Source organism: Aristolochia californica, unplaced genomic scaffold, assembly GCF_029961685.1.
Source record: "Aristolochia californica isolate CCGP_79_NKW_82.1479 unplaced genomic scaffold, dmAriCali1.0.hap1 SCAF_11, whole genome shotgun sequence".
NCBI classification, from domain to species: Eukaryota; Viridiplantae; Streptophyta; class Magnoliopsida; order Piperales; family Aristolochiaceae; genus Aristolochia; species Aristolochia californica.
In genome coordinates this window covers 27,121,884-27,193,972 of record NW_027181782.1, presented here as the reverse complement: position 1 = coordinate 27,193,972, position 72,089 = coordinate 27,121,884, and the positions used below count along the sequence as shown (strand labels likewise).

The 72,089-nt window shown below is 38.5% G+C and overlaps 3 protein-coding genes across 5 annotated transcripts; 1 reads left to right on the top strand and 2 right to left on the bottom strand.

Annotated features, from left to right (window-relative positions):
• The first annotated feature begins 30,935 nt into the window (after positions 1-30,935).
• LOC137943897 (large ribosomal subunit protein uL13y) lies at positions 30,936-35,095 on the top strand. Its single transcript, XM_068789325.1, has 4 exons — positions 30,936-31,332; positions 31,440-31,556; positions 31,637-31,724; positions 34,755-35,095. The coding sequence occupies exons 1-4, from the start codon at positions 31,061-31,063 to the stop codon at positions 34,896-34,898; spliced, it is 621 nt and encodes a 206-aa protein (XP_068645426.1). The 5' UTR covers positions 30,936-31,060; the 3' UTR covers positions 34,899-35,095.
• Positions 35,096-37,622: 2,527 nt separating this feature from the next.
• Positions 37,623-42,390, bottom strand: LOC137944167 (uncharacterized). 3 transcript variants are annotated; one of them, XR_011110794.1, is made up of 11 exons: positions 42,237-42,390; positions 41,330-41,629; positions 40,632-40,798; positions 39,998-40,096; positions 39,654-39,722; positions 39,434-39,574; positions 39,250-39,339; positions 38,763-38,939; positions 38,601-38,679; positions 38,323-38,517; positions 37,623-37,925 (listed from the first exon to the last, which is right to left on the bottom strand). XR_011110794.1 is itself a non-coding variant. In XM_068789728.1 (10 exons), the coding sequence occupies exons 1-10, from the start codon at positions 42,301-42,303 to the stop codon at positions 38,390-38,392; spliced, it is 1,317 nt and encodes a 438-aa protein (XP_068645829.1). In that variant the 5' UTR covers positions 42,304-42,390; the 3' UTR covers positions 37,623-38,389. The 3 variants fall into 3 exon arrangements, 2 of the variants coding, with proteins under 2 accessions (XP_068645829.1, XP_068645830.1); XM_068789728.1 differs by having other exon boundaries at positions 37,623-38,517; XM_068789729.1 differs by having other exon boundaries at positions 37,623-38,517; positions 42,125-42,318.
• Positions 42,391-65,855: 23,465 nt separating this feature from the next.
• Positions 65,856-69,201, bottom strand: LOC137944396 (uncharacterized). The gene is made up of 2 exons (XM_068790071.1): positions 68,459-69,201; positions 65,856-68,147 (listed from the first exon to the last, which is right to left on the bottom strand). The coding sequence occupies exon 2, from the start codon at positions 67,722-67,724 to the stop codon at positions 66,051-66,053; it is 1,674 nt and encodes a 557-aa protein (XP_068646172.1). The 5' UTR covers positions 67,725-68,147; positions 68,459-69,201; the 3' UTR covers positions 65,856-66,050.
• Positions 69,202-72,089: the final 2,888 nt, after the last annotated feature.

The window sequence follows — 72,089 nt, the reverse complement described above, 5'->3', positions numbered from 1 at the left end:
TAGAATTTATATGGAGAAATATATATCAAAATAAATATCTGTAAGTCTATTCTTTTACCTATTCAACTAATTTTTTATCTGAGTTATCTTCAAAGATAAATCAATATTTGAAGCAAGAAATGTCAGATATAAAAAGAGGTTCGAGAGGCAGCAGAAAGTTTCAACTTCCGAGGTATTTTATGCTATCAAGAAAGAGACTTTATATGGATAATTATATATAAAAATAAATATATGTAAGTCTATTTTCTTACTTATTCATTCAATTCTCGGTATGATTTTTTTATAAGGAGATATTGATCTTGGAAGAGTCAATGGTCATTCTGGATAAACAGGAGAAACAAAACTTAGTTCGCTAAATGACAGAGACCGAAAACTATAAAATTATTTATCTTCTGATAATTATATTTTATGAAGAGATGTTATACTTGGATGAAATTTATTTAAGTCTACTTTCATAAGGAAAATATTTTGTGTCAATCTGATCTATATTGAAAAATATATTCGAATTGGAAGAATCAAAGGTCATGCTGGTATTTTGTTGTATTGAAAAATCCGAATTTATGCCAATTGTTTTGCGCCACTTTTTGAGTTGATCAGGAAAATATCTCACTTCTCTCTGGTTTGAGGGCTTATTTATAAATCTTTGTTATTTTGGTTTATTGCTACATCTATGATATTTGGTTCAAACTTGGATCATTGCCAATACCTCCCAGCTTGAGAAGGAGAAGTAGAAGAGGAACAAGGAAGAGGTATTTTATTCCTTATGTTGTGAATAAGTTTATGTAACCAAAATATTCAAGAAAGGGGGAGCACAAAAAATAAAGCTTGTTCATCAAAGAAGAAATATTTATATCGGATTATTTCATGGGTTCTTTGACAAAAGTTTACTATTTGGTTCGTGTTATATGTGTTGGAAGATGGTCGTGTTATATTCAGCTACAACTATTATGTCTCTTTCGGGATATTATTATTGAATAAGAGGTGGCCTCATGTCATCATTTATTTTACCCTATCAAAAAGATCAAATTTGTTTGTGGTTGGGAGTCCATGACAGAGGAACTTCATCCCCGTCAAAAAGATGAAAAATATTTGTGGTTGGAAGTCCATGACGGAGGAACTTCATCTCCGTCAAAAAGATGAAAATTATTTGTGGTTGGAAGTCTATGACGGAGGAACTTATCCCCCCCCCCCCCCCCCTGTAATGGCTTTTATGTCTCCTACCACTAGAGAGTCGTTGTCCTGTGGAGGGACACGATGGTGGACACTTCAGAGCAATGCCGAGAGACACACTACCGATAGCAGTGGAGTGTGCCTTACATCCAGCATTAAGACAAGAGTATGAAGCAATGGCTTACCAGCTAGGAGTGATTTTTACTCTCACTTATAATGTCGTAGGGCTTCATGGAAGGATGCAACAACATGAGGGGGAATGTTGGAAGATAAAGGCATATTGGAAGATGTGCCATTTTATACAAAAATATTTTATACATCATTTGCAGCAAGCTGGGAGGTCATGTTGTTCTCTCACCCCCAGCTTGAGGGTAAGTGTTGGAAGATAAGATCAAGCCCAAACGACCAAGGAAGGCCCACATATGTAAGATTATTATAAGATGGGTCATACGACCAAGGAAGGCCCACAAGATGGGCCCAAGCCCATAAGAAGTAGGACCCACAATGATTACCATGAACTGGCATCATTATCACATCAGTTGGAAGATCAAGAAGGACTCATAAAAGTATCTTTATTTTAGGGTCACGACCAAGAAGAGTTTTAGTTTGAGTTATGTTTGTCTTTTATCTATATTGAGTTATTTAATTATATTAGGACTTATCTTTAAGTGTTAGAGTTTAGGTGTAATTGGGACAATAGTAGTTTTATATTAATTGGACTCTACTACCTTCCTCTATTATAAATAGAAGTTCATGTACTCTGATTAAAACAAATTATTGATGTCAATGAAGTATTTCACTTCAAGTATTTCACTTTTCCATAAATTCAACAATATGCTATAAAGCCAATGGACAGTTAGAATTGACAAAGGCTAATCAAGCCTTTGTAAGTGCTACAAAAGAAGAACAACCCACAAAGTCAGCAACACAAAAAAATTTAACTGATGAAGAGTATGAGCTATTGCAGAAAATGAAGACAATGTTGGGTTCTTCTCCTAGCTCCTCTGTAACTACTGCTGCCACTACTGTTTCAGGTATGCTATCTGCCTCATCTTCATCTTGGATAATTGACTCAAGAGCCTCCGAGCATCTTACAGGTAACAAAATTTTATTACATTCTCTATTTCTGAGTCTTTCACACAAGTTTGTTACCATAGTTGGCGGTTCTCAAACCAAAGTCCAAGGGAAAGGATCCACTTCTGTCACACCATCACTTCTGCTCACTGATATTCTTTTTCATTCCTAGTTTCCCTTTGAATCTATTATCTGTTAGTTAGCTGACAAAATATTTTAATTTCTCTGCTAACTTCTTACCCACTTCATGTGTATTTCAGGATCTTATAATGAAGTAGGTGATTGGTGGAGGCCATGAACAAGGGGGGCTTTACTACTTGGACATGCCAAAAATGAATATGGTTTCCACTACCGAAAATGAGACATGGTTATGGCACAATCGGTTGGGTCATCCATCTGCTCAGTCTCTTCATTATATGTTTCCTTCTCTTAAAGTAAGGTCAAAATTTCATTGTGAGGTTTGTCAATTGAGTAAACATCAAAAGAGTACATACTCTCCTCGTCCAAAAGTCAAAAGTGTTACTCCATTTTCTTTAATTCATACTGATGTTTGGGGGCCCTTGAGTGTCTCCAACATTTTTCAAGCAAAATATTTTATTACATTTATTGATGATTTCACTCGCACAACTTGGTTGTTTATATTTAAGGAACGTTCTGAGATACCATTTATTTTTAAGTCATTTCATGCTATGGTACTCACACAATTTGGTCAGAAAATAAAAATTCTTTGGTCTAATAATGCCAAAGAATATGTTTCCAAAGACCTTGACTCTTTTTGTCAAGAAAATGGCATTATCCATCAAACATCATGCATCTACACTCCTCAACAAAATAGTGTAGCCCAACGGAAAAATCATCATATTCTTGAGGTAGCTTGAGGTTTATTATATGCCATGAAAGCTCCATACTTTTATTAGCCTCATGCAGTCCTTACGACTTGCTTTATTATAAATCGTCTACCATCTTCCGTTCTTGGTAATAAATCTCCTTTCTCTAAATTATTACCAAATGATGATCCATTTTCACTACCTTTGAAAGTCTTTGGATGTCAATGTTTTGTTAATAATTCATTTCCTAGACACAGTAAACTTGATCCTAAATTTATCAAGTGTATCTTCTTGGGATACTCTCACACACAAAAGGGTTATGTTTGTTATAATCTCATTCTTCAAAGTTTATTTGTATCCAGGGATGTAACATTTTTTGAAGACTCTTCATTTTATTCTGATAGTGCTCCTTCTGGTCTGTCCTCAGTACCAAGTTTCCCTCGACCGGTTGTGCCCCGTGATGTAGAGATTATTCATCCCCCAGAGCAAGCGGTCGAAACCACACCTGCCGAGTTAACAGATCTAACAGAGGTAAGTCCTTCATCACCAGTTATTTTTGGCCTTCAATATGATACTCGTCCTATTGCTATAAGGAAAGAACCTAGATCATGCACTAGACCTTCTACTTCTCATCCCTTTTCAAATTTTGTGTATCATCATTGCTTCTCACCTTTATGTTGTTAGTTTCTTTCTTCTATTTCCTCCATATATGTTCCACAGTCCTATCAGGAGGTTCTACAACATCCAAGGTGGAAGGCCGCAATGGATGAAGAAATGAATGCACTTAATGACAATCAGACATGTTCACTGGTTCCTCTTCCAACAGATAAAAAACTTGTTGGTTGCAAGTGGGTTTATTCTGTCAAACATAATCCGGATGGGTCAATTGCATGACTGAAGGCTCGATTTGTCTCCAAAGGTTATACTCAGTATTATGGAATTGATTATGAAGAAACCTCCTCTCCAGTGGCAAAAATGAACTTGGTACATATATTATTATCTTTGGCGACCAATTCATCATAGCCGATATATCAACTTGATGTGAAAAATACATTTTTGAATGAGGATATTAAAGAAGAAATTTATATGCAACAACCATCTGGGTATGTGGTTGAGGGGGATTCAGTATGCCGCCTAAAAAAATCTTTGTATGGTCTAAAGCAGTCGCCTCAGACATGGTTTGAGAAATTTAGTCAAGTCCTCATACGGGCCGGCTTTTATAGATGTTTTAGAGATCACTCAGTATTTATCGAAAACACACCAAGAGGTAAGGTAATTCTGGTTGTATATGTTGATGATATCATTTTAACTCGTAGTAATTCTGAAGGCATCCAGAAAACAAAGAAAACAATATGTGTTGAATTCAAGACGAAGGATCTTGGACTACTCAAATATTTTTTGGGTATTGAAGTATTATAATCCAGACATGGGATTGTGCTATCCCAAAGGAAGTATGCCCCTAATCTACTAGACGAGACAGGAATGATGGGATGCAAATCAGCAGACACTCCTATGGACTCAAATACAAAATTATGTGGAGGCACTGAAGAAGATGTAGGTATTGGGAAATATCAAAGACTAGTTGGAAGACTTATTTACCGGTGTCTAACAAGGCCTGATATATCATATGCAGTAAGTGTGGTAAGTCAATACACACACAAGCCACAACTTAGTCATTAGCAAGCACTCGAAAGGATACTATGATATCTGAAAGGAGCTCCAGGAAGAGGGCTTCTCTATAAAATCCATGGTCACTTCAACATCGAAGGATTCTCATATGCAAACTGGGACGAATCCCTGGATGACAGAAAATCTACTTTGGGATTTTGTACGATGGTTGGAGGGAATTTGGTTACAAGAAGCAAAATGTAGTAGCATGGTCTAGTACAGAAGCTGAATACAGAGCCATGGCACACACTGTTGGTGAACTCCTATGGATAAGATCTCTTCTCACTAAATTGGGATTCTACAAAGAAGCTCTGATAGATCTATATTGTGATAATCAAGCAACAATACACATTACATTGAATTCAGTCTTCCATGAAAGAACAAAACATATTGAAGTTGATTGCCATTTTATACGAGAAAATTTCCAAGCATGCTTTTTATCTCTAAGGCATATATCATCACAAAGTCAAGTTGCAGATATTCTCACCAAGCCAATCACTCACAATATTATGTCTACCATATGCAGCAAGTTGGGCATTTATGATGTTTTCTCACCCCTAGGTTGAGGGGGAGTGTTGCAATGTGGGACCCACCATGAGGACATGGGACACCAAGAAGAGTCCTCACCCAAGCTGGCACAAGTTAAGGAGTTAAGAAGCACAAGGTGAAATGAGTTAGAAGACTTGAAGATCAAGTGGGACCCACAAAGATACCACAAACTGGAAACCTTATCAATATGAGCTGGAAGATCATGTGGGACCCACAAAGATAAGGCCACGAGCTGGCCTCCTCCCTTATATTCACATGATTGAAAAAATAGTTCTAGTTCAACTCATATTAGTCTTCTAGTAGATTGTGTTGATAGACTTATCTTAAAGAGTTAGAGTTGGAATGTAATTAGGAGATTGAAAGGCTAATTATATAAGGACTCTATCTCTTCCTCTACTATAAATAGAGGTGTTGTAATTCGGAATTAATCAAGTTACACATCTCCTTCTTGACTTAATCTCTCTCTCTCTCTTTGCTTGGCGCACACCTCTTTTTTCTCTTTTCTTTTTCTTCTCTCTACCTGAGAGCTCTTCTTCCCTTTTCTTCTTTTTCTTTCTTCTTTCTCTTGCTTGGAATATTGGAAAAGGGATCATAAATTCAACACACTAGGGAGAGAAGAAATGTGATTCCAGATGATTATATAATCTTTCTCCAAGAACATGAGGATGGCGTCAGATTGACAGAAGATAACCTGTTCAACTTCTCTCAAGCCTTGCGCAGTTCTAACTCTCAACAATGGATTGATGCCATGAAGGATGAGATGAAGTCTATGAAAGACAATGACGTTTGGGATCTCATTGAGTTACCTAAAGGTGCAGAGCCCATTGGCTGTAAATGGATAATTAAAAACAAGAGGGATTCAAAGGGCAATGTCGAGAGATATAAGGCTCATCTAGTCGCTAAAGGCTTTACTCAAAAGGAAGGTATAGACTACAAAGAGACTCTCTCTAGTATATTCGGAAAAAAAAATTAGAACAATAATGACACTCTTGGCTCATTTAGATTTAGAGCTACATCAGATGGATGTCAAAACTGTGTTTCTCAATGGAGACATTGACGAGACGATTTATATGGTACAACCAGAAAACTTTGTATCTGGAGATCCAAAGTCTATGGTCTATAAATTGAAGAAATCCATTTCAGGTCTCAAACAGGTTTCCCGTCAATGGTATCACAAGTTTCATCAAGTCATCACCTCATACGGTTTTGAGGTGAATGTTGTTGATGACTGTGTATATCATAAGTTCAATGGGAGTAAATACATCTTCCTAAAATTATATGTCGATGACATTCAGCTCGCTAGAAGAGATATAAGCTTACTGCACGAAACCAAGAAATTTCTGACGAAGAAATTCGAGATGAAAGATATTGGTGATGCCTCTTTTGTATTAGGTATTCTAATACTTAGAGATCATTCTCAAGGTATCCTTAGATTTTCACAAAAGAGTTATATCGATAAGGTTTTAAGCAGATACAACATGAAAGATAGTGAACCAGGAGACACACCCGTTGCTAAAGGAGACAAGTTTAGTCTCAAACAGTGTCCTAATAATGATCTTGAAAGAAAAGAGATGTAGAAATTTCCCTATGCATCAGTAGTAGGGAGTCTAATGTACGCTTAAGTTTGTAATCATCCCTACATAGCATATATAGTAGGAGTTCAGGGTAGATATTTGAGCGATCCGGGTATGCAACATTAGAAAGCAGTCAAACACGTGATGTGTTATTTGAGGAGAACAAAAGACTACATGCTCACTTATCAAAGATCAGACAGCTTAGAGATCATTGGGTTCTCTGACTCCGACTTTGCTGGATGCCAAGATAGCAGACGCTCCACATCAAGCTACATCTTTATGTTGAGTGAAAGTGCTATCTCATAGAAGTCTACTAAGTAGACTCTCATACCTTCTTCAACCATGGTTGCGGAGTTCATTGCTTGTTATGAAGCGTCCAACCACGGGATATGGTTGCAAAACTTTGTCAATATTCTGTGAGTGGTAGATAGCATTGATAGGCCATTAAAAATATATTGTGATAATAACTCGGCGGTACTATATTCCAAAAACAATAGGAGCTCGACAAAGTCAAAGTTTATCGAAGTCAAAGTTTATCGAAATCATGTTTCTAGTTGTTAAGGAGAGAGTTCAAGATAAGCATATTTATATAGAACGTATAAGGATGGGTTCTATGCTAGCAGACCCATTAACCAAGGGCTTAAAGCCTAAGGTCCTTCATGAGCATACTGCTCATACGGGCATTATTTTTTAGGATACCTTGGTTTAGTGGGAGTTATTTTTGTACTATATGTTTGCTTTGGACATTGAGTTATTAAAATTTTATAAAGATTGCTTATGATTCTATTTCTGAACTTGCTTGTGTTTTTCTATGTGCAATGTTCGCATTGCATTAAGGACTTTGGAAAAATCTCACTAAAGACTAAAGAAGAACCAATTGGAAATAGACATGTCTGAGATCACATTGCATGTAATTTCCATGCTACTAATCCAAATTTGATCTATGTCATTGAGTGTATTAGTATAGTGATCATCGTGGTTTAGTCATGACTGTATTGTGATGAAAGTCATGGTGGTTCCATTATTAATATATAAGATGGTTCCATTCTTAATAGTATACAGATGCGTGCCTAAAGAATTTGTATATAATTATTTCAGGAAGGATATGTAACCCAAGTGGGAGATTGTTAGGAATCCCACGTTTCCTATTCTAATTTTGGCAACATATTCAATTATATTTACTATTTAATGGAATGGGCTCAAATTAAGTGGTCTAATTTTGGTAAGACCATAGACTACTAAAATTGGAATATGGGCCAATTGAGTAGATACCAATATTGCCCTTAATTAGGGAATTATGGGAACCTGATTAAGCATTATAAATAGACATTATGGTTATGGTCCCCAAGAGACTAAATCAAACCATGGTTTCCCTTCACCCCATTCAGAAAAGAAACGACGGTCCCAAGAGGAATAAAGGAGATTTAGTTGAGGAAGATCATAAAACCATTCATCTATTTATAACGATTGTCATAGTAATTCCACAATAATAGGCGATCCTTCATAATGGATCCAGGTATTTATCCTAAAATCGTGAATCCTGATATTCTAGCATGTTGTAAATTCTAGATTTGAATTTAAGATATCGTCATTTAACACTAATCACCTACATAGGGTGTGATGAACAACTAGTGGCTCTCTGCAGATGAAAGGAACATTGGTTACTGGCCAATGAACATCTTCACCCACATGAACGATGCAGGTACAATGATCTGGGGAGGAGAAGTTTACAACCCAGACAAGGCCATCCCGTGCCTAAAATGGGTAGTAGCCTAGTTCAAATCGATCAACCCAAATGCTAGAGCTTAGTTGATAATGGAAACAACGCCCCGTGGAGAAGAAACATCCATTTTGGAGGACCAGGAGGCCAATGTAACTGAAGTGGCTAGAAGCTAGAAAAATGAAAGACGTGAAATTGGCAAGAGCACTGCACAGTTTTTTTTCATTAAAAGAAGATTATGTTTTTTTGATAAACACAGTGACCAACTGGCACTTGTAGCTCAGTGGATAGAGCGTCTGTTTCCTAAGAAGAAAGTCGTAGTTTGTTTTTGCAGTTTGACTTTTACATTTTACCCCAATTATTTTGTTTTTAAAGCTCAATAATGGTTTTCCTACTTGAAACTTGGAACTAACTCAGCCTCTGAAAGTTTGGAGTTGAATTGGGTGAGTGAAGTCGAATAACTTGAATCCAAAGGTTGGACTCAGTTTCACTAAAAGATTGTAATATAAGAAAATGATAAGAATAGAAGAATACTGAATTGTTGGTAACATTATCAAATGATTATAAAAGATTATTGGCCAATTTTCATTTTTAAATACCCATTCAAATAAGAATTGATTTTACCCTTTTATTTAACAAAATCCTTTAAACACCCTTTATAAATTAAAATACCTTAATTACTGAGTGGGAGAAAGAAAGTTTAATCTGGTTCTAAGTCTGCTCTATTTGCGTTGTTGTTGAAGAAGAAGAAGAAGAATGTTGCGATTCAATTTTTTCTAACTTAGGAAAATTTAATCAAGCGTCGGTTCAGCGCCTGCTCCAAACCGGACCCGCCCCAATCAACACAACGAACCAGAGACCCGAGGATCGCTTACTGGTTTTGTTCCTTATCGAGTTAACTCAAGCCAACTTGGGTCTGGGTCAATATGACTCGGCCCACTTATTTTCTTCCTTGGTTATATGTGTTCGGATCCCAAGTTTTACATATATTTCTACCACCACTCGGCTATATTGGTCTACTATTAGACTCGGCATAACTCGATTCTATTTCTTCGACTGGATTATTATTTTGAGGTATTCACAACATATTCTTTGATCAATATATTATTTAGTGCAGATACTCACATCGGATTATTTTATGGGTCGTTGGATTTTCATTATTTGGTACATGGGCCCAAGCCCATTTTAGCTGTTGCTATTGTATATCTTTGGATGAGACAATATTATTGAAGAACTGGTGGCCTCAGCATTATATCTTCCTCTTTACCCGTTACCCATTAGTTATTTGGTAGCCTCTCTTCTACCATCCTTTATTTGACTCTCAAATACCCCTTTGGGCCAACCTCTTGTGTGTTGCTTATGTTGGTGTTTTAAGTCCATCATATATATGGGTGTTTTAAGCCCATTAAGATTTTTATATATATATACCCGTGGGTCTTTTATTTTCGTCTTGTGAATGACAAGCATTACCCATTTATCACCCATTTCTACCTATGAAAGGTGCCTAGGTTGGGACACCGTGATGGAGGAGCTTATTACTACATCTATGTTATTTGGTTCAAGTTAAGATCACTACCTTTATCTCCCCCATGGTGAGGGGGAGTGTTGGAAGAACTGGCAGACTGTCATTTTATATGAGAAGATCCTACACATAATTTGTAGAGAGTTGGGAATTCATGATGTTCTCTCACCCCCAACTTGAAGGGAGTGTTGGAAGATGGGCCCAAACCCACACGACCAAGGAAGACTCACATATCCAAGTGTGTTGTATTATAAAGTGGAACCCACCATGGTTTTACGACCTGGTGGGACCCACTATGATAACGTTAGATGGCATGATGGGTCATCACACGAGCTGGTATGAGTTGGAAGATTTGAAGATCAAGTGGGACCCACCATGATAACCATGAACTAGTATCCTTATCACATGCGATGGAAGATCAAGTGGGACCCACCATGATAACCACGAGCTGACATCCTTATCATATGATCACATGCTTCATAGAAGAGTTTTAGTTCTAATTATGTTAATCTTCTAGTTATGTTGAATTATTTAATTATGCTAGAACTTATCTTTTAAGTGTTGGAGTTTGGGTGTAATTGGGACAAGGGTAGTCTAATTGTATTTGAACTCTACCACTTTCCTCTACTATAGATAGAGGTTCATGTACTCGAATTATAAACAAGTCAAGTAGTTTTCTACTTCTTAACTCGTGAAGTATCTCTCTCTAGCCTAAACTCTTTTTTTCCCTTTTTTTTTTTCTTCTCTCCTCTCTACTGGAGAGCTCTCTCTCTCCTTCTCTTTTTTCTCCCTCTCTCACCTTGCTCAAGATTTCAATCATGGGGTCCTAAATTCAACATGTTGGGAGATGGGACCAAGCCCATAAGATATGGACCCACCATGATCACACGAGTTGGTGGGACCCACCATGATCACGTGAGGTGGCATGATGAGTATTACACAATAAGAAGTATTATTGAGCCAAAATTATTATGGAAGAGGGTCTCATAGAAGAGTTTCATTTTAAAGGTGTTTTAGTCATGTTAGTCTTCCAATTATATTGGGTCATTTAACTATGCTAGGATTTGTCTTTAAGTATTAGAGTTTGGGTGTAATTGGAACAAAGGTAGTTTAATTGTAATTGGACTCTAATACCTTCCTCTATTATAAATAGAGGTTCATGTACTCTGATTACATTAAATCAATGAAGTATTTCTCTTTTCCATAAACTCAACATCCTTTAATTTCCTTTTCTCGATTGTTTTGCATGGAATGTTCAATAGCCTTGAACTGTTTGGATGCCTTTCTTCTTTTACCTTTTCCTCCTTTTCTTCTTTTTTTAATTTTTTCCTTTTTCATTAATTTCTCATTCATTTTTTGGGCTCACTTTCTTATTATGCTTGAGCTCTCTTGCTTTAGCAAGTTGTATTGCTAGGCCATTTGATGGTATGTTTTTGGTATGGGCTGGTTGCTTCCATCTTTGTGTGAATCAATTTAGTGACAGTAACATGAGTGTGATGTAAAAAATTTCCTCTAGAGGTTTTATGAGCTACAAGTCAGTATTAATGCACTTGAATTAGTAACTTGAGTGTTTATTACCATCAAATTTATCTTCATGGGAATCTTGAGCCCATCAAATTGGCTAAACCACGTAAAGTTTTTGTTTGAGTCTTTTGTTTACTTTTATTTTTTCACTGGCATTCTCTTCCACCTGCATATTAGAAAACATGATTAATATAGTCACTCAATTCACTCTTTGTTGAGTGCCACTTCAGCCAATAGCACTCGGTGCCATATTATTTTTTGCCATTATTTTCTTTTGTCCATATTCATGATATCTAAAATAGTATAATCTTGGTCTCCTCCTACTAGAGATGAAGCTCAACTTTGGTGGCTTGTCTTTTGGGAACTCAAGATTATGCTATGGATGATTGTTTAAGATTGGTGCCATATTTTTTGTTGCCATTGTTTTCTATTGTTCATATTCATGATATCTAAAATAGTTTAACCTTGGTCTCCTCATACTAAAAGGAAGCTCAACTTTGATGGCTTGTCTTTTGGGAACTCAAGATTAAGCTATGGATGATTGTTTAAGTCACATGGCAGTTTTATCATTACACCTTATGTGGGACCTTTAGAGCAATTATATTCTACTCTATTGGAGCTTCATGGGTTAGGTATAGGAATAAGAGTGTTCAAGAGGGTATTTGAGGTTAGCATTATGTTGAGGGAGATTGTAAAAATGTCATTAATTGATGGTAAATGAATTTATTGGGATCACGAATCCCATGAAGATATTTTCTTATGATAATAAACACTTCAGTTACAAATGAAGTATATTAAGAGTGATTTACAGTTCATAAAGCCCTTAAAGAAAGTTTCTAACAACACATTCATTCGACTAGCATATGATAGACTAGACAACTAATACAAAGAAGGAAACAAGTAGCTCATCTCAGAGACATAGGATCAAATGGCCTAGTAGCACTATCTACCTAAGTAGGAGAGCTTAACACAATAAACAACTAAGCCTGAAAGAACATAAAAAGAGAAGAAGAGAAGCAGGTCGTTTGAACGGGTTAGAGTTGATCGGACAACCCATATTCCATGTTGAATTTCAAGAAAAGAGATATAATTCATTGACTTGAATATAATTCAGTACAATAAGCATCTAAGTATAACAGTGGAAATAAGTAGAATCAAATTATAAATAAACTACCCTTATCCTAATTACACTCAAATTCAAAAACTTAAAGATAAGTCCTAGAGTAATTAAACAAATGATTAAGAATAGAAGACTAACATAACTAAAATACTTTTTAAATAAGTTAGTTTTGTAAGACTTCCTTCCATGAGACTCCTGTAAGATTCCACCATGAATTATTGCTCTGTGAAGCTTCTTGTTATGAAAGTCATGTGAGACTTCTTGTTGTAAGATTCATGTAAGACTCTTCCATACCTATTATTCAACACTTCATTTATAACTTCAACTTGCAATAAAATGGATTATTGGTCTTCAAGAAAAAAAATCTTCATATTGAGCTCCTCCTAACTTAGATTTCTAGTCACACAAAATATGATTTCTACAACATGTAGAAATTTTTATTGTAGATTGTACTTCGACTTCTCAAATGATAGCAATACCCATATTTCAAATCAGAAGAAGGCGCAACCAATCCATCACTCAAGTTCCAAACTGAATTCTTACATGTAAACAAAATAAGAAGATGGCGTACATCAAATCAATAGAGTAACGAAAGCGAGCAGGCTTGATTCAGCTTGTAGAATCTTTCATGGTAGATTGTATCACCTACCTCATCCTTCATACTTCTTCCATTCTCCCCCCCCTCAAAATGAGAGATAATAGTAGTGATCCTATCTTAAAACAAAAAACAATTGTAGAACTTATTTCCTCCATCAAGGTTTCCCAAGGATAAATACTCAATCGGACACAGACTCTCCAAAAAAAATGGGTGAAGGAGTCAAAACCAACCTCAAAAGATTTTGAACATAGGATAGTGCATGTTGCTCAAAAGACAGTGAACCCATGTAAAGGCGCTATTAAAAAGTCTCAATGGACATAAAAATGCCCATTATATAAAAAAAATATAACCTAATTAACTTAACAAGGGGTTGACCTAAAAGGGTAAACGAGAGTCAAAAAATAAATGGTAGGAGAAAGGTAACCGAGTAAAAGGGTTATGGAGGGATGAAAGAAAGAAAAAATAAACAACATAATAATAAAATAAGAAGGAGATTGTAATCGTAGAACTTTAAAAATAACAAACAAGTTGTACCAAGTATGAGTTCAAAGAAATTTTTGGGGAGTGACTATAATTTTTGGAGGATGACGATATAGAAGATACATAAAATATGTAAACAAGCAAGTCAACACAAAAGAGGAGACCCCAAGACAAATCGCCTGGTGCAATCTCCCCCCAAACCAAAAATAATTTTATTAATAATAACATAACAATTTGTTGACTAAACGGGGTTCTGTTCCAAATTTTCCATCATGTGCTATAGGGAAGGCAGCATTCATCACATTGGTGTGCTTCAAAAATTCCATATGCTTTTGGGAAACTTCAATCTTAACCAAAATTGCATCCTTCTCTTCCTGATGAGAAGCTCGCTTGAACAAGGAAAAACTAGCTAGCTTCATATGCTTTGATATCTTTGTTTAAATCTTCAACCTCTTTATCGAGCTTATATGATGGCACCCTTGTACACTCCAAACATAATGGTTGATCAACCTATGTTTGTGGTGTAGCTATATCAAAAGCTCTCTTTAGCATTGTTATACTTTATTGGAAACAAAAATGATTTTCCAGTAAACGGCTATTAGCATTTTCACCAGAAGTTGGAGAATGGCTCCTACCTGTTGAGCATTGTGGAGACTGGTCCACACTGTTTGAGTAGGTGGGCCCAAGGGACCCGGACGACCATTCTCATTGCATTAGTGTGTGCTGCACTCAAGGGAAAATTAAGTTCCCTGTATGTTGATTTATCCCCTTTCGGGATTGATAGAGGGTGAGCGCAGAAACAGAGAGTAGTCGAAAAACAGAGCCTCGGGACTTGCTGGAAGAGGGAGCTCTAGGACCCGACGCAGTTGCAGGAAGGGTGCTTTGAGATTCGGCAATAGCACCGGAAGAGAGAGGCGTTCGGGATTTGGAAGAGAGGGTTCGAGAAGGATGATGTCATTGTCGTCACCGTTGTCGGTGCTTTTGGATGACGTTGTTCTATTGAGAAGAAACAGAGACGCTGAAGTGTCTCTCCGGTCGACGTAGCAGAGTGGGACTCTCTTGTCGACGCTGCAGAGAGAGTGTCAATGCTGATGCTGTAGAGAAGCTCTCGGGACATCGGATCTCTACGTCGGTGTGTGCGGCTAGTGGGAGAAAGCTCGAGACTCAGATACAGAGGAGCTTTCTCACCATTGTGAGTTTTGGCACTGTCGCCGGAACAAGGAGGCATTCCAGGGCGTTGTCGCCAGAAGAGACTGGGTCGGGTTTCGGCGCTGTCGCCGAAAGAGACTGGCTCGGGTTTTGGCGTTGTTGCCGAAAAGGTGCTACTGGCAGAGGCAGAAGGGAGCCGTCTCAGGTGCTGCTGATAGATGCAACAGGGAGGCGTGCCAAGTGTTGCTGGCAAAGGCAGCAGGGAGCCGTCTCATGTGCTGCCGACAGAGGCAGTAGGGAGTTGTCTCAGGTGCTGCTGGTAGAGGCAGCAGGGAGGCGTGCCCGGTGCTACTGGCAGAGGCAGCAGGGAGCCGTCTTAGGTGTTGCTGGTAGATGCAGCAGGGAGGTGTGCTCGGTGCTGTTGGCAGAGGCAGCAGGGAGCTGTCTCAAGTGCAGCTAATAGAAGCAGCAAGGAGGCGTGCCCAGTGCTGCTGACAGAGGCAGCAAAAAGCCTTCTCATGTGCTGCTGATAGAGGCAACAGGGAGCCATCTCAAGTGCTGCTGGCAGAGGCAGCAGGAAGCCGTCTCAGGTGCTACTGGTAGAGGCAGCAAGGAGGTGTGCCTGGTGCTGCTGGCAGAGGCAGCAGGGAGCCGTCTCAGGTGTTGCTAGTAGATGAAACAGGGAGGCGTGCCCGGTGCTGCTGGTAGAGGCAGCAGGGAGCCATCTCAGGTGTTGCTGGTAGATGCAGTAGGGAGGTGTGCCCAATGCTGCTGGCAGAGGTAGCAGGGAGCCATCTCAGGTGTTGATAGATGTAGCAGGGAGGCGTGCCCGGTGCTGCTGGCAGAGGTAGCAGGGAGTCGTCTCATGTGTTGCTTACAGAGGCAGCAGGGAGCTGTCTCAGGTGTTGCTGGTAGATGCAGAAAGGAGGCATACCCGGTGCTACTGGCAGAGGCAGTAGGGAGCCGTCTCAGGTGTTACTGGCAGAGGCAGCAGGGAGCCATCTCAGGTGTTGCTGGTAGATGCAGCAGGGAGCCGTGCCCGGTGCTGCTGGCAGAGGCAGCAGGGAGCCCTCTCAGGTGCTACTGATAGATGCAGCAGGGAGGCGTGCCCAGTGCTACTAGCAGAGGCAGTAGGGAGCCGTCTCATGTACTGCTGACAGAGGCAGCAGGGAGTCATCTCAGGTGTTGCTGGTAGAGGCAGTAGGGAGGCGTGCCTAGTGCTGCTGGCAGAGGCAGCAGGGAGCCATCTCAGGTGTTGCTAGTAGATGCAGCCGAGAGGCGTGCCCAGTGCTGCTAGTAGAGGCAGCAGGGAGCCTTCTCATGTGCTATTGACAGAGGTAGTAGGGAGCCGTCTCAGGTGCTGCTGGCAGAGGCAGTAGGGAGCCATCTCAGGTGTTGCAGGTAGATACAGTAGGGAGGCATTCTAGGTGTTGTTGGTAGAGGCAACAGGAAGTCGATGCTATGAGAGACAGTGGGACGACGTTGCTGCTGTAACAGATAAGTCTCTCTATTGTATTGTGATTCCTCTAATTTGAAATGAAATCCTCTGCATCTCCCGTGGACGTAGGCAATTTGCCGAACCACGTAAAATTTTGTGTCATGTGATTACCTGTCTCTTTACTGTCATCGGTTTTTTTCATAACAACTGGTATTAGAGTTTGAGGTTCGGGTTTAAGGAAAAAATGATGGTTGGAGAGAGATGAGAAGATTCTGTACAAGGCCACCATGCAGTGCAAAGATGTGAGTGACGGGGAGAGTGGGTCCAGTGCACCCACTCCTATTATTCCGCAGTCAGATCCAGAGCCGCCCACTCCTGTAGTTGCAGTTCGTAGAGTTACAAAGAAACCTTGCAAGATGACAAGTCTAGCAAGTGGGAGCTGGCCACAAGGGTGTGACCCTTGAGAAACTAAAGTTGTATGCTACTTCAATTGGTCTTCTAGCATGAAGACAAGGGCAATGAGTTGCAAAGGTGGAGGAGATCATGTTTGAGGAAAAGGGCGATACAGTGGGTGTACCTGTCTCCGAGTGGGAGAATTGTTGAGCATTGTGGAGACTGGTCCACACCGTTTGAGTAGGTGGGCCCAAGGGACCCGAAGGACCATTCTCACTGCGTTAGTGTGTGCTGCACTCAAGGGAAAATTAAGTTCCCTATATGTTGATTTATCCCCTTTCGGGATTGATAGAGGGTGAGAACAGAAACAGAGAGTCGTTGAGAAACAAAGCCTCGGGACTTGTTGGAAGAGGGAGCTCTGAGACCCAGCGCTGTTGCCGGAAGGGTGCTCTGAGATTCGGCAATGGTGCCGGAAGAGAGAGGCGTTCGGGATTCGGAAGAGAGGGTTCGAGAAGGACAACGTCGTTGCTGTCACCGTTGCCGGTGCTTCTGGATGACATTGTTCTATTGAGAAGAAACAGAGACGTTGCAGCGTCTCTCCAGTCGATGCAGCACAGTGGGACTCTCCAATCGACGCTGCAGAGAGAGCGTTGACGCTGATGCTGTAGAGAACTCGGATCTCTGCGTCGGTGTGTGCGGCTACTGGAAGAAAACTCGGGACTCAGATACAGAGGAGCTTTCTCACCATTGCGGTTTTTGGCACTGTCGCCGGAACAAGGAGGCGTTCCAGGGCGCTGTCGCCGGAAGAAACTGGCTCGGGTTTTGGCGCTGTCGCCGGAAGAGACTGACTCGGGTTTCAGCATTGTTGCCGGAAAGGTGCTACTGGCAGAGGTAGCAGGGAGCCGTCTCAGGTGCTGCTGATAGATGCAGCAGGGAGGCGTGCCCGATGCTGCTGGCAGAGGCAGCAAGGATCCGTCTCATGTGCTGCTGACAGAGGCAGCAGGGAGCCATCTCAAGTGTTGTTGGTAGAGGTAGCAAGGAGGCATGCCCGATGCTATTGGTAGAGGCAGCAGGGAGCCATCTCAGGTGTTGCTGGTAGAGGCAGCAGGGAGGCGTGTCCGGTGCTACTGGCAGAAGCAGCAGGGAACCGTCTCAGGTGCTGCTGGCAGAAGCAGCAGGGAGCCGTCTCAAGTGCTGCTGATAGATGCAGCAAGGAGGCGTGCCCGGTGCTGCTGGCAGAGGTAGCAGGGAGCCGTCTCATATGTTGCTAACAGAGGCAGCAGGAAGCCGTCTCAGGTGCTGCTGGCAGAGGCAGTAGGGAGCCGTCTCAGGTGCTACTGGTAGAGGCAGCAGGGAGGCGTGCCCGGTACTGCTGGCAGAGGCAGCGGGGAGCCGTCTCAGGTGTTGCTGGTAGATGCAGTAGGGAGGCAAGCCTGGTGCTGCTGGCAGAGGCAGCAGGGAGCCGTCTTAGGAGCTGCTGGCAGAGGGAGCAGGGAGCCATCTCAGGTATTGCTGGTAGATGCAGTAGGGAGGCGTGTCCGGTGCTGCTGGCAGAGGCAACAGGGAGCCGTCTCAGGTGTTGTTGATAGATGCTACAGGGAGGCGTGCCCAGTGTTGCTGGCAGAGGCAGCAGTGAGCCATCTCATGTGCTGCTGATAGAGGCAGTAGGGAGCCGTCTCAGATGCTGCTGGTAGAGGCAGCAGGGAGGTATGCCCGGTGCTGCTGGTAGAGGTAGTAGGGAGCCGTCTCAAGTGTTGCTGGTTGATACAGCGGGGAGGCATGCCCGGTACTTTTGGCAGAGGCAGCAGGGAGCCGTCTCAGGTGCTGCTGGCAGAGGCAGCAGGGAGCCGTCTCAGGTGTTGCTGGTAGATGCAGCAAGGAGGCATGCCCGATGCTGCTGGCAGAAGCAGCAGGTAGCCGTCTCAGGTGCTGCTAATAGATGTAGCAGGGAGGCATGCCCGATGCTGCTGGCAGAGGCAGCAAGGAGTCGTCTCATGTGCTGCTGACAGAGGCAGCAGGGAGCCGTCTCAGGTGCTGCTGGCAGAGGCAGCGGGGAGCCGTCTCAAGTGTTGCTGGTAGATGCAGCTGGGAGGCATTCTAGGTGCTGTTGGTAGAGGCAGCAGGGAGTCGTTGCTGTGAGAGACAGTGGGACGACGCTGCTGCTATAACAGATAAGCCTCTCTATTGTATTGTGATTCCTCTAATTTGAAATGAAATCCTCTGCAGCTCCCGTGGACGTAGGCAATTTGCCGAACACGTAAAATTTTGTGCCGTGTGAATACCTGGCTCTTTACTGTCATCGATTTTTTTCATAACACTACCTCCTTTAGTTCCAGTCTCACTCATGTACATGGAAGTTGCAGGAAGTGGGAGTACCACAAAAGACACTTCCATTGCCTTCGTAGTATCAACTAGTTGCCTTCCATTATGCTCAACACCTGATTTTATACGTAACCAGCTTCGAGTTTCTTGACTCCTGCTTATTCTCTGAGAGGACTCCATATCCATTTTCCTCCAAACGAAAGGAGTTTGTGACAAAGGTGAGATGTTGGAGTTGCATCGACAGGCGGCATCGGTTGAAAACTTCGAGCAATTGATGTCCTTCTGTGGTGGAAGCTGCAAATCTCGTCTCGCCATTGGAACCTGAATTTTGACGAGTCCTGTCTCGGCAAGTGTCATGAATCATATCGGCCATATTAGGCAAGACATCAAAGATGGCAACAGTTCTATTGTAGAAGGCCTCAATATTAGGATCATGATAACTGTTGTTGTCTCTTTATTCTTCCTGGTTCTCCTGGTACTTTTCCTCCATCTATATGCGAGATGAACCACGCCAAGCAACTAGCCCCAGCTACCATGGCGCGTGAAAATGGGCTCGACGTAGAATCCGCTCGACATAGGCGCATCCAGAAATGCCCAAAACTGGGAATAAGGAGAGAACGGATTGCAGTCAGGAGCGAGATCTTGATTGGGAATTATACAGCCATGATCGAAAATCTCCTTCTAGCAATGATGCAAACGCTTACTGGAGCCCTTCAACTTCAGTCAGGAGTCTACATCTCAAGAAGCACTCAAAAATTTGATCAAGCTAGCTGGGACAGAGCCTAAGTTTCTCTGTCGCCTATTGACTGAAGTTGGCGGCTCCATGCTTCAGATTGCAGATGCCTTGTCTCTCTTTCGTCCTGGAGTTAGAGACTGCGGCTCAAGCTCCAGGTCAACCGCCGAACGAGCCACTGTCGGCCCGACGACGAGTACAAGTTCTAAAGCCAAAGGGAGGTGGAAGTAGTAGAGTGAGAGAAGAATTTTGTAATGGAAGTGAGACTTGTACTAGAGCAGGATGATCACTGCGAAAACCAGGCCTTGATGAAGATAAAATAAACAAGGGCAAAGAAAAGATAAAGGGAATTTCCCTAAAATACCCATTTAAAATAAATTATTTTCAAAAACACTGACGTCATCAAAATATTTCTAAAACTACCCAACTTTGACCGGTCAAATGCCTATGTGTACAGTCAAAAGCTACACGTAAGTTTTGACTGCTTATGTGCTACCACATCATCAGTGTAGTAAACATAGATCGACACGTCGTCTGCCACGTCATTATTTTACCATGTCATCTGCCACATAAGCTACCACGTCATAAAATAAAAATTAAATAATTTTTTAAAATAAAAAAATAAATATATTTCGTGCCACGTAAGCCCTCACTTATGTTTTTTCTCAAAAATCTCTCTTCCTCGATCTTTCTTTCTCCTCTCGCCCCCTCTCCTCTATCCGTTGTCACCGCTCGGCCTGCCCTCAATGCCCCCCCCCTCCCTCAACTGCTCTCTCTTCGCCTCAACCTCATCTCTCATTATTCTTTTTTGATCCCCTCTGTTCATCCTCTCGCCGCCCCTTTCTCAAAACCGAAAACTATCATTTCATCTCTTCGTAGCCCTCTCTCTCAAAACCGAACCCTATAATTTCCTCTCAGGGCCTCCTCTCTTCTTACCCTATTATTTCACTCTCTCGCCGCCCCTTCTCTCAAAACTGAAGCCCTACTCACCCTCCAAACCCGAATTTGAATTTCAGAAACCGATTTAGCAGGGTGATTTTTAGGGTTTTTGTTAATTGAATCTAATTATTGTGTTTATTTACTATATTATTTTTTTGTGATTTAATGTTTAATTACTGTATTGATTTTTTTTGTGATTTACTGTTTAATTACTATATTGATTTTTTGTGTGTTTAATTACTGTATTGATTTTTTGTGATTCACTGTTTACTATCAATTGCAGATAAATTAAAATTATTGTAAAGTTTAACTTTAGTTTATGGATTTTTTGTATAATTTGATGTATTTTAGTTTATGGATTCCTATGCCATTGAATATTGTATTTTCTGAAGTTGTTAGTTTAATTTTAGTTAATTTTGTTTAATTTTCTAATTTATGAAGTTGCAGTTTACTTGAGATAAGATTTGTAGTTACTAGTTGTTAAATAAATTTGAAGTGTCATGGAATGATCATGCCATGTGGTGAGGAGCTTTGGGTATTATAAATATCCACCACAAGGGTTTTTTTGTTTTGTTTATGTTTTCTTATGTTTGCCCTAGTTACTAGGATGGGTACAAATTCTGATTAAGAGTAGGTTGGGTAGTGGAAAATAGGTTGAGTCGCATGCACGGGTGTCCATTAGCCAACAAAACCTGACCCCATCACTGACGAGGTATGGTTCGTAGTGACTACGAAGTCATATGGGGCTCTACCAAGGGTGTTCGGTGAATTTGGACTTAGGTGTGTTTTTGCATTGTTAGGACTAGTTATCTGTTATAGAATTAGTTGGATTATTTTTTAAATGTTGAATAATTTTGAAGTTCAATAGAATTATTTTTTTGCCTATGTTTTATTGAGTTTCCATGTGTCCCTATGGATGGGTAGAGAGTCTGATTAAGAGTAGGTTGGGTCCAGTTCAAACTAGGCTAAGTCGCCTGCACAGACGTCCATTAGCCAACTAAACCCGACCCCCATCACTGACAAGGTACGGTTCGTAGTCACTGCGAAGTCATATGGGGCTCTACCAGGGGTATTCGGTGAATTTAGACTTATGTGTGTTTTTGCATTGTTAGGACTAGTCATAAAAATTAGAATTTAGATAAATTTTTTTATCAATAAACTCTTACTAATGTATGTAGTTTTTATAGATGATATGGAGTCAGTGGTTGGGTTCTTCTGTCGATACAATGGAAAATTGAAGGAGAAGTCTGGATATTTTGATAGTTATGATGGAGGTCAATCACGAATGATAATGATTGCGGTTTCGAGTAAGTTTAGCGAGTTCTTAGTAATGATGTACAAACTCACGGGGTGGGATGGTGATACTCATCAAGTGTCTATTAAGGCCAAAATTCCATTTTCTGATGGGGTTTTTGTTATCTTACATGCGCAAAATGATTACGATTTGACTCAATTATTTGTGATGGCTTCAAATAATCGATCTATGGTTGAGATATTCTTAGAAAAAGTCTTAAGGCAAAGAACCCATAGAGGGGAAGGTACGAGCAATCGAAACTTTATTGGTGAAACATCCTAACCCCAAGAACAAGAATTACCTTGTACATAGGAGTAAGTATTTATGTTTGTATAATTATGATATGAATTGTTAAGTTTACATGACTTGTTTTTAAGTACAAACTATTAACTATATAGGTGTAATACAGAAGGGCGTGAAGTGGGGTTTTTGAACCCCTTGTCTATTGCACTATCTGAGTGTGGAACATCTTCTCCCATGTAATTTTTACCCTTTCGTTATTAAATGTGTGAAATTTATGTTATCCCTACTCAGATTTTTATGTCTATTGTTGTGTTTTTTCAGGGTTGTTACTAATGATGAGAGTGATAGTTTTAGTGATGGTTTTAGTGATGATAGTGATAGTATTAGTGATGATAGTGATATTGGTTTAGAAGATATTGAAGGGGAAGGGGATGAGATATTTGAAGTCGGAGTTCATAGTAACAGAGTTGAAACAACATATGCAATTGGGTACCCGGATATATATGAAGATTCCTGGGAGCTTAATACTAGATGTATCAAAGATAATTCCAAAATAATATATATTTTAGACTCAACATCAAATAATATCAGCGTAGGTCAAATATTTGAGAATAAGACCCAAATGATGCATTTTTTGAGAAAATACTCGATTGAAAGACATGTTGAGTATAAGACATTGACGTCTAGCAGTTATGATTATAAAATTAAATATTGTGTAGATGGATGCCCTTGGAGTGTTTTTGCATCATGTGATCGAAGGATTCGTCAATTTAAGATAAGAAAGTATGGTGGAGATCACACATGTGTTAATAGAATCATTTGTCACAATAATAAAGTGTGTACATCATCTTTCATTTGTAAAGTCATTATGCCAACAGTAAGGGCGAATTTTACTTTGAGTCCTAATGATATACGGCTGATCATCAAAGATAAATATCATATCTCTGACAAGTATGGGAAAGCATGGAGGGCAAAATGTAAGGCTATAAAAGTAATTTATGGTGATTGGGATGAATCATTTAATCTTTTGCCATGGTTTTTAGATGCAATAAAAGAGGCGAATCCAGCTAATGAATTTGTACTGTGTTGTGAGGAATTTGGCCATGAAAGGATGTTTAAGTGTGTTTTTTGGGCTTTTGGGCCATCCATTACAGGATTCCAATACTGTAGACCCCTTATTAGTGTTGATGGAACACATTTATATGGGAAGTATCCTGGAACTCTGTTGATTGCTGCTACTCTTGATGGGAACGATGGTATTTTTCCTCTAGCTTTTGCTATTGTTGAAATAGAAAATCAAGACACTTGGGAATGGTTTTTTAGCTTATTTAGATCATTTTGTTATTAAAGGAACAAAACCATTCACTCTGATTTCAGATCGTCAAAAGGGTTTAATAGGGGCGGTCCAGACACAATTTCCAGCTTCAGAATGTTATCATCGTTATTGTTTACGTCATTTAATTGCCAATTTTAAGAAGACGTTCAAAAATAAAACATTGAGTGCTCTCATATGGTCTGCAGCAAGGAAGACAAATATTATTGATTTTGATAATACAATGCAGTTGATTGAACAACAAAGTGAGAGAGCGAAAGAATTATTTATAGAAGGACAATTGAGTCCTAAGTTTTGGTCATTGGCACACGATGGCAATGATCGCTTTGGTGTGTTGACCACCAATATGTCTAAGTGCTTTAATAATGTTCTGAAAGGTACTAGAAGTCTTCCAATTCAGGCATTGGTGGCATCAACCTTTTATAAATTGAATAAATATTTTGTGAAAAGATATGCATTTGCATGAAAGATGACATCGTTTTGTACTCCCTCTGTTGATGCTTCTCTAAAAAAATAAGATGGATAGAGCAAGAGTATGTCATGTACGTCGGTATCAGAATAATATGTATGGAATCACTATGGATGATGGAATGGCGTATCAGGTAGATTTGGTGAATATGACATGTACATGCACCCATTTTCGAATGGAAAAAATTCCTTGTACCCATGTCATGGCAGTGTAGAAAAATTAATTATGATTTCAATCAATTGTGTGGTCATTGGTATACAACAAAGGCATATAGAAGAACATATGCAATGGGATCCTATCCTCCTAAAGATAAACTCTATTGGCCTAATACGGGTGTGCAAGTTGTTCCACCTATTGCAAGGAAACAACCAGGTCATCCACGTTCAGTTCGTATACGTACGAAAATGGATAAAGGAGAACATCGCACTTATGTCTGTGGTAGATGTAAACAATCGGGGCATAACTCTAGAACATGTCGAAACCCGCCAATTAACGCTCCAAGAAGTAGCAATCCAAGGTGAATATTTTCTTTACTCGTGAAACTTAAGTATTACTATTGATAATTGCCTTTTATATTTTGGTATTCTATATGTATTAATCAATCATTTTAAAATTTTATATTTTGTAGCCGTTCTTAGTGGAAGTTGTGGTTTGTGCTAATTTGGTAAAGCCCTTGTTTGAAGATGAGGGCACGTCAGTGGTTGAGTTTCCTTATAGATTCACCATTTGTGTAAAGACTAGTGATGATTCTATTGTTTCCTCTGTATTTTTTGTTTCATTTCAACATATAGAGTACTTAGTTGAATGCATTAAGGTTTATTTTTCCTTGTTTCATGTACGTTCAAGATTTGATCTCCCCATCTGGAAATAATCAATCAAAAGCTCGGATCGGATGGGTCCTCCGGATTCGTTTGTAGAACTTGTCCAACAGGTAAGAGTTTGGTAGAAGACCTTTCCGATATGATTCGTGACTAATTTGTTTCAAATTCCCATTTAGTTTTCTAAAAGCTCGTGATTGTATTCTCCAATAGGGCACATAAAAGTTTGAGATCTGGTCTCCTGTTTGAAATGTTTTGATTTCAGTGAAATTTCATCAGGGTGGGATAAAGGTGATAAAGGTGATTCATTGCTCTACTAACTTGTCTGACTCTTCTATAGCTTTATAGATTTTTTAGAATCTATCTCTGAATAAATCTCAATTTGCTTTACTCTCTTTTAAGCTTTTGGTGTTTATGCGCTAATGAACTTAACTTGCTAGCTCTAGGCTGCCTGCCGATAGCATCTTTTTGCCTGTGTGAATTTTTGAAGAAGAATGTTGTATTATCTCTATTTCTGTTTTTCTTTTCAACCAAGATGTTTTCATGTTCTCTGGATTTGATGCCAATTTAAAGCTGTTATGTTGTATTTTCACTTGACCAAAAAATCTTATATGCAGTTATGCTCGACAATAAAACTTATTTGGTGTTTCTTTTGGTCCTATGCAGTTGGTTGCAGCTTGCAGGAAACCACCTGTTTTCTGTATTATCACTGAGTATCTTGCAGGAGGTTCCTTGAGGGCCTTCCTGCATAAGCTTGAGCGGAAGTCCCTCCCTCTAGAGAAAATTATTGCAATCTCTCTTGATATTGCTAGAGGCGTGGAATATATTCATTCACAAGGGGTTATTCATAGGGACCTCAAGCCTTTATTTGATGAAAACTTTTTCTTGAAAATTGCTGATTTTGGAATTGCCTGTGAAGAGGTGTACGGTGATTCTGTGGCTGAGGATCCTGGGACATACAGATGGATGGCCCCAGAGATGATAAAGCACAAACCTTATAGCCGGAAGGTTGATGTATACAGCTTTGGGCTTCTCTTGTGGGAGTAGGTGGCCGGTACAGTACCTTACGAGATGACACCTATCCAGGCTGCTTTTGCTGTAGTGAACAAGGTATCTTTCTAAATTCATTGATCTGTTTGAACATTTATCTTTTGCTTTGAGCTTATCTTAGGTTTTATGTCAAGTAGCACAGATTTGTTTGTGCAATTTTTCTTGTAATGCCAAAACTTGGATATATTCAACAAGGTAATGGAATGAGGAAAATGAGTAAGCCTGGTATTCACATCCAATTGCAGAAGGTTTTCCTCGGTAAAGAATACTCGTAGAAGGTAGCCAAAGCTGAATCTTGGAATGAACTTCAGTAATACAATATTTCTTCATGACATTTTGAATAAATTCTTTGACTAGTGAGGAATTTTCCTATATTCAGTTGTAAGCTCATTGCTGCAAAGTAGGTTTCTAATTTGGAGAAATTTGTCTTTTTTCAATGTCAGAATTTGAGGCCACCTGCTCTTCAAGCTCTGATCGACCAATGCTGGGCCCATAACCCGGAGAAGAGACCGGAGTTCTGGCAGATCGTGAAGGTGTTGGAACAATTTGAGTCCTCCCTGACTTGTTGTGGGACGCTTGAACTTGTGCCTAATTCCTACTTGGAGATTATAATCCCTTGAGAGACCATCTGTAGATTTTCTTGTATAGGTTTCGAAGGCGCTTCCTAGAGTTTTTTCTTCTCTCGTGTTTATGTAAATGCTTCCTGATCATTAAACTTGTCCTCAAGCAATGCGGTAATTCTTTCCTTGTGAAGATCTTTCTGGTTAAATAGCAGCAAATCTGACCCACCTGGTCCGCTTTCCAAGTCAACCCAACTCGCAGATTGATACCTTTATTGAGTTAAATAAAAATGGATGTGGTCATATTATGCTATAAATTGGATTGGTCGCCTCTTATTATCAGTTTGATCACGATTCAAGTCTTCATAATAAGCCTAGCATCCCAACGAAAATTTAAAATTGAGTTGTGCTGTTATAACTAATGAACTGATAATAGGCATTTATATATGGAATGAAAACATAAGCTGGGGGTCTCCTTTTTCCTAATTCCTTGTATATAGTGAAGGTGGTGGGTGCACTTATCTTCCAAACTGAATATGAAAGTCACCAAAGCCCCGTTCCATAATCTAACTTCAAAAATCCAACAGCCAGAAACTTGTTTCTTTTGGGCCTAATGCGTTAAATTCATGCTTCACCTGTGCCTGCTACAAGAAACAGTAATAAAAACACTCACAAAATGAAAAAGGAAGACCAACAGGACAAAAGAACCCACTACTTTTGTACTTCTTCCATAAGATGTCTCTACCCTCATGAACCAACAAATATGTCTCTACCCTCATTGATCTTGTTTTCTGGACTTATACATCATCAATGGCTTTGCTCTTCGACCCCTGAAGAATACCTCCAAGATCAGATCATTAATTATTTCACATGTGAACCAGTAATAGATGATCAGAGAAGCCCAACTGTAAAGTCACTCACTCCTTCCATCCCAGTTTGCTTGTGTGCTCAATAAAATTCACATCTTTTGGCAGGTCTGAAAAAGTGTATAAAAGATCTGCACCAACAAATAAATTTAGCAAGAGGAACTTGAAATATATTGATTTAAAATTTTACATGCCTTTGTGAGGATATAATACATGAACCATTCAAATGACAAGTACTTACCATCCTGTGAAACAAGTGGATAGTCTGAAGCACTGATATTTATAAACCAGCAGTCCCAATCCTTGCTTTTTCTCAGAAGAATAGCACAGGCATGAAGGGTATTGGCAACCATCGTTGGCCCTCGAGCGACGGCAACAGGGGAGCGGCGGCAACGGCTAGAGGAGAGGGGGGGCGAGAGGAGACGCGAGGAGAAAGAAAGATCTAGAAAGAGAGATTTTTGAGAAAAAAACATTAGTGAGGGCTTACGTGGCACGATATGTATTTGATTTTTTTATTTTTTAAAAAAAATATTTAACTTTTTATTTAATGACGTGTTAGCTTATGTGGCAGATGACGTGGTAAAATAATGACGTGGCAGACGACAAGTCGATTTATATTTACTGCACTGATGACATGGCAACACATAAGCAGTCAAATCTTACGTGTCGCTTTTGACTGCACACATAGCCATTTGACCGGTCAAAGTTGGGTAGTTTTAGAAATATTTTGATGACGTCGGTGTTTTTGAAAATAATTTATTTTAAATGGGTATTTTAGGGAAATTCCCAAAGATAAATAAAACCAGATAGGGAGAGAAAAACACATCATATTTATGGATTGACACTATATTGAATTTTTGAAAAAAATAAAATAATTCATTGACTTAAGTACAATGAGCCTCCAGAGGAAATAAGTAAAATCGGTAAACTGTCCCAACTACACTTAAACAATATAAGAAAATCCATTTCTCAAAAAAAAAAATGCCAACTTCGTTGGCAGATATACCTCTCCCAAGAAATTCAGATATTCATCGGGAGAGGCAAATTTTCTCCCAACAAATTCCAAATTCACTAGGACAGACAGATCTTCGATGAGAATCTCCTCCCAGCAAATTTCTAAAATTTGATTTCTCCTTGTATATGAAATATTACCTCATTTTAAAATTTTTAAGAGTTTTTTCTTTTCTTGTTTTTTCTTCTCCTCGTATTTTTTTTTTCTTTTTTCCTTTTTATCCCTTTTTCTTTCTTCTCTTTTTTGGGTTTAAACAATAGTCTCATATGGATTAGTAAGTACAAAGATCTTTGGTTTATTAGTTGGAAGATAGACTTCTAAACTTGGTTAGTCATTCTGGGTATGCCTTGGACCCAACTTTATAGTAATTAGTTGTAGAAGTGATTTGTTATAAATTTTGTAGCGCAACCCAAGCTAACTAGATATTCTAGGTGCTAATTTGTAGAAGAATTTTGGACCACCAAAAAATCATGTGGGTACTTTGTATTGAGTTGCTTTTGAGAATACCATTGATCATTGTACATGAATGCAATATTTAAAATTGAATTTTTAATTTGAATTAATTAAAAAATAGGAATTAAGCAAATGAGTTAAAATTAATTTTAAAAAGGTGAACAAACCTATTCACCCTCCCTCTATGTTTGTTCTCATTGAACCTTGTATAATTAACAAAGATCAACCTATTGGACTACCATCAAATGGATGACTTGCTCGAAAATAGCAATATGAAAATGTTTCTTATATTTGATTCAGCCAAGATAGGTATCCAAAACCTGGGAGTGACCTACCTATGTGATTACTATCTCATAATTAGAATTTTAAGTATTTTAAAAAAATTAATCATGATTTCATACAATTTTGCAAAAGGACAAAATATCTCTTAGGAAGCTTAGCAGTTAAAATTTTGAATGTTGATAACTTATCTATAGTGTTGATTTGTCTCCCAATATTTTGCTCTTTGGACTCCTAAGGCAAAAATGACACTCCTAAACCTGCTCATAGCTGGAAATCGCACTTGGATATCGAATTTACAATTTGAGAAACTACCAAGTAAAGAACTAAATGCTTCTTGTGATTTTACTTTGAAATTTTATCTACTTAGCTCGATTCTTGCTAAATGTTGTGCATCCTTTGTCATTATATTAATTAATCTAGCAAGTAATTTTGAAGTGGAATTTAGATTGATTTAAAATTATTTGGAGCATTTGAAAGAGGCCTTTACAAAATTTTGATTAGTTGGGTTTGTGTTTTGAAATCTAAGTATGTTATGCCTACACTTTTGAAATGTTTTGATCGATCTTAGTTTAGAAAATCTAAAATTAAGCTCTTATACTTTGAATCCAAGTTTCTAGTTCAGATCACTGACTAGTGAGCTTATATTATGAATTCAGTTTTAAATTGTGCTACTTTAAGTGTCACCATATGTATTTCAAAACTAATCCACTGTTTTGAACTTTGATTTTGAAATCTAGTAATTTAATGATCTTGTTGAGTTACTATTTACATTGAATAAATATTTAAAATTGGTTAGCTTATTTGTTTGTGTCCGAATTGTGAAATCACCTATTGGAGAGGCATTTACACGTGGTAAGGTAAGTCTTGCAAGTTGAGTCAAGGTTCAGTAAGGCTAGACCACGCTCTGTAATTTGATGAAAAGTAGCTCATGTGACTATGGAGAAGTTGCTATAAAATCTCTTGTGGATCTAAATATGAAGTCATGTTGTTGGTACTATTGAGTATCTTTGGTGTAGGCCTTGGTGTGCCTAATGAACTGATGCTACAAATCTTTATTTGGGTCTAGTAGGATTATCTAGTTTGTTGTTGGAAAATTCTTCTGTGGGTATTTTGCTACTATATGCCTAAGTGAGGGACACCTTTTTCAAGTCGATTGTTGTAATCAATTGAGTAGTATAATTTCTTGTGTAGGCAACATTGTAATTAGTTTTAGAGACAATTTGTTATAAGGGACTTTTAACAATCCAAGTTTATTGATATATTTTGATCCCAAGGTAAAAAAAACCTTTGGAAGTGGATTAATAATCTAAAATATAATTATGAACTAGTATAAAAATGTGCTCTTTGTGGTTTAAATGCTTGTGCATGCCCATTTGATTGTGAAACATACTAAAAAGGAGTAAAAATTAGCTCTATACCCCATTTAGATTATAAATATAATGAAGTAAATGATATTTTTGTAATATTATAAAACTTGGAACAGACCAGTTAAACCTGGTTGAACCAGATTGAGTAACCTGGGTTCGATCAGCCTGCCTATCTAATGGCTATCATAAGTGATTATTGTAATTGATTAAATATATGTCAGCTCACTCAACTGATTAGGATCTGAGCCCATAAACATATGTAGATATTGATGCTATAGGTATAAACTCATCTACCTCCTAAAAAATTACAGTAATTGTGAAGTTTTATTTGATTTAACTTTTTCTTAGGACCTTATTTTTATATGAAAATCTAGATCGCTGCTGTAAGGGCGTCGAGAATTTGCTAGCTATAAGAACACTGAAATATGCGGCGAAAACCCTAGAGGCCGCTCCTATTATCTCTCTTTACACTTCTCAAGGCCGTCGCCGGAGAGCAAACGAGACGGGGGAAAAATGGTGTCAGGCTCCGGAATCTGCGCTCGCAGAGTGGTGGTGGACGCTCGTCACCACATGCTTGGCCGTCTGTCTTCGATTCTGGCCAAGGAGCTTCTTAACGGGCAGAAGGTTGTGGTGGTCCGCTGCGAGGAGATCTGCCTTTCCGGGGGCCTCGTCCGTCAGAAGATGAAGTACCATCGCTTCCTCCGCAAGCGCATGAACACCAAACCCTCCCATGGTCCTATCCATTTCCGTGCCCCTTCTAAGATCCTCTGGAGAACCATCAGAGGGTATGCATTGCCCCCCTCTCTGTCCGTTTGAATGGACTTTCTTTGCTGGCATCTGTTTCACTCTTAGTTGTTTCTGAAGCTATTGTTGCCTCTATTATTTTCTTCAGAATGATTCCCCACAAGACCAAACGTGGGGCCGCGGCGCTTGCTCGTCTGAAAGCTTATGAGGGAGTTCCTCCCCCTTACGATAAAATGAAGAGGATGGTTATTCCAGACGCACTTAAGTGAGTAATTTTATTTTATATCTCTGATTTTTTTGTTCTGAGCTATGTGGTTATTAATGAATATCTGATGTTGTTTATAGGGTTTTGAGGCTTCAAGCTGGTCACAAGTATTGTTTGCTGGGTCGGCTCTCGTCTGAAGTTGGATGGAATCACTATGATACCATTAAGGTTAGCTAAGTTTACATTTCTCCCTTCAATAGTCACACTCCATAGTCACACTCCATAGTCATTATAGTTTTTTTGGTTTTTTCTCTTCAGTTTGTGATTCTTGTTCATGTAAAGTTCGATATGAGTGATTGCTGATTCCTGTTTAGGTAATTGAAATCAAAGGCTCACATTGTAGAGGTAGCTAGACACCAAAGAGTCATAAGTTTATGATTCACCTCTGTTTGACTAGTTAAGGATAGTTAGGGGACCATTTGCATACTTCTGAGCTTCTTGAAATCGTTTTAGTTATTAGGCTGTTATCTCTCATTCAAAGTTGTAGGTGTCATGATTGCTTGATTTGCAAAAAAATTTCTGGAATTGATAGTCATTTCTTATTTATATATTGATGCTGAACTGATGAAAACTATGAGCCTGGTTGTCCAGTTCCAATAGATGTATGATGAAGTGGGTAAGCAGGTAGGACCGTTAGCTACTTCATTAGAATAAAATGATAATATGGCTTTTCTTCTAACTACTTAGTTTCAGTTTGGTTTTTAGGGCTTCAGATGTCCTTGACAATCCATTACCACCCCTCAAACCTCTGATCTGAAGATAGGGTTTATGTAGTGTATTTTGCCTTCCAAAACTCAACTGCTGTCAGGAAGTAGGAAGCTATACTTATTATCTGATATAAGGATCTATTTAAATCTGTTATTGAAGATGTTGTACATATGCTGGATACTCTAGCTTGCATTCTGAAACTTTAAGCTGCTTTTTCTATTCAATTATATGTTCTAATTAGGCCATAGCCATCAAAAAGTTGCAGAGTTTACATTCTATTGCCTTCATCCGTTGCTTGTCTCTCGTGTTTTGAAAGTTTTTTTCTTTTGTTTCTTTTCATGTACGGACACCCTGATACAATGTCCTGATATTGTTGTCTCAGTTGTCTTTAGACTGGTGATTTCCTTTATTTTGGTCCAATTCCATGGATTGTGTGTGGAATCTAGTGCTCACTTGTTTTCTTGGATATTAGATTAACTTTGGATCTGTCCGCTATGATTTCATGGATGTTTTGATGTATTACGTTACTCAATTGTGGAATAAAGTTAAAGACTATGAAGGACAGAGAAAGTCATCGAGAACATTGAAACTATTTAAAAGGAAGAACAAAAGGAGAAGACCAAAAGACGACAGCTCACTTTTTTGTTTTTGGATAATCTCTGTTTCAGGAAACTACTCAATTTGAGTATGTTCACGGAAAGTCTGCAGCTTCCTACCTTTAGTACTTTCCTATTTTGTTGATGGTTCCAATTAGCGTCGTCAGAACGAATCGAACTGGCCGGTTCAAGCCGATTGAACTGGAATTGGTCCCTTTTGTGGTTCTCACATAAGGAAAACGGTTTTTGGCTTAACACATGAATACCTGACTAGTTAATCGGGTCTGAACTTGACCCAAACCGGTTAGTTCAATCTGTTTCAATCATTTTCTTGTGAAGAAATGGTGAAACAAAGTTTACTAAAGAGAGGATTGAGAGCCATGACCAAGTACCTATGTAAAAAATGTTGTATCAACCAACAGAAGATTGGTTCATGTCCATCTTCAACAAAATAATTTATATACAGAAAATAAGAGTGGCCCAGTTAGACCTGCTCCAAACAATGGTTAAATCCAGTCTAACCTGATTGGACAAAAACCAGTCATCCTACTGGTTTGATGTCCGGTTTGGTTTTAATAACATTGTTCCAATTAAGAAAGTTTTTAGGTAGTTAAATGTTTCTTATTAGTGGTCAACTTAGGAAAATCTGAAAAATAGTAACTTAATCATTGACAATATCTATACTTGTTTTTGTGATAATGATGAGAGGGCTTACTAAGAAAGGAGAAAGTACAAGCAGGGTTCTTAAGGGCAAGTACAAAAGGTAGATAAATAAGTTCAACAAAAGAATAAAAGTAATAGGATAAAACCAGAAAAAAGTTTGGTTTTTGAAGAGTTTGTTTGCTGGAACTCTTTTATTATCAAGTCGTTTCAAATATAGAAGTCATGGTTAAATAGTAATTAGAAAGTTTAGTTACTGTCACATTTTACCATGGTGATGTAACTTATTTTGGTTAGTCCATAGTTTTAGAGTTATAAAGAATAAGATATGCTGTAACTTTGAATGTTTCTGAAGAGTTAATACAAGTTCTTATTAGTTTTTAGAGCAGCTTTATTTCTACTTTTTTTTTTCTAAGAATAATTTTTAAGTGGCTTTTTCAGTGTTGTCAAAATCAGACCAGAGTGGCCGGTTCAACCTGATTGAACCGAAACCAGACCCTTGTCCAGTTCTCACATAAGGAAAATGGTTTTTGGCTTAAAACGTGAATACCTGGTTAGTTGGTCTGGTCTGAGCTTGAATTGGACCGATTAGTTCAGTCATGTTCAATCAGTTTCTCATAAATAATTGGTGAATTGTTTTACTAAAAAGAGGATTCAAAGTCATGACTAAGTATCTCCATAGAAAAGCAACCAAAGACTGATTCATGTCCAATTTCAACAAAATAATATACATACAAAAAATAAGAAGGTGACCTAATGGACTTGGTTTAAACAATAGTTGAATCCGGTCTTAACCCAGTTGGACTAAAACCAGTCATCCTACCGGTCTGGTTTTATTAATCGTTTTTTTTCTCTCTTGTGCTAGCCGTTGCTAGTTATATAACAACACCAGAAAATGAAGTTGGTTTCTCTGCACGTAAAAACTGGACTTTTCTAGAGTTGAGTAGGTAGTGGTTGGGTTGTTCGCACTCTCAGCCTTGTTTATCAACTTTATTTTGTAATTTTGTGGTTTAATGTGGTCAATCATTGTTTCTCTATTCTGTAAGGCATAGATGCCTTTCTGTGGCATTGAAAAGTTAACAATGACTTGTGTTTGTAATGCAAAGGTAAGTACAGGGGCAAAATGTTGCCGTTAATGTGAGTTTATTACTTAATTTTTCTGCACCAAACGACCTAGGCTTGTTAAGATAGATTGAGTTCCTAGTGTATAATTGTGTGTTGATTTATTAATCAGGAGCTGGAGGAGAAGAGGAAGCAAAGATCTCAGACTATGTACGAGAGGAAGAAGCAGCTCATAAAGCTGAGGAAGAAGGCTGAGCAAGCTGCTGAGGAGCGTCTGGGTACCCAGCTTGACATCCTTGCACCGATCAAGTACTAGGAGGGAGAAACAAAAGACCAACAGTGTCAGTTTTGTTTATTTGAGATCTCTGTTTAGACTTTTTTTTTTTTTTTTTTTTGTTTATTATTACCATCAGAGGCCTAAACCTGGGAATGGGTTGAAGATAATTCCTTGTAGTATTTTCTTATTTGATAATTAGTTACTATGGATAAAAATGCAAGTTTTCATGGACACCACATGCAAGAGTCATTTAGGACTACCAAATATTTTCAACCTCCAAAAGATTTCTATCTATAAGTCATTGTTTGCTTGGAAATTTACCTTCACTTTAAGCTGTTTTATGGATCACACTTAAACAAATTAAACAAATTTGGAGCTTCCATGCAGTACCTTGCATTTGAATCCTGCAAGGAGGGCAAGTTAGACGACGAGATTTGGCTGTTAAGAATCAGCTGTAAAGAATCAGTTGCAACTGTAGATAAATGTGTTTTATATATGTTAACCTTCTATTTATGTTTATTAAATTATTTTATAACTTATCTTTGTGTTAGATTTAAAGTGTAATTAAAACATGGATAATTTAATTGTAATCTGATTTTGATTTATTGTATTTAAATTAAAACAATTCCATGAAGTATTTCTTTTTTCCAAACATTCGACATAAATTTGGTCAATCTGGTCAATCGACAAAGATCATCCTTTTTTTGATTTATTTTGTCCAATAGTTTAAGTTCGTATTTTTTACCTTTTTTCTTCCTTTTCTGTCCCTATACTCAGTACTTCCTTGGTGTTGACAATTTTATACTAAAGTTTTAATATTACAAATTATATATAGATAGAAAGATCTTTGAGTCCACTTCCCATTACAAAAAAAAAAAAAAAAATTATAATTGGAATTTTCTACAAATATTGATATTGGAAGACGCAAAGGTAAGAAAACAAGAGATGTTCGAGCAATAATAGAAAACTTTAATTTTTGAGGCATTTTATTGCATTAAGAATGAGACTTTATATAAGAAATTATATTTCGAAAGAAAGATCAGTAAGTCTATTTTTTAACCTATCAAACCCATTCTCAACTTAGCTTTCTAATGGGAGATATCAATATCAAAAGAGTTAATAGTCATGTTGGCCAGAAAAATTAAAGTTCATAGTTTACCAAATTGCAGAGTCCGAAATCTATCAGATTTTTTCTCACAAAAGAAGTATATTTCATGAAGAAATATTATACTTGAAGCAAATATATCAAAGTTTAGTTTTAGGAGTAACTTTCATGTCAATTTGATCTACATGTAAAGAGATTCTCATAATCTACGATACAAATCAAACTATTGGATGAAGCAAATCAAGTGGTCATAAAAGATTCAAGAACGGTGTTCTTTATTTCAAATTAGGTATCAAATTAGAGCTCTTTGAGTCTAGTTTCTTCAACAATAAACATTTTCTGACTCTGAGCAATATTGTGAAAAATATCAATATTAGAAATACTAAAGATCACTTTTGTCAAAAATCTCCTAATTTCTTATTTTTTCCCTAGTATCTCTCTATGTATTAACGTTAATTGAGTTTACTTTTCTCCTAGAGTCCTAGTTTTTAAAGAAAAATTCTCTTTTAATAAGAAAATTTTGGTTGGTCTTAATCATTCCATAATGTGTTTATTCAAAGTATCGATATCAAACTTTAATGTTGTTTTAAAATTTGTATATTTTTGTTACTTGGTTGTGTATCTTCCGCATTGTCATCTCCAAAACATTGTGGTCACCCCCCAAAAGTCATACTTGGTCAAATTTGTTTAGCTATTTCAGTTCTACTGTTATATAGTCCCCTAAATGTTTTTTTAAAAAAATGTCACATTTTAGACTGTTTGAAAGTACGAGTATTACATAGTCATCTCCTTCCCATTTAAATTATTTTCCTATAGTATTTTCTTCAATTTATCTTGTGTTTTTATCACTTTAGAGCAATGCCTAACCCACTACCAAAAAAATGTAAAAGTTTGCCCAACATCCAGTTTGAGTGAAGTCTTTTATTTTTCACCTAAAAGGTGATTTGTATTTTAGCTACCCTTAAAAGTAAATTGTCTTTTTGTTGTGCCCAAAAGTTGAGCCTTTTTTTGCCTTTAAAATCGAATAGTGTGTTTCAAACTATGAATGCTTTGACTGGTGTATGGAAATTTGGCATACGGCTAGAGTGATTTTCTTCTCCCATATTGTATTTTGTCCAAATTAGGTCTCTATGTCTTTTTTACCCCTAGTTTGAGGGAAGAAAGTAGAAGAAATACAAGAAATATGTATGTTATTCCACATGTTGTGATAACTTTTATTTGACCAAAATATTCAAGAAAGGGAGAGAATAAAAAATGAAGATTTTACATCTATGAAAAAGTTTTAGTTACCGAAGATTAAAGACCAAAAATTATTTTTCATTGCAAACTGAAGTTGTAAACTCCAAGTTAAGGGGAGTGTTAAATAACAGTTATAGAAGCATCTTACATGATTTCTACAGCAAGAAATCTCATAAAGCTAGAATCAATATGGTAGTCTTACAAGAGTCTCGCCAGAAGAGGTCTCATTGAAGAATCTTAGTTAAAAGTATTTTAGTTATATTAGTTTTCTATTTAAGTTTAGTTGTTCAATTGTTTATAAGTGTTAGACTTCGGAAGTAACTGGGACATGGATAGTTTAATTGTAATATGATTTTACTTGTTTTCTCTATTATAAATAAAGGCCAATTATAATCAAATTACAACAAGTAAGTGAAATATTTCTCTTTTCTAAAAGTTCAACCGAAATAAATAGAACAATGTATAAGACACTTTTGACACATGTACAATGCATGGACTGACATAAGAGAGTCAAGCTCTAATGGATTTAAACCTGAAAGTGTCTTCCCAGACATGCAACCTATAAGAAGAATTAGTGGATGAGGAGATTGTTTTAGAATTTTACAGAAGGCTGTAGTGCAGTACCACAAAATACAAACGAACCACTGGAGAGTTTGCAGATATTCTATCAGGAACCCAACAGCTAGACATCCTCCGCCTCCAAGTTTGTACAGTATAACAACCTGATCCCGAGGACAAATTTTAAGAACATCGCTTGTAAACATAAAATGGATATCTTTATGCCAAGAAAGGTGATGTTTAGTTCACTTCAGTAAGAGTTCCATCACAATAGAACTAGTACTCAAGCTTGTATGCTGTCCGTGCTCAATGAGCCAAGAAAAGAAATGTTGAGTAGCAGAGTAGGCAAAAGGGGTCTATTCCAGATGTAAACCACAGAGAAACTACAACCTGGTTAAGTTATTCTGATTCCAAATGAGTAGAAATGTCTTAGCGGAATCTCAGCTACAACAAGAAAAATGTTTATTGTGAGAGCTGTTCTAGAATTGTCCACTGTGAGGTAATCCTAGCAAGTTTTGGAATTATTTAGAAGTAATGAAGTGCTTGATAAGTTGGACTCACTTGAAGGCCGTTGATGCTTGAGTCAACTAGCACAAAGAACTTCGGTGTGAAGATAACCCCATTATTCTTATTTTTCAATGATGAACTCTTGAATTTCTATTCCTGTATGCCGGGCTCCTCCTTGCACTCTCAACTGAACTTCGTCTCCAATTTTAAGTGAGGTGACTGGAATCACAGTCTTTTTAAGTTCATCATCTGAAAATAATGGACGGTTACACATGTAAGCAACAAATTGTTGAGAGAAAAGAAATGAAAATAGACGAACATAAATAATTTACCTCGAAAAGGACAAACTAGACCAACAGTCTCTGCATTTTGCAATGGGATGCTATAGGTTGATCCATTGTCTAAATTTTCCTGTAAATTTTGAGAAAAGAAATCCATTATCTCAAGTTTATCTTATTTCATTCATTTAATGTGTAAATGAAGCATAAATGTACCTCATAAACCTTTGCTTCTACAAGGATTAGAGGTCTGGATTCAATCTTGACACGTCCAACAATGGCTGTCCTTTGCTGGCCATTTTGACTGACAACAATGACCTCCCTGCCAGCTTGCAGCTCCGAAAGATAGCATGTCTTACCTCCCGGAACAGCAACATAGGCATGAACTGGTCCCTGTACATTTTATCATAGTTTAACACAGCTATACTTTAGCAGAAGCCAGAGGACATCCACACAAGTTCAGCTTTTTACTTCAACTGTTCTCCCTAATTAAAAATGAAAATTGAACTTGAATGCATGAGCCTTTGCAAACTTTGCTCTCTATTTTTTTTTTTCCAAAATAATAATCATTGCAAACTTGCTTTATACATAATGTTTGATGGAGCGAGAAATGTCATCCGAGATGATGCAACAGAACCAAGTCAATTTTAGGCACCACATATGTTGAGAGTATCATTTGTAGATGGAGAAATAAAAAACTCACTGCATTAACCCGGAAAGGCCTGCTAGCAATGTAATTTGACTCTAAACATTCAGAGTGAACAAGAAAAAGTCCTCTGGCAAAGGAACCCACCTGCCAAAACACCAAATTATTAGAATGAAATATGACAGGAACAGAAGTTTCCTCATTGGAAACTCATTGAGACAGCAAACTATTTGAGACACACCAAAAGCCCGTCACCAGGTCTCATGAGACTGCAAAGATCTACACAAACACGATCACCCATTCCAGCTACTTGAACCTTGGTTATGGTGGCCTTAGTTAAGCTTAAGAGATTTGTCGAATCATTTCTTCTGTCCAAATAACCCTGACAATAATAACCTTAACGAGAGTAAATTCTTTGATAACAGGAACTTCTAAAAGAACAAGAAAATATAAGAAATTACCTTCAGCTTGACAACTGCTACAACGTCCTCCACTTTTAAAACTACTCCACCCAGTCCTTGTTCCAAGGCCTACGAAAGACCAGCATAAATAATATTTGCGAAGCTAGACAGACATCAATATGCAGGAAAATTTCTTATCATTGAATGTTCACAGTATATGCAGGAGCAGACATTGTGCCCAAGTCCTAAACTACCCCCCCTTTTCAATCTCTTGTTGCTAGGGGAGGTCTCCCTTGATGTATCTTCCTTTTCTTTAAAATAAAATTATCATCATTTCAAAAAAAAAAAAAAAAGTAGACTATGCGATGCATTTTTGGAATGGAAGTGCGTTATCTGGAACCTACCTCAAGGAAAACTTGTGCTTCAAAGTGACATTTTGCAACAGAAAATACTGTTTTCTCTGACCCCTGAAATGCTGCAACAAGATTCTCTGCAGGTATCACCTGAAATTGAAGATTTCTCTACTAAGAAAGAAGATCATTAAGTGTTTCATTTCAAAGTAACGACTTCCCACTACATTTGTTGGTGCCCCAAAATGTCTTAATCTAATATCAACTAACAAGATAATGCAAAAAACAGATCTAGAGCTGTATTGAACTATACTGAAGTCTGAGATGACTGAAAATATATTATGAAATGTGCGACAAAGACTGATCTTACACCTTTTTATGCTTTTACAGAAAATAGTGGCTTACTATTGCACATGATATGATAGCCACTTCTTCTAAAGAGATAGAGAGAAGGTCTCAAGCAAAAGAAAAAGCATTGACCCCCCCAAAAAACATTTGTACACTTCCTAATGATTATTATTGAGTCAGGCAGGCTTGACTTTTTTGAATGATATTGAGTCCTCTGGCTCTCCAGACAAGAGCAGGATTATACTAGAAACAATAATTGATAAAAAAAAATACAACTTTCAATTTATTCTATCATCTGCTAAAATTTTAAGAACTTGAAAGAAGGGTTGAAAGAGAAAACCTGCCAATCTAGCAAACTCATAATGACATTTTCTGCTTGCTGAACACTTGGTTGAAACTGTTGTAACTGCTGGGGTGAAGACACTTCACAAAAAGAGGCGACTCTCTTGCCATCACTGTCTAGAAGTTCTCCATCACCAATGAAGAGAGGATTTATCAATGCAATAGCTGTATGAAGCAATAGTACAAATGTCATAAGGGAAGCACCTGTTTGCTGCACAATTTATCAAGAACTCATCATAGATAAAAATTTATGATTCTTGATAAACATTGATTATGATTCCGGTAGTTATTTAAGAGTTGTACAGAATATTAGAAGAAATCAAATGGTAAAAGACTTGCTACTATTTCATGCCGAATCATGATAAATGGTAAAAAAGGCTTTATGATACAATCGAACAGGACTAAACTGAAAAAATTTAGGCAGGTTGACTGATTAATCAAATCTTTAAACGATTGAAGGTCCTCAAATTTTTAATATGTTAGCGATTGAACGAACTCAATCTTCCAATGCTTGAACACCTAAGTGACCTACGAGGTAAATCAATTGTTGTTTAAGAACAAAAAGGAAATCATTTTGATAGTTAAGAGTACCAAATTGGTAACCTGGTGATTATTTGGAAGGTTCAAGGTCCCTACAAATGTGAAAATAGAGTTTGTTAGAGAAAGTAAAAGTAGAAAGAAGATAAGATAACATACAGGACCAATCTTTGGAGAGTTCTCTGTCTTTTTCGGAAAAAATGAACGTATTCCAGCCTCTTTCGACTGAAGCAGTCATGACTTGCTTGCTCTTAGTCCACAACCACACTTGCTTGTGGTTTTGTTTGTTCTCCATGGTTGCCATTGAAGACATTCTAGCACCACAACTGACAAAAGATTTCCCTTTAAGGGGGCAAGTCAGAAGTGAACTCCCTACCTCGAGCTTGCAGGAATCGGAATGAAACTGTGCTCTCTTACTTCCCGAGACAGTAATCGAGCAGGCCCCTCGGCGACAATTTCCTACATTGAAGAGGTGTTCATGTTTCAATAAATCTAGGTTCTAGAGACCGAAACACAGAGAGCCCATTAAACATGATCAACAAACTGACTTCTTAGAAGGCAATCAGATAAAATGGAAATTCTCTCTCGTACAAAAAATGTCATCTAAGAGTTTACGCGATGAAATTTGTATACTCCATTTTGGAAGCATGAGAAATTAGTAAAAGAAAAAAAAAACCGTGGAGAATGCACAAAATCAATAGAGGCAGGAAAACAACTGAAAATCTATAAAAAACAATCAACAATCCCTCTGTCTTCGTCTTTGTCGATTAATGACAATAATAATCCACGATATCAACGCTATAGTTACATCACTAATCCAGGCAACAAGTGAAAAAACAAACTGTAAGTACATGCTACATACAAAAAGTTACATCGTCAGTACAAGCTATATATAAAACCAAAAAAGGTTAGTTTCCCCCCACTGAGTCACATCACGTCTCCAGTATCAGATACCTCCGGCGACGAACTGTCCGAGTTAGTTTCCGAGATTTTTCGCATTAAATTGGAACTGTTCCCAGACAGGCCGAGGCAGAAAGTCAAGAAGCTCGTGGATGAAGATTGTAACCTTTCTCGGACGTAAATGACAGCGAAGGTATTAGATTGGCCGGAGGTGAAGAAGATAGAACGGCCATATTGTTTCCACTTCCGTCTTGAGATCGATGGCAGCGAGGCAGGTTCAAAGTTGGGCTTGAAAATCCCTACCCGCCCCCACAGCCCGACTCCGCAATCCGTCGCTTGGGGTGGGTGGCACTGGCCGCGGTCTGGGTTAAGCATTCGAGGGATGGGTTTTCTCTTCTCGCCGAAGAAAAGAAAAAACCTGATATGAAGAGATGATGAGTTTCTCGTCCCAAGTTCTCGAGATTTATTTATAAGATGTATTTTAAAAATAATGTATAAATATATTAGAAATATATATATTATCTTTCAAAATTAATTTAAATCATATATCTTAATTATTGTAATAAAATAATTTTAAATTTAAATTTTATATAACTACAAATTTATATTTCCTTTCCTCACTTTGTGAACTTGACTTAATCTATGCAATGTGGGGATGATTTTTAAAATCCCATCCCCACTAAGGCTCTATTAGTGTACTGTGTAAGTGAAAGGGATTCACTTTTATTGGGGAAAGGGGCCCAAAAGCGTTAGTGTGATGTGAAAGTGGGGAAGTTCAAGTTAAAAAATTTCACTTTCACTCATTGTTTCACTCGACAGTTACATTGCCTCTCACTCGGTTAGCAGGAAGATGACACTCCCTCTTCTTCTCTCACCTAGTATCTGTGCTCGCTCTCTTCTACCTATGCTCGCCATCCAATTGGTTGTCGTCGATCGCCTCTAATTTTTCGGCTAACCCTCTCTCCGGTTCTCCTCTGGGTCCTTGTCCCTTCTTGACTTCTCTTCCTCTCTGCATCAACCAGCTTCTTTTCCCGCCCTCTCTCTTTTATCTGTTTTTCCCAACCGTCATCCCTCTCGATTTCTCTCACCGACCCTCTCAAAACCTAACCCCATATTTCTATCATCTCAACCTCGTCGCCCTTCTCTCTAATCCTAATTTCTCTCATCTCATCCTGGTCGCCCCCTATTTTGAACCATCGACCTAAATTTCTCTCAATTTCTCTAACCTAAACCCTAAACCTATCAATCTCACCCAAAAATTCGCTCAATTTCTGTAATCCGTAATTCAAAAACCTCTCCACCGCACCAAAGGTATTGTGCTCTGGCCCTAACCTTTGATTTTTTTAATTTATGTGATTTTTTTTTAATTTCTGTAAATTTAGGGTTTCTTCTTTAATTGTTCGATATTATATTTCTGTAATTTTTGTGTTTAGGGCTGATATTGAATGTTTAGTTTAGGGTTACTAATGAACTAATAAATTTATTGAAATTGGATTGATAATGAATTAATTTATGTTATAAACATAAATTTTGTGTTATTTTTTTGAGTTGATGATATTGAATCAATCATTTTTTTAAATAGAAATTGATTTTGAATATCAGTAATTTTTACCTTTTGTATTAATTTAATTGAAATTATGATTTAATTTATGTATATAATTATAATAGTTCATTTAATTTCATGTTATGATTTAATTTAATTGAATTCATGTTAATTTATGTACTTAATTGTTGATTTGTTGATTGAGAAAACATAAAAAAATCTCCAATAAGGAAGTTTTGACATGAGGCATGATAATGGAAACATTCTAAAAATAGATTTCTCATATGAGGCAATTACTTTTTAACACAACTTGACCAATTTGGAAAAAAAATATTCAAGAGATAAATTTTTAAATAAGGGAGATTTAGGACACTAATATTTGGAATTTAGGACAATGAAACAAGGATTTATAATTCAAAAATTTTAGACTTTTATAAAAAATGAAACTAAACTCATATATGGAAAGACTTCTATTCAGAAAACTAATATAATGTATGATCAAAGCAAGGAGATAAGGAAGGAAAGATACTCAAGTTGGGAAAATATTGACTAGAGTTTGAAAAAAATAGGAAACTTAATCAATATTAACAACTTAAAAAGTGAAGCAAAAACATTGGCTTAAATTCAGATTTACTCATGCAACAGGCTACTAACATGACTTTTGATTCTTCCAATGTGGATATCTCTCTCTAGAAAGATCAGATTGAGAAACAGTTTTTTGGAAGATAAAAAGTAAACTCACATAGCTTTCTTTTGAGATATAATTCTCTATATAAATTCTCAATCATGTTGGTACAAACCGTTCAGAAATTTGAAATTTTTTGCTACTTGACCTTTGTTGCTTTAATTGTCGATTTCTCTTTGTACCAAACTTTGATTGAAACAATTTTTTTTAGATGGAAACTAGAATCAAAGATATTTCCAACTTTATATAATTTTCTATATGAAAAGTATGGAAAGAGAGTGAAAATCCAATGAAAATAGGAATGGGGAAAGCACATTGAAGGGACAAACAAGAAACTCCTTTTTTTCTTTTCCTTCTTCTTCTTCCTCCTCTTCTTCTCCATCCTCTTCTCCTATTCCATGTCCGATCTTTGTGTACTCTGATACCATATTGATTTCTAGGCCCAATATATGAACACAAAATACAAGGGAAGAAGAGAAAAAAAGAACTCTAGCTCTTGGGAGAGAGGAGGGGAGAAACCAAGGGAGAGATAGAAGAGGAAAAGAGAGAGAGAGAGAGAGAGAGAGAGATGTGAGGACAAATTTGAGCCAAGAGGAAGAAGTTTGAATGCTCTACTCCATGCCTTGGGGTTATATTTATAGTTGTGGGAAGGTGTTTACAATGATTACAATGCCCTTAAGGTTACATACTTCAAAAATAAAAAAGACAAAAGAGGACATGCACTAACTTGCATCATTACAATTCTATGCTGTCTATGAAAGTTCTCCTTATTTACTAGTTATGCCACCCTTACACACATGGGTGTTTTTTTAACAATATACAAAATGGCTTAAATAAGATACACTTTTTATTAGTTGGTTGATTAACAATATAGAAGTGTTGCAAATAATGTTGTCCAACTTGAGATCGCCAAACTAGTATGGGATATGTATGCAAAGTTATATTCTGGTGTTGATAGTTGCATAAATTATATAATATTTTTCAAACAATGTATAATACCAAACAAGGGGACAATTTGCATGACTATGCCTGATTTAAGGGACTTATACAAGAATGGAAAATTGCACAGACAAATTCCAATTCTATCTCGATTCAAGAAAAATAGCGGGAAGCATTAGTAGTCTCAATTTTCCTTGCTAATATGAACCCTTACCTTGAAGTGGCTAACACTCACATTCTTAGCTCAACTGCTCTTCCCTTATTTGATGATATATGTGCCACAATGTTACATATTCTGAATCCATCCTACACTTCACACATTGATGTATCATCAGCCACGTACTCATGTAATAGGGGAGGAAGTTTGAATAATAGAGGAATAGGAAGAAATACTAAAGGTGTCCGAGGAAGAGGTGGTAGGGCTGATCACAGTTGTCAATAAATTGATCATGCAAATCGGTTATGTACTTATCACCTAGTTGACAAATGTTGGAAAATTCATGGTAAATCGGATTGGGCTAAAGCTAATAGGTATCTAAAAATAGTGGAGACAATGGTGAAGGGAAACTTGAGGCCTAAAAAGGAAAGAAGATCGTATCAAATGAAGACTTTGAATTGCTTAAAAAATTTAAGACTACGATGGTACCAACCTTGACAAAGCTTCTCCCACTACTGTTGCAGCAACTACTGTGACAATTATAGTCTTTGCTACTTCACCTTCTTCATCTTGGATCATTAATTCTAGTGTTAGGAATTAGACGCCCTAATTCCAAACTAACAAGAGCAATAATAATAATTACGGAATAATGGAAAAACAAGCAAGAGAACAAACAAGATTTATACAGGTTCGCCTCAAAGTGAGACTACGTCTTGTCTTCCGCCGTTGTAGTAATCCATATATATGAAATAATTTACAAGAGAAATCGCACACACTTACAAGTGATTTTTTCTCTAACCTCTCTCGGCCGCAACTAATGCTCCTCGGATGATGATATTACTCTTCAAGGTTATAAAACCCAAACAACGGCACCCCCATATATAAAGAGAAAATTAGTGCAACTGGATTACAAGTATGAAATCCCCACACTACCCTTAATGATACAACAATCAATATATTGTGGACCCGCACCAGAGGGTAAGGTGTTAATTAGACTCCACAACTTAACAATCTCCCACTTGATGATTAATCCAATATCAATATCTCATTTGCAGTAGCAATAATTTTTCAATCCTTAGAGAGAAGTCCAACTAAAGTTGTACACTTCAGTTTCTCAATCGTAGCATTCTTTGTCAACATATCAGTCGGATTTTGACTTCCTTGAATCTTCTCAAGTGTTAAGATTCCATCCTCCAGAGCTGATTTGATGAAGTGATTATGCACATGTATGTGCTTTGTTCTGGCATGATAAACAAGATTATTTGCTAAATGAATAGCACTCTGACTATCACAATACAACACATTCTTCCCATTCTTGAGACCTAATTCTTCCCAGAAGGACTTCAACCATACCATCTCTTTACTGGCTTTAGTCACGACGACATATTCTATTTGAGTAGTGGAAAGAAAAACTATCTTTTTCAACTTAGAGACCCAACTAACTACTGTACCACCCAATGTGTATACATATCCAGTGGTACTCTTCCTACCATCAATATTTCCAGCCATGTCAACATCTACATAACCCTATAATCCCAAGTCTGACTTTTTGAAACATAAGGCTGAGTCTGTAGAGCCTCTCAAATACTTAAGAATCCACTTCACTGCTTCCCAATGTTGCTTACCTGGATTACTCATATATCTGCTCACAACTCCCGATGCTTGAGTTATGTCTGGCCTAGTACACCCCATGGCATTCATGAGACTGCCAATAGCAGAATCATGAGGCACATTGGCCATGTTGGCTCGCTCCTACTCTGTAGAAAGTGATTGCTCCTTAGATAACCTAAAGTGACAAGCCAAAAGAGTATTCACTGGTTTTACATCATTCATGTTGAATTTGCATAGCACCTTCTTCACATATTCTTCTTGTGAAAGTTTCAAGACATCAATGACCCTAGTAATCCTCATTCAAAGGATTTTTTACCAGTACCCAAATCCTTCATTGCAAACTTCTTGAACTCCCCTTTCAACTTTTCTATTTCCTTTTTGCATGCATCTGCTATCAATAGGTCAACAACTTATAGCAGTAGAATGACGTAGGAGTCATCAAACTTCTTCACATAACAACTATGATCCGCCTGGCAACTCAAGAAGCCATTAATACTCATAAAGGTGTCAAACCATTCCCTTGGAGCTTGTTTAAGACCATACAAGCTCTTTGAAGTTTGCACACCATTTTCTCCTTTCCTTGTGCTTTGAAACCCTATGGCTATATCATGTAAATTTCTTCCTCCAAATCACCATGAAGAAAGGCTGTCTTTACATCCAACTGATCTAAGTGCGTCTTCATTTGGCACTAGTCCAAGCACTATTCTAATAGTAGTCAATTTCACTACTAGAGAGAAAATTTTAGTGTAGTCAATGCCTTCTTTTTGTACCGCTTGCTGCCATCATGTTTGTCTTTTTGTTACGTTCCCAGATCTAACACAACGATTCGTAGAGAGGAAGAGAGAAGAAAAGAAAATCAAGCCAAAGGGAAGCTTGAAAATCCTAGGTTCGTAAAGGAGAACACTCACCCCCGACTCGTTTAGGAGAACTCAAACCATCTATTTAACCTAATTTTTGACTTCCATTTCCCATTCCTATTCCCCTCTAAATAGGGTTCATGTCCACAAGGTTCAAGAGAAAAATTATAGATTTGCCCCTCCACAACATTTAAAGTAAATAACTTAATGATTAAGTAATTGACTTACTGACTAAGTAACTGAACAACTAAGTAACTGACTCAGCTAAAGTAATTGACTCAACCATGGCGTCGCTGCATGACTCAGCCTTCTATTGGGTTCATAAAACTTTTATTCGGTACACCCAGTTATTCTGCAAGGCCTTCTTACCTTTTGGTAGCTCAGTCGGCCATGTCTGATTGGATAACAGAGAATCTATCTCATCCCACATGGCCAACTCCCACTTGGTTGATTCATTAGCTTTCACATCTTCCTCATAACTCTTTGATTCACCTTTATCAGTCAACAAAATATAATTTAGTGTAGGGCATTACCTCTATGGTGGTCTGCTAGTTCTGGCAGATCTCTTGAGTTTAGTCACGGTGTTCTGATTTACATATGGGGTTATGTTTTCCTGGTCTTCTAGAGCAATATTCTCCATCACAATAGATGGAAGATCTGTCAACTAAATCACTTTAGACTTCTTGGCTTCATCACTTGTGCTCTCAGACTCTATTCTCAACCTGTCTTTATATATAACAGCTTTATTGAAGATCACATCCTTGCACTTGATAACCTTACGACTTTGGTCATCCCAGAAGCGATAACCAAACTCGGTACCACCATAGCCAATACAAAAACATATGTTAGACTTAGTATCAAGTTTTCTTTTAACATCAGAATCAATGTGAACATGAGAAACACAACCCACTCTAGACCTCTTCTGGTATTTTACAATCTAATGGTGTTGAGGGACCTCTGTTGATCAAATAGACAACGGTGCTAATAGCCTCAGACTAGAACGTCTTTGTCAATCCCGCATGTAATATCATGCTCCTAGCACGCTGTTGAGCACCTAGCAACGTTGTTACGGTCCTGGGTCATGGATCGAGTAACACGGCATGAGATTTGAGACTCCAACACTTAGGATTGAAGTACTGCCCTCGTCATGGGATATAGGTGAACTTGTCTCTTGAGCAGTGCTTGGCCAAGAGGAAAGTTCCCTCTTTGATAATGCTAACGAGTTGTGTGAAGGGTAGGAGACCCCAACAATTATGCTGAACTCACTAGAGAAAGATCTTCTCTTTTCTTGATCACGACAAGGGGTTTGTGGCCCTCTTGATTGTTGCTCATGATAGGAGTGCCAAGCTTCTATCTTAATTAACTTTGAGCACAAATATGTAAGAATATTACCTCCTTCTTGTTGTTGTGATCACCTCCCAAGTTGCACCAGGACTGGTTGTGAGATGAGGATGAAAATCCTCACTTTTCTGCTCAGTAAGGAGGGTTTGATGCCTCTCTAGCTGTTGTTGATGAGAAGGAGGAAGAACCCTCTCTTTGGGCTCAGAAAAGGGACATAAAATCTCCCTCCCTTGCTCAGTATGGGTCAATGGAGGATGGATGAAGAGTGATGATCAATGGAGGATGAATGGATATGCAGGTTTTTGAGGAAAACCTATACCTCGAGATCCTCAAGGGAGATCTCTAACCCTTGAACTCGTCAAGGTGAGTCCCAAGCCTATTTAACCTAATTTTAAATGCTTGCCTTTTCTCTATTTCATTACCCCTTAAATAGGGTTGACGTCATATGTGTTTTAGGGATAAAAGAATAACAATATTGCCCTATGACCATACTCCTTACAAAATTCGAAATAAATCCTACTTAAAGCAATATAATTATAACTAATGGACTCAGTGAGTTATTGCCTCCTCTGTTGTGTGACTCGGTGTGCTATTGAGTCCACAACATCTGTCTCCCCCTGGAGAAAGAGCTTGTCCTCAAGCTCAAAAGTTGGGTAGACCTGTTTGAAGATGTCCATGCGCTCCCATGTCGCCACCTCTGGTTCGGTATCCGTCCACTGAACGAGAATCTCCCATTGGTCATTGATCAACTATGCGCATAACATCGTAGCTGGTGTAAGAATAACGTCTCCATTGTCAACTGGTGGAAGGAATGGAGTAGATGGAGGTGGAGACCCTGTATGTGGTTTCAAGAAGGAGACATGAAACACATCATGAAGCTTGGCCGTGGCTGGTAGTTGGAGTTGATAGGCGACTGGCCTCATCCGTCGAAGAACAGGAAAAGGCCCACAAAACTTGGGTGAGAGCTTATGTCGTGGTGGTCCCGCAAGGGATTGCTGGCGGTATGGTTGGAGCCGTAACCACACATAATCCCCTACCTCATAGGAGACCTAACAGTGGCCTTTGTCGTAGACATCTTTCATGTGAACTTGAGCTCTCCGTAGGCGTTCTGTAATATTCTATAACAGCAGATCACGGTCCATGAGTGCCTGATCCATAGCGTCCACAAGGGTGGACCCTGGAGTATAAGAGAGAAGGCGATGGGGATCCCGACCATATAGAACCCTGATAAGAGTGGATTGCAATGCGGAGTGGAACGAAGTGTTGTAACAGTACTCGGGCTACGGTAGCCATTGAACCCATTGTCTCGGATGATTACCCACCACGCACCGTAGATACATCTCGATGGCACGATTAACCACCTCGGTCTGACCATCTGTCTACGGATAATATGCGGAGGAGAATTTCAATTTAGTACCACTCAAACGAAAGAGTTCCCGCCAAAAGGTGCTAGTTAAGACCGCATCTCGATCACTCACAATCGATTCTAGAATGCCATGTAAGAGGACAATTTGCTCCAGGAAAGTTTGTGCGACCTGTGTAGCTATATAAGATCTACCACCACAAAGAGTACTGATTCGCTGGAGGACTATGGAAGACCTTCAACAAAATCCATCAAAATATGGGCCCAAACCTGTGTAGGAAGGGCGAGAGGTTGTAGAAGACCGGCTGGACTCAAGTGCTCGGCTTTGTTGCGTTGGCAGACCTGATAGGTTGCTACATAAGTCACAATGGAGGTCTTCATGGCTTGCCAATAAAAGTCTACCCAAATTTTGTGCAATGTCTTTTGGATACCCTCATGTGTGCTGTCATGGTAGGCAAAGAGAATAGCTGGAATCAACTCGTAAGTAGGAGGTAGAAAAATCCGTTGTTTGTAATAAATAAGTGAATCCTGGATGGACCACTTCAATTCCATTGTCCCCGCTAAAATTTTCCGGTGTACCTCTTGGAGATCAGGAAGAGTGGCATGTGCTTCTCTCACCAAGTCAAGGATGAGGAATCTCGGCTGATTGAGCGAATAGACCAACTGCTGATTTTCAAAATGCCACGACAAGGCATCTGCCACCTTGTTCAATCTCCCCGCAAGGTATTCCATCAAAAAGTCAAAACCCAACAGCATACTGATCCAGTGTTGGTGTGGCAACATCGTCAGACGTTGTTCCAATAGGAATTTAAGGCTATAGTGATTAGTGCGGATGAGAAATAGCCGGCCCCATAAATAAGGCCGCCACTGTTGGACCGCCTTGGCCAACACAATCAATTCCTGTTCATATGCTACCAGTTTGTGATGACGGACTGCCAACTGTTTGTTAGGATCCTCACGAGCCATGGATCTTGTCACCCTCCTCTCTCCTCTTCCTTCCATTGCCTTGCTTGACGTTGAGGTAGAATGATGGAATGATGAAGAAAGAATTTCGGAAAGGGGATTTCGGAAAGGAATTGGGGAAAAACGGGAGAGAGCTTGAAGGAGCTCTCGACCTATTTAGCTAATTTACTCTAGGCTAAAGTAGACTCAATTGCTATCTCTCATTAACCTAGCTATCCCCTTAAATAGGGTTGAGGACGCCCAATACAATTCAGACCCCTTGGGTCAATGGTTCAAACCAATAAATGCTAAACCAACCCAAACCAAATTCAATTACATAGAAATTAAAAATCACATTAATTAATTCCTACGCCTGTTGGTAACTCATTGTGAAGCATGCAAATGAGTAAACATCAGAGGTCTACATACTCACCTCATCCAAAAATTAAAAGTGTCTCTCCTTTTTTGTTAATTCATACTGATGTATGGGGACCCTTGAGTGTCTCCAACATTTCTCAAGTGATTTATTTTATTATATTCATTGACGACTTCACTCGTACCACTTGGTTATTTTTGTTTAAAGAACGATATGAAATACCATTGATATTTAAATCTTTTCATGCTAGGGTACTCGCTCATTTTGTCCAGAAAATTAAAGTCCTTCGGTCGGATAATGCCAAAGAATACACATCCAAAGATCTTCACTCATTTTGTCAGGAAAATGGCATATTTCCCAGACATCATGTGCCTACACCCCTCAACAAAATGGTGTAACCGAAAGGAAGAACCGTCATATTCTTGAGGTAGCTCGCGATTTACTATATGCCATAAAAGTTCCATTTTTTTATAGGCCGCATGCAGTTCTTACCACATGTTTTCTTATAAACCAGTTACCCTCTTCCGTTCTTGGTAAAAAATCTCCCTACTCTCTATTCTTACCTGATGATGATCCATTTTCATTGCCCTTGAGAGTCTTCGACTGTCAATGTTTTGTCCATATTTTCTCCCCAAAACACAGTAAACTTGATCCCAAATATAAAGTGTATCTTCTTAGGATACTCTTGCACACAAAAGGGTTATGTTTGCTATAATTCCTCTCTTCAGTGTTTACTTGTATCTAGGGATGTCACATTTTTTTAAAGCTCTCCATATTATTCTGATAATGCTCCTCCAGATTTATCTTTCATACAAGGTTCTCCTCGACCGATTGTGCCTAGTGTTGCACAAACTACTCAACCCCCAAAGACACTAGCTGACACCACACCTGTTGAGTTGTCGGATCCTACCGAGGTAAGTCCATTTTTTTATGTAAGCAATAAAATCATTATTTTAGTTGTTTTCTTTAATTTACTTTATTTATTTCAGTTTTATGCCACATGGGTATTTTTGGAATATTTTATTTATAGGGGTATTTTTGTAATATTTTATCTTAAACCCTAATAGGGTGAACCCTATTTAAGGGGTATGAGTAATGAGAAAGGGAAGCATTGAAGTATTGAGAATTAGGTTAAATCTAGCGTAAACAGGCTTGAGATCAACTCTTGATCTCGAGGTTAGGGTTTTCCTCAAAAACCCATGTATTCTCTCATCCTCCATTGATCTTCGTCTTCCTCATGTCTTCCTACTACCCCTACAGTAATGCATGGAAGACCCGTAACCCGTGGCAGATCCCAGATCCTCCCAAAGAATCCTTGTGTCAGATCCAGGACCGTAACAACTGGTATCAGAGCAGGAACACAATGGGCTATTCATTTTCCCCAAAAGGATGGATTATTCTAGACGAGGTATAAAATTTAATGGAAAAAGTATGCAAAGATATGGGAGAAATACGTGCATCGTACAAATCTTCCATTGAAATTGTTTCAATTGAAGTTTCTACAATCAAGAGGGCTGCCACAGTTGACGCTGGCTCAGATAGGCAGGAGAAGCAAGCAATCAGAGACCTCTCTGTATCTCCGACTACGGCGACCTCCAAATTTTTGGATTTAGAAAATTTTTGAAAACGGAAGGGTATACAACACACCCTTTGTTGAAAAATCCAAAATGGGGTTCGACATCAAATCCTTTGCCAATGGACGCCATACGTCTTTTTGAACTGAAGATGCAAGGAAATCCAAAGCCGAACAGCGGGTAGGTAAGACAAATCTGAACAAGGGAAATTCCAAAATCGTCGGCACTGGACGATTTGGGGGCGACCTCAATTCCGAAGACCCACCGGCGAAATTTTTGCCCTGTTCGGGGCCGTGTGGACGGAAGACGGCCGTCGCCCGCCTTCGTTGGTGACCCGTGGGAAGGATCAGCTGTCGAAAAGGTTCCCTCACTTACCGACGGTCGCTATGTTCGGGACAGGCAGGAGGATATGGCAGGGTTCCGATTTCCGAATACCCGTCGGCGAAATTTCCGCCCTGTTCGGGGCTGTGTGGACGGAAGACGACCGTCGCTCGCCTTCGTCGGTGCCCTGAGGGAAGGAACAACTATTGACAAGGTTCCCGCACTTACCGATGGCCGCTATGTTCGAGATTGGCAGGAGGATACGGCAGGATTCCGATTTCCAAAGAACCGTCGACGAAATTTCCGTCGAATGAAGAAGATGGCTTCCGATTCAAATTTTCCTAAGTTAGGAAAATTTAATCAGCGCATGAAGCTGAGTCACGCACTGGACCGGGGTTCCTAAATCGAGTCAACCCAGGTTAACTAAGACCGGGCCAAAAAAAAAAAAAAATTCCAATTTTGGGCGTCCAGAGGGGGGTCATAGCTATCGCGGATGCTACTTCGGCACCGGTGGAGACGTCGGCATACAGACACTACTTCCGAGCTTCAGGATAAGCTCATCTTCCAAGGGGGTGTAATGTTATGCACGCAATAACATTATTATTTTAATTTTTTTCTTTAATTTACTTTATTTATTTCAGTTTTAGGCCACAAGGGTATGTTTGGAATATTTTATTTATAGGGGTATTTTTGTAATATTTTATCTTAAACCCTAACAGGGTGAACCCTATTTAAGGGATATGAGTAATGAGAAAGGGAAGCACTGAAGTATTGAGAATTAGGTTAAATCTAGCATAAACAGGCTTGAGATCACCTCTTGATCTCGAGGTTAGGGTTTTCCTAAAAAAACCCACGTATTCTCTCATCCTCCATTGATTTTCATCTTCCTCATGTCTTCCTATTATCCCTACAGTAATGCATGGAAGACCCGTAACCCGTGGTAGATCCCAGATCCTTCCAAAGAATCCTTGTGTCAAATTTGGGACGGTAACAATCTTCTCCGATTATTTTTGGCCCAAAATATGATACTTATCCTTTTTCTATTAGGAAAGAGGCCAGATCATGCACCATGCCTTCTACTTCTCATCCCATAACAAACTTTGTGTCTCATCATTTTCTATCCCCCGTTTGTTGTCAATTTCTATCGGCTATTTCCTCAGTACCTATAACATAGTCCTATCAGGAGGCTCTCAAACATCCAGGGTGGAAGACGGCTATGGATGAAGAAATGCAAGCCCTTTATGAAAATCAAACATGGGCTCTAGTCCCACTTCCTTCAGATAAGAATCTCGTCAATTGCAAATGGGTATTTACGATGAAACACAATCTGGATGGGTCCGTGGCTCAGTTGAAAGCTTGCCTTGTTGCTAAAAGCTAAAATTTATGACATTGATTATGAAGAACCTTCTCTCCAGTTGGCTAAATTAAACTCAGTACGTTTGTTATTATCTCTGGCAGCTAAATTTTTTTGGTAGGTCTATCAACTTGATGTCAAAAATGTTTTTTCTGAATGGGGATATAAAGGAGGAGATTTATATGCAGCAACCACCTGGGTATGTGGTTGAGGGGGAGTCCGTATGTCGACTACAAAAATCTATTTATGGTCTCAAATAGTCGCCTCATATATGGTTTGAAAATTTTAGCCAAGCACTCATAAGGGCCAGATTTCACAGATGCTCTTGAGATCATTGTGTCTTTATTAAAGACACACCGAAGGCAAGGTAATTCTAGCTGTATATGTTGATGACATTATTATAACTGGTAGTGATCCCGAGGGCATCCAAAAGACAAAAGAAAGGATATGTACTGAATTCAAGACCAAAATCTCGGACTACTCAAATATTTTTTGGGTATTGAAGTACTACAATCCAGACTTGGAATTATATTATCTCAAAGGAAGTATGTCCTTGACCTATTGGAGGAGACCGGAATGCTGGGATGTAGACCAACATAAACTCCTTTGGACTCAAATACAAAATTATGTGTAGGTACTAGAGAAGAAGTAGATGTCGGAAAATATCAAATATTGGTGGGAAGACTTATTTATCTCTACGTAACATGGCCAGATATTTCATATGTAGTCAATGTGGTAAGTCAATATATGCACAAACTACAACTCAATCATTGGTAAACACTAGAACGGATGTTACGATATCTAAAAGGAGCACCAGGAAGAGGGCTCCACTATAAAAATCATGGACACTTCAACATTGAAGGATTCTCAGATGCAGATTGGGCTAGATCCCCGAATGACAAAAATGTACTTTGGGATATTCTAGGATGGTGGGAGGAAACTTGGTTACATGGAGGAGCAAGTAACAAATTATAGTTCAAGGTCTAGTGTAGAAGCAGAGTACAGAGCCATGGCACACACAATGAATGAACTCCTATGGATCAAATCTCTCCTAACTGAACTGGGTTTTTACAAAGAAGCTCCTATGAATCTATATTGCGATAATGAGGTTACAATTCACATCACATCAAATCCAGTCTACCATGAGAGAACAAAGCATATAGAAATAGACTACCACTTCATACGAGAAAAATTCACTGCCGGCATCTTATCTCTCCAACATGTAACTTCACAGAACTAGGTTGCAGACATTCTCACCAAAGCAGTCACTTATAAAATTTTGTCCAACATTTGTAGCAAGCTAGGCATCTATGATGTTTTCTCACCCCTAGCTTGAGGGGGAGTGTTACAATGTGGGACCCACCATTGCCCCACGAGCTTATTCTGGGACCCTCCATAAGCTCGAGAGGTGTCAACAAGAGTCCTCATACAAAGTGGCTCTAGCTAAGAGTTAAGGAACATGTGCTAGAATTAAATGGAAGATTTAAAGATCAAGTGGGACCCACAAAGATACCATGAGCAGGAAGATCATGTGGGACCCACAAGATAAGACCAAGAGCTGGATCTCTAGCTTGATTCATGTCCTTAAAGAAGGTGTTTGTAGTTAAGTTAAATTAGTCTCTTAAATAGATAATGTAGTCTTATCATAATAGGCTTATCTTAGAGAGTTCTATTTTGAATGTAATTAAGAGTCCTAAGGTTAGTTGTACATGAACTCTATCACCTCATCAACTATAAATAGGGGTGATTGTAACTCGGAAATATCAAGCAAGTTTCTTATTTTTTTCTTCTCGCTAGTGTGAAGTGCTCTCTCTCTACTATCCTTTATTTTCCTTCTCTTCTCTCTATACCCGAGAGCTCTTCTCTTTTATCTTTTTTTTTCTTTCTCTCTCCCCTTGCTCGAGGTATTATTCATGGGGTCCTAAATTCAATAGTGTTAATTAGGCTCCACAACTTAACATCTAGGGTCTCCAAGAATTTGACAGGTAATATTAATCTTCTAAGTTCTTGTCTCCTTGTTTGACTGACATATTTTTTCTATAGCAGATGGATCCCAAACCAAGGTACATTGTGGGGTCTACCTTTGCTAAACCTATCCTTCACCTCCAAGATGTCCTCTTTATTTCTCAATTTCCTCTCAATCTCTTGCCAGCAAGTTAGTTAACTAAAAAACCTCTTTTCCTACTTCTTTTGTCTTTCAAGATCTGGAGATGAAATAAGTGATTGGTGGAGGCCATGAACAAGAGAGACTTTACTATTTGAAGCTACCGACAGTCACTGTTGCATCACACTCTTAGGAAAAATCTCTTCAATGGCACAATAGATTAGGACATCCATCTTTAAAAAGCTCTGAAGCATATATTTCCTTCTTTTTAGTATGTTTTTAGTTTAAATTGTGAAGTTTGTTAGTTGAGTAAACACCAAAGGAGTACTTACTTACCTGTGGCTGAACCTAAAGGTGTTACTCCTTTTTTCGTTAGTTCACTATGATGTAAAGGGACCTTTAAATATTTCCAATGTTTCTCAGTCTAGGTACATTATTACCTTTGTTGATGACTATACTCAAGTGGATGATTTTAAGGAAAGATAGGTCTGAAGTCTTCCCTATTTTTAAATTCTTTTATTTTTATGCTTTCTACTCAGTTTAGTGGTCATTGAAAATTCTTCAGGCTAATAATGCAAAAGAATACATGTCGGGTGAGTTTCAATCCTTTTGCAGAGACCATGAAATCATTCATTAAATATCATGTGCATACACTCCACAACAAAATGGTGTGGCTGAAAGAAAGAATCAACACTTTCTTGAAGTTGATTGGGCTCTTTATGTCATATGAATGTGTCTCATTTTTACTGGCCCCATGCCATTCTCACTTCTTGTTTTCTTATCATCAGGTTGCCCTCCTCAGTTCTCAATCATAGATCGCTCTACTTTAATCGTCCCTAATGAAGATATTTTTTCCTTTCTATTGAAGGTGTTTGGTTATACTTGCTTTGTTCGTACCACATCTCCATATGTTACTAAATTAGACTCCTCTCACATACACAAAAGGGATATGTCTCCCCCTCACAAGAAAATATTTGTATGCAGAGATGTAACCTTTTTTGAAGTGCAACCGTTTTACTCATCCACTGCTGCCCCACCTGGATTTTCTTTTGCTACAAAGTTTCCAAAGCCTATTGTGCCAATAGAAGATTTACGATATCGGAGCAACAATAACCATTCTCTACAGCCCCCTGAAGCATTAGTTGATACTACTTCTGTGGAATCTGTAGATCACTCTGAGGTAAGTTCTCCTTCTTCTCCTATTGTTTTTGGACCTCCATTTGATACTAGACCCATTTCTCTTAGGAAAGAACCCATGTTTTGCACTTGACACTCTACCTCTCACCCTATGTGTAACTTCATATCTACTCGTCAATTGTCTCCATCATATTGTCATTTCCTTGTTAGATCTCCATTGTTTCTCTTTCTATGTCTAATCAGGAGGCCCTTCAACATCCATGATGGAAACAAATAATGGAAGTGGAAATGACAGCTTTATATGAGAATCAGACTTGGCAACTGGTTCTCCTTTCACTAGATAAAAAGAAAGTGGGTTGTAAGTGTGTTCATAGTTAAACATAATTCAGATGGAACTATGGCCTACCTTAAAGAAAGACTTGTAGCCAAAGGTTTCTCGGGATATGGTTTTCTTTGAAAATCAATATTTCTTTCCATCTCATGTTGAGCTACCATTTGCATCTTTATCTATTCTACCTAGCTTTGATGAGTCTTGCCCCCACTCCTTCTGTGCCCCCTCCTGATCTTGACCTAGCACCTGCTCCTGATCATCCCTCTGCTCCTGCCTTCACTACTCTTTGCCGGTCTACTCGCCCTTCTCACCCGATCATAGGTATGGTTTCTCCTCCATGGTATCTCTTGCAGCTACTTTTTCATCTATTTACATTCCCTCTTGCTACAAAATGGGAATGACACATGAGTGTTGGAAAAAGGAAATGCAAACAAAAACTACAAGCTCTAGAGGAGAATCACACTTGGGATATTGTTACTTGCCCCCTGCTATTCGGCCTCCTGGGAGTAAATGGGTTTTCTCTGTCAAGTTGCGTTTGGATGGATCTTTGGATCGGTACAAATTCTGCCTCGTAGCCCTGGGGAACAAGCAAGAATATGGAATTGATTATAAGAATACATTTGCTCTAGTTGCCAAGATGACCATGGTTCGCACCATATTAGCCATTGCAGCCTCACAGTCTTGGCCACTACATCAAATGGATGTGAAGAATGCCTTTCTCCATGGTGATCTACAAGAGGATATCTACATGAAGCTTCCATCTGGTATGACTACTTCTTCTCCTAATGATGTTTGCAAGCTTCACCGTCCTTTGTATGGGCTTAAGCAAGCTCCCCAAGCTTGGTTTGAGAAGTTTCACGATACACTTATTCTCTACAAGTTTACACAGAGTCAGTATGATTCTTCTCTCTTCTATCACAAGTCTACTGCGGGCATGGTCATTCTCTTGGTTTATGTGGATGACATCATCATTACTGGCACTGACTCTGGCCTGATTACTAAGCTTTAGTAGGTGTTGCATGCAACTTTTCATATGAAGGATCTTGGCCAGCTCATGTACTTCTTAGGGTTGGAAGTACATCATCGACCCAACGGTATTTTCTTAAACTAGCATAAGCATATTCAAGATATTATTACTCTAGCTGGTTAGGAGGACACTTCTTCGGTCGCTACTCCTATGAAGGTCGATGTCAAAAGGAGCTCTTCTTGATGATCCTACTATCTATCGATGCCCAGTTGGGAATCTCATATACTTGACCACTACTCATCCCTACATCTCCTATGTCGTTCATCAGGTCAGTCAGTTTATGTCTTCTCCTCAACATCTTCATCTTGAGAAAATTCGACGCAACATCCACTATCTGCAAGGTTCTCCAACTCGTGGATTATTCTTTCCTACAGGTTCCACGCTTCGATTGGTTGCCTATAGTGATGCTGATTGGGCTGGGTGCTCTGATACCTATCACTCTACTACAGGTTGGTGTATGTTTTTAGGGGATGCATTGATTTCTTGGAAATATAAGAAACAAGACCAGGTGTCCAAGTCCTCTACTGAGGCCGGGTATCATGCCATGTCTATTGTGTATTCTAAAATTATATAGCTACGTGGTCTTCTTGTTGAACTATAGTTTCTTTAGACTACCCCTACACCTCTCCATGAGGATAATACGAGTACTATTTAGATTGTTGCCAGCCCTCTCTTCCATGAGCTCACCAAACACATTGAGGTTGATTGTCACTCTATCCGGAACACTTTGGAGCGCCGAGTAACATCTCTTCCGTACATCTCTTCGGATCTTTAAGTGGCTGATGTCTTCCATAAAGCATTGTCTCAACCCCGACATAATTTTCTTGTTGGCAAATTGTTGTTGGTTGACTTCCCAGCATCAATTTGAAGGGGGGTGTTACGATATATTGGAATGTTTATAAGATAGGTTTTATGTCAATATTTGTTGTATAAATTATGTCATATACATAGGCTAATTAGAAGGGGATTAGTTGGGCTGGGTTGTGTTGAATTTATGGAAAATAAAAATACTTCATTGACTTGTTGTAATCAAATTACATGAACCTCTATTTATAATAGAGGAGGTAGTAGAGTCCAATTACAATAAAACTACCTTTGTCCCAATTACACCAAAACTCTAACACTTAAAGATAAGTCTTATCATAATTAAATAACTCAATATTGATAAAAGACAAATATAACTCAAACTAGAACTCTTCTAGGACATGACCATAAGATAAATATGCCTTTGTGAGTCCTTCTTGATCTTCCAACTTATGTGATAAGGATGCCAGCTCGTGGTAATCATGGTGCGTCCTTCTTCTAATGGGTTTGGGCCCATCTTGTGGGCCTTCTTTGGTCATGTGACCCACCTTATACTCTTAGATATGTGGATCTTCCTTGGTTGTGTGGACTTAAGCCATATCTTCCAACAGTCCCCCTCAAACTGGTGGTGAGAGAACATAAAAAACTCCCAGCTTGCTCCAAATGATGTATAAAATCTTTTTTTTTTTTTTGTATAATGTGGCAGATCTTCCTACACTCCCCCTCATGTTGGTACTCTCGTTCATGAGGCCCAGCTGGCATAAGAAAAGTGAGAGTAAAATCACTTCAAGTCGTATGACATTGCTCTTTGATCCAGTCAATTAACTCATATCTTCTATAGGTAGTGGGTCTATATGTTGGATGTTTGGCACACTCCTATCTTCTATAGGTAGTGGGTCTATATATTGGATGTTCGGCACACTCCTATCGTCTATAGGTAGTGCCACTCCTATCTTCTATAAGTAGTGGGTCTATATGTTGGATGTTTGGCACACTCCTATCTTCTATAGGTAGTGGGTCTATATGTTGGATGTTCGGCACACTCCTATCGTCTATAGGTAGTGCCACTCCTATCTTCTATAGGTAGTGGGTCTATACACTGTACAAAAATGTAATAATAAAAAAACTCTTCCATCACTATGTCCCTCCACATGACAACAACTCTCAAGTGGTAGGAGTAATAAATGCCAATTCATGGGGGTATAACATAAAGTTAGTATTAAACTCTTCCATCATAGTGAAATAACATAAATGTCCTTACGGGTAGTGGATGTAGTAATAAGCTCCTCCGTCAAGGTGATGTAACATATATTTAGGTCACCTCTTCTTCAATAATAATGTATCATCCAAAGAGACATAATAGCAGTTGCTGTATATAACATGCCCATCTTCCAACTCATCTGACACGAACCAAAATAATAAACCTTGTAGAAGGACCCATGAAATAATCATAATTCGTTATAAATATTTTTTATCAGATGCAGTAGCTTCATCTTTTGTGCTCCCATCTTCTGGAATATTTTGGTCAAATAAATTCATCCATAACATATGGAATAAAATACCTCTTTCTTGTACTTCTTGTACTTCTCCCCCTCAAGCTGGGTGGTAATGGCAGTGATCCCAGCTTGAACCAAATATCATAGATGCACCAATAAGCCAAAAAAATAGAGATGTATGAATAAGCCCTCAAATCAGGGAGAAATGAGATATTCTCCTGATATATCAACCCAAAAAGTGACGCAAAACAATGGGCATAAATTCGGATTTTTCAATACAACAAAATACCAGCATGACCTTTGATTCTTCCAATGCGAATATTTCTTTAAATATATATCAGATTGACATGAAATTTTCTCCTTATAAGACTAGAATTAAATACCTTTCATCCAAATATAACTTCAATTCATACAATATAATTATCAGAAGATAAATGATCTGATAGATTTCAGTCTCTGTCATCTAGCCGAACTAAGTACTGTTTCTCCTATTTTTCCAGAATTACCATTGACTCTTCTAAGATCAATATCTCCTTATAAAAAAATCATACCAAGAATAGGTTGAATAGGTAAGAAAATAGACTTACTTATATTTCTTTTGATCTATAATTCTCCATATAAAGTCTCTTTCTTGTTGAGGCTTTTTTATGCCACTCGAACCTCTTTTTCAATTTGACCTTTGTTTCTTCAAATATCAATTTCTCTTTGTAGGTAACTTAGATAAAAAAATGGTTGAATAGGTAAAAGAATAGAATTAAAGATATTTATTTTGATATATATTTCTCCATATAAACTCTAGTTCTTGATAGCAAAAAATACCTCGGAATCTGAAGATTGCTACTGTTGCTCAAACCTTTTTGTAATTTGACCTACGCTCATTAAAATATCAATATCTCTTTGTACACAACTCTGATTGGAACAAATATTTTTCTTTCGAAATTATACTCAAATATATTTCCATCAATATATACTTTAAAATATGAAAAAATTCGTATAGATGAAAAAAAATGCGAAGAATACAACAGGTGTAGAAACTAAAAAAAATAACTATGAACCTAGACATAGGGTTTAGGGTTTAGAGAAAAGGATCACATTACCTCTATGGGTTGACCACGTAAACTCATAGAACCTGCTTTGATACCATGTTGAATTTATGTAAAATAAAAATACTTCATTGACTTGTCTTAATCAAAGTACATGAACCTATATTTATAATAGAGTCCAATTATAATAAAACTACCTTTGTCCCAATTAACCCAAACTCTAACATTTAAAGATAAGTCCTATCATAATTAAATAACTCAATATTGATAAAAGACAAATATAACTCAAACTAGAACTCTTCTATGACGTGACCATAAGATAAAGATGCCTTTCCGAGTCGTTCTTGATCTTCCAACTTATGTGGTAGGGATGCTTGCTTGTGGTAATCATGGTGGGTCCTTCTTCTTATGGGTTTGGGCCCATCTTGTAGGCCTTCTTTGGTCGTGTGACTCATCTTATAATACTCTTAGATACGTGGACCTTCCTTGGTCATGTGGTCTTGGGGCCTATCTTCCAATAGGTTGCATTGTATTTAGCCCATGGGCTTTATTGTAATTGACCTAACCCTAAGTTTAAGTAGTAAAGAAGAAGAGGGTAGCAGTACTCCCATTTTTTCAGCCTCCTTGGTATCTTCTTCGTCACTATGAACTCAGAGCTTGAAGGTCTTCTCCTTGGCTGTTCCGTCAGCCTCTTGTGGTGGCATTTCTGTCCACCGAACTCAGAGCTTGGAGCTCTTGCTCTAGGCTGTGCCGTCAGCCTCATTTCGTGGTGGTTCTGTCCACACAAACTCAGAGCTTGGAGCTCTTGTCTTGGTTGTTCCATCATCCTTCAGTGGTGGAGGTTGGGTGCTCTCATCAGGCTTTTCTCATCTAGAAAATGTTGTCAATAAATAGAAGCACTTGATAGAGCATAAAGTTCTCTCCTCTCCCTTTTCTTGGAAGTTGATCTCTAAACTCTCTCTCCTTTCTCTCTTCTTCTCTTCTTCTCCTTCTTCTTCTCCTCTCCCTCTTTGGCTCGAGATTGTTGAATTTATGGAAAAGATAAATACTTCATTGACTTCATTAACTTATTATAATCAGAGTACATGAAGCACTATTTATAATAGAAGAAGGTAGTAGAGTCCAATTATAATAAAAATACCTTTGTCCCAATTACACCCAAACTCTAACACTTAAAGATAAGTCTTAGAATAATTAAATAACTCAATATAAATAAAAGACAAACATAACTCAAACTAGAACTCTTTTAGGAGGTGACCATAAGATAAAATGGCTTTGTGAGTCCTTCTTGATCTTCCAACTTATGTGATAAGGATGTCAGCTCATGGTAATAATGGTGGGTCCTACTTCTTATGTGCTTGGGCCCATCTTATGGGCCTTCCTTGCTCGTGTGACCCATCTTATAATACTCTTAGATATGTGGCCCTTCCTTGGTTGTGTGGGTTTGGGCCTATCTTCCAACACTCCCCCTCAAGCTGGAGGTGAGAGAACAACATGAACTCCCAACTTGCTGCAAAAGATGTATAGAGTATGTTTGTATAAAGTGGCACATCTTCCAATACGTCTTCATCTTCCAACACTCCCGCTCACGCTGTTGCGTCCTTCCCTGAGGCTCTACTGGCAAAATATAAGTAAGAGTAAAAATCACTCATAACCGGTAAGACATTGCTCCATACTCTAGTTCTAATGCTGGATGTAGGGCACACTCCATCTTCTATAGGTAGTGTGTCTATCGGCATTGCTCTGAAGTGTCCACCACCGTGTCTCTCCACAGGACAACGACTCTCAAGTGGTAGGATTAATAAAAGCCATTACAGGGGGGTAGTGGGTTTATTTATAATGGTGTCCCCATCCGGACACCGACTCTCATGGTATCATAACCATGATATTTTTTAGAGTTAAATTTATCATGGTGTCCCAATCCGGGCACTGGTTCTCATGGTGTCCCAACCGTAATATTTTTTAGAGTCAAATAAATTATGGTATGAGAAAAGGTATTGAGGCCACCTCTTCTTCAATAATAATGTCTCATCCAAAGAGACATAATAGCAACAACTGTAATGTAACACGACCATCTTCCAATACATATAACACGAACCAAAATAATAAACCTTATAGAAGGACCCATGAAATAATCATAATCCGATATAAATATTCTTTTCTTCAATGCATAAGCTTCATCTTTTGTGCTCTCCCTTTCTTGAATATTTTGGTCACATAAACTTATCCACAACATATGAAATAAAATAACTCTTTCTTATACTTCTTCTACTTCTCCCGCTCAAGCTGGGAGGTAATGGCAGTGATCCCAGCTTGAACCAAATATCATAGATGCAGTAATAAGCCCAAATAACATAGATGAAGTAATAAGCACTCAAACCAAGGAGAAGAGATATTTTCCTGATATAGCAACTCAAAAAGTGAAACAATGGGCTTAAATTCAGATTTTTTAATGTAACAAAATACCATCATGACCTTTGATTCTTCCAATGCGAATATATCTTTAAATAACATAGATGTTATGGTCCCGGATCTGACACAAGGACTCTTTGGGAGGACCTGTAATCTGCCACGGGTTACGGGTCTTCCAAGCATTACCATAGGGGTAGTAGGAAGGCATGGGGAAGACGAAGATCAATGAAGGATGAAAGAATACGTGGGTTTTTTAGGAAAACCCTAACCTCGGATCTCACCTCTTTACACTATATTTAACGTAATTCTTAATACTTCAATGCTTGTGTTTCTCAATACTCATACCCCTTAAATAGGGTTCACCCTGTTAGGGTTTAAGATAAAATATTACAAAAATACCCCTATAAATAAAATATTCCAAAAATACCCCTATGGCTTAAAACTGAAATAAATAAAGTAAATTAAAGAAAATACTAAAATAATAATGTTATTGTGTGCATAACATTACACCTCTTGGAAGACGAGCTTGTCCTCAAGCTCGGAAGTAGTGTTTGCGCAAGTGTCTACCGCGGTATTTGGAGAGCCTCAAGCCAGCTAAAGATTTTTTTTTTTTTTTTTTTCGAGTTGGCCTGGTCCGAGTTGGCCCGAGTTGACCCAGTTCTGGAAGCCCGGTCCCGCGAGCGAGTCAGCTTCCTGTGCTGATCAAATTTTCCTAACTTAGGAAAATTTGAATCGGGAGTCATCTTCCTCCTTCGGCGGAAATTTTGCCGACGGTTCTTCTGGGGAAATAAAAAATCTTCCTCATTGGTAAAGTTGCACGGCCTACCCATTTTTCCGCCTGTAATGTGCTTGTAAACTCCAGTTTTGTAGTGTGCAAAGTCCTCATATATAGTAAAAACGACTTCCATCTTCCTTGCTGAATTCATCTTCTGATGGTACCAAGGGAGTGAAAGGTTATTCTGGAGCAAGACAATTCCTTCCCTAGCAGCCCGAGCAGCAAGCTCGATATGATCTATGGGGCAAACATCCTCTTTCCCAAGTGAATCATAACCATCAGGGCTTCCATAAAAGAAACCAAGCCTCATTAGAACAACATAGAGATTTCTCAAGGCCTTGTCCACTTCTGTTTCCCGGACTCTGCCATTCTGGACAACAGGGAAGGCGTAGTTGGTGTAATAAACTCCACAATCCAGATCCAAACCAGCTTCAAAGGTTTGTGCTACTGCGTCTTCTGGTTCATCATTCAGCCAATTGTGACCATGGTGCATGACTTCAAGTGAATCACAGTCAGCAACAATGTATCCATGAAGAGCCCATTCTCCTCTAACGGTTGCAGATAAGAGCCTGTTATCAACACAAGAGGGAACACCATTGATGTGATTATAAGAACACATAACACTGTTAATATCTCCGTCCTTCACACATATTTCCAATGGATCCTTGAATTCCTTTTTACTAGCAGTAATTTTAGCCCTAGTAGTCTGCATATCCCTGGATTTAGGTCCCTCATTCTGGGTCATAAGATTCTTTCCAGATTTTTTAACCTCAAGCGCCTGCTTGTCAGTTTTTGTACTACTGCCTATCTCACCATCTTGCATTTTATCACTGTTCTCAACCCTGAATTCTTCTATTTTAGCGTGAATGTGTTTCACAACCGCTGACAACTTTTCTGCAGTCTTAATGCATTCTGATGGCTCTTCTGGTACATTATCACCACCTCGTGCCCCCAAGTCCACAAAATCCAGACCTGCACTGGAGTTCGACACAGTCTGCAGTTCGAGGATAGAATTGCAGCATGCAGCATATAGAACATCTACAGTAGTTTGGAGCAGTGTTATCGTATGGTCTTGGTCATGGTTACTTGCTTCCAAGTTTTTCATGTTGAGCTTCAACAACTTCATGAGTCCAAGCAGATGAACAACTTCATTTCGTGTTACTTGTAAAGCCTGTGACAATACTCCAACACACACATCCATATAAGAAGAGAAACATTCAAACTTGTCAGTAATACGGTTATTTAGCACACTGAATCCTGCCAAAAATTTTGGGAAGTAAAATGAGATACTTTCAGAAATATCTCTAGCACTTCTCTCACTGTTCTCCACTGGATGATTTAGATTGTCTCCATTTCCTGGGCCCAAATATAGTTTGGCCATGTGAGGATAATTCTCAATGTCAGGGCAATTTTGAAGCCAATCAGAACCTTTCTCCACAAATTGTGTTCTTATTTCTTCCATGGTGAAATGTGTATGAACAATCAAATGCAAGATTACGTGCAAGATCAATTGCTGCTTTACTGTAAGCAGTTCCCGGCATGTCACAAAACCCTTCTTTTCCAAAGTTCCTGGAGAAGGACACCATGTCCAGTGCCAATGTCAAGGACACTCCAGCTAGACAACCAGTTGTTGACCTCTTCAACTGACTCACATTTGGAGCTGGCTTCATCAGCAAGATTCTGTGTATAATTGTTGGATATGTTGACGCACAAAATTTTGGTCCAATTGACAACAATCTCCATAACTTCAGATCCAAACCAAATTTCACCTACATGACCATGCTCATGAAAATTTGCCAGGTCATCTGCATACGCAACTTCCCAATAGCTTTGCAAGCCTAACATAGAGGGCTCAACTCCATCATCTGCCTCATCCTTGGCAGATCTGTAATTAGACACAGCAGGGAAGGTTTCAACGGAAAGCACTCGAATGGTCTGAATTGCCAATGAATCAAAGAAGAACCTGTGCTCCTCTAGAAGGCCGATTCTACCACCTAAACCAGCTGTAATTAACAAGGAAATAAAATGCCATCCAACATCCATTTGGCAGAATCCCAATTTGCCAATTTGACAATTCTCTCCCAAAAAAAAACCCAATTTGAATGCAGCGTTGCTACTACTCCGGGCCTGGGAGCCCCATCCACTGCATGGAAGAATCGAATTGAGTGGAAAATAGAGGACGGTGTAAAGGCTTACCCGTGATTGCGTGGATGAGGGTTCCCCACTGGCTAGCCGAGAAGGAGATTGAGATTGATTGCAGTTGGCCGGAAGGCAACTCCCCCCGAAAAAAATTTCGGAGCCACGCCCACCCGATTTGGAAGTTGGGTTCCCTCGGTTCTGCCGAGAGGGGGACGGTGAGTGGGAGGGAATGGTTAGAAGTCACATCCCACCAGACATGTTTTCGACGGCGCTTCCTCTTTTTCCGGTGGAATCTTGTGGCTGTCGGAGCTGGTCGATGTACGGAGACAGAGGAGGAAGGGTTGAATTGCTTCGCCGTGACCAAGGAAAATGAGAAGACTTTTGTCTGCGGTGCTGGAAGAGGTGCGGCTGGCCATGAGAAGGTGATTTGGGAGGTCGAACCCATCGACGGGATTGGGGCAGAAATTTCTGCCGATTTCCCAAAATCTGGGTCCTCGTCGATTGATTTCGGGATTTCAAAAATCTCTTTCGAAAGGGCGAGCTTTCGGATTTGAGGGGGGACCTGTAAACGGTGTTTCGTGGGTGTCGCCGAAGGGATTTCGTGATATCCTTCCAATTTGGGACATGTTGAGTCCCCAATTTCGGAGGTCGTCGTCCCGGAATTGACACCGGTGGTCAGCGCTGGTGGAGTTGAGGGTGGATGGTGGTGCTGAGGCGTTTGGGGTGAATTTGGATTTGAGGTTTCCTCAAATCCTCCGCAAGAGTCTTGGTCGGTAGACAAAATGAAGCCAAAGCCTCGGTGTTACCCTTTTGCCCGTCAGAGACGGTTTTTCCACGGGATGCCTCTCTATACTTCTTCATTCGCCATAATTTTACTCCGTCGGAAATATCTTCTCCGAGGAATGCCTCTTTGTACTCCGTCATTAGCCAATATTGCACCCAGCCAGCACGCCACATATGTATAATTTCCAGCGTCTCACCATCTTCAGCCATTTCACGGACTTGTCTGTGCATTGCCAAATATGGATCTTCGATGGCCATCATGTTCCTGCTCTGATACCAGTTGTTATGGTCCCAGATCTGACACAAAGATTCTTTGGGAGGATCTACAATCTACCACGGGTTACGGGTCTTCCAAGCATTACCGTAGGGGTAGTAGGAAGACATGGAGAAGACGAAGATCAATGGAGGATGAAATAATACGTGGGTTTTTTAGGAAAACCCTAACCTCGGATCTCACCTCTTTACACTATATTTAACCTAATTCTTAATACTTCAATGTTTGTGTTTCTCATTACTCATACCCCTTAAATAGGGTTCACCCTGTTAGGGTTTAAGATAAAATATTACAAAACCCCTATAAATAAAATATTCCAAAAATACCTCTATGGCTTAAAACTGAAATAAATAAAGTAAATTAAAGAAAACACTAAAATAATAATGTTATTGCGTGCATAACAATAGATTGACATGAATTTTTCTCCTTATGAAACTATACTTAAATACCTTTCATCCAAGTATAACTTCTCTTCATTAAATATAATTATCAAAAGACAAATATTCTGATAGATGTTGATCCCTATCATCTGGCCGAACTAAGTACTATTTCTCCTTTTTTTCCAGCATGACCATTGACTCTTCCAAGATCAATATCTCCTAATAAAAAATCATACCAAGACTTGGTTGAGTAGGTAAGAAAATAGACTTAAATTTATTTCTTTTGATATATATTTCTCTATATAAAGTCTCGTTCTTGATAGCATAAAATACCTCGGAAGTTGAAGATTTATCCTGCTGCTCGAACCTCTTTTGCAATCTGACTTTTGCTCCTTCAAACATCGATTTCTCTTTGTAGATAACTTCGATTGAAAAAAATAGTTTTTCCTTGGAAATTAGACTCGAATATCTTTCCTTCAATATATAATTTTAAATATGAAAATTTTAGTATAGAGGTAAAAATTCAAAGAAAAATATAGTGTAGGGACTAATAAAAATAAATACGAACCCTAAACTACTAGAGAGAATAGATCAGAAAAAAAAGATCCCATTATCTTTGTGGGTTGACCATGTCAACTCACAGAACTTGCTTTGATACCATGTTGATTTATTTAAAAGAGAAATACTTCATTGACTTATTATAATCTGAGTACATGAACCGCTATTTATAATAGAGGAAGGTAGTAGAGTCCAATTATAGTAAAACTACCTTTGTCCTAATTACACCCAAACTCTAACTCTTAAAGATAAGTCCGAGCATAATTAAATAACTCAGTATAATAGAAGACAACATAACTCAAACTAAAACTCTTCTATGAGGATGTGACCATAAGATAAAGATGCCACCTCGTGGTTATCTTTATGAGTCCTTCTTGATCTTCCAACCAACTTGTGGTTATCTTTACGAGTCCTTGATCTTCCAACTTATGTGATAAGGATGCCAACTCGTGTTAATCATGGTGGGTCCTAAGTCTTATCATCTTAGGCCCATCTTACTATACTCTTAGATATGGGGGCCTTCCTTGGTCGTGTTACCCATCTTACAATACTCTTAGATATATGGGCCTTCCTTGGTCATGTGGCCCATCTTACAATACTCATAGATATGTGGGCTCTTTCAACAAGAGTATGTTGGAAGATAGGGCCCAAGCACACACGACCAAGGAAGGCCCACATATCTAAGACTATTGTAAGATAGGCCCAAGCACATAAGAAGTAGGACCCACCATGATTAACATGAGCTGGTATCCTTATCACATAAGTTGGAAGATCAATGACTCACAAAGATAACCACAAACTAGTTGGAAGATCAAGAAGGACTCACAAAGATAAACACGAGCTGGCATCTTTATCTTATGGTCACATCCTAGAAGAGTTCTAGTTTGAGTTATGTATGTCTTTTATTTATATTAAGTTATTTAATTATGCTAAGGCTTATCCTTAAGTGTTAGAATTTGGGTGTAATTGGGACAAATGTAGTTTTATTGTAATTGGACTCTACTACCTTCCTCTATTATTAATAGAGGTTCATGTACTCTGATTATGAGAAGTTAATTAGGTCAATGAAGTGTTTCTCTATTCCATAAATTCAACATTGTATCAGAGCAGGTTTTATGAGTTGACTTGGTCAACCAAAAGAGATAATGAGATCCTTTTCTCTAAACCCTAAACCCTAAGTTTAAGTTCATAGTTTTTTTCTTTTCAGTCCCTACAGCTGTAGTTTGCTTTGCATTTTTCACCTTTGTACTGAGATTTTCATGTAACAAATTATATATTGACTGAAAGATATTTGAATGTTCTTTCCAAGAAAAACTATTTTTTCCAATTGTGGTTATCTACAAATAGAAATCAATATTTGAATGAGCAAAGGTCAGATTGTAAAGGAGGTTCGAGCAGCAGCAGAAAGCTTCAGCTTCCAAGGTATTTTAAGCTATCAAGAACGAGACTTTATATGGAGATATATATATATATATATATATATCAAAAGAAGTATATGTAAATCTATTCTCTTACATATTCAATCAATTTTCAATCGGATTTATCTACAAAGAGAAATCGATATTTGAAGTAGCGAAGGTCAGATTGAAAAAAATGGTTCGAGCAATAGCAGAAAGCTTCAACTTCCGAGGTATTTTATGCTATCAACAACAAGACTTTATATGAAGAATTATATATAAGTCTATTTTCTTAA

Bases quoted from the DNA above. Each gene is read 5' to 3' on its own strand.
- LOC137943897 (XM_068789325.1), top strand. From the start codon at position 31,061: ATGGTGTCAGGCTCCGGAATCTGCGCTCGCAGAGTGGTGGTGGACGCT. The intron at 31,333-31,439 runs GTATGCATTGCC...TATTTTCTTCAG, and splicing joins CTCTGGAGAACCATCAGAGG to AATGATTCCCCACAAGACCA. The intron at 31,725-34,754 runs GTTAGCTAAGTT...TTTATTAATCAG, and splicing joins ATCACTATGATACCATTAAG to GAGCTGGAGGAGAAGAGGAA.
- LOC137944167 (XM_068789728.1), bottom strand. From the start codon at position 42,303: ATGGCCGTTCTATCTTCTTCACCTCCGGCCAATCTAATACCTTCGCTG. The intron at 40,799-41,329 runs GTATGTTATCTT...TGCTTCATACAG, and splicing joins ACTCTCCAAAGATTGGTCCT to CTATTGCATTGATAAATCCT. The intron at 38,680-38,762 runs GTACATTTATGC...CAAAATTTACAG, and splicing joins TAGAAGCAAAGGTTTATGAG to GAAAATTTAGACAATGGATC.
- LOC137944396 (XM_068790071.1), bottom strand. From the start codon at position 67,724: ATGGAAGAAATAAGAACACAATTTGTGGAGAAAGGTTCTGATTGGCTT.